Source organism: Mobula hypostoma, chromosome 8, assembly GCF_963921235.1.
Source record: "Mobula hypostoma chromosome 8, sMobHyp1.1, whole genome shotgun sequence".
In the NCBI taxonomy this organism is placed as follows: Eukaryota; Metazoa; Chordata; class Chondrichthyes; order Myliobatiformes; family Myliobatidae; genus Mobula; species Mobula hypostoma.
This window is the reverse complement of record NC_086104.1, coordinates 115,786,452-115,858,540: the sequence shown is the minus strand read 5'-3', so window position 1 is coordinate 115,858,540 and position 72,089 is coordinate 115,786,452. Positions and strand designations below refer to the sequence as shown.

Sequence of the window (72,089 nt, the reverse complement as noted above, 5' to 3'; positions counted from 1 at the left end):
TTGTTATTTTAATTGTGTTTATCCTTGTAGTTTTAGCATTCTTTACACCCGTTCACATATTTGTATAGTCAGCCGTTGTCATAAACTTTTTGTAACTTGAACTATATTTGGTTCTATATTTCTGTCTTTTCGTTTCCTGCAAAGTTGAAGGGTCAATCAATCAGCCTGTGCTGAACACTTTCCTTATCTAAGCTGGCCTGGACTGGCTGATGATATGAAAGCAAACCAGGTGCTTGCGTTTCCTAGTTACAGCCGGTCACTATTTGTTCCTTCTCTGCCTTGCTTGTCAGTGCAATCTGACCCTGTCTGTCCTGTACCATACATTCCTTTAATGAAACAGCTGGAATTGTAATAGGTGCCTCATTCTTGACTTCCAAAAATCCTTCTGTGCAACATCATCTCCAGAGGGACAGGAGCACAGTTAATCTCTCCAGAGTGACATCAAGAGCCCTTGTGGTTCATGTGTCCCTGTCCTTCTGAAAGGCCTTCATAAGAAGTGTGGGGTACAAATGACAATGGGAGATGGTAAAAGCATATAAAAAGGGCAATGTTACAATAGCCACGCGGCATTTCAATGTGCAGGTTGATTGCTGGATCCCAAGAGATGGAATTTGTAAATGGCTTTTTAAAGCAGCTTCTCATTGAGTCAGTGGGGCAGAATTTCTCAACCTTTTTACCCTGGAGGAACCCTTGAAATAATTTTCAGGCTCAGAATCCTTGCATAAAAATGATTATATCTTCAGCTCATGGTATGTTAGTGTGATCAGTAAGTTGTAGATGTAATAATTCAAAAATAATTATCAATGCTCTTTTGAGTAGAGAATGATTTTTTTGCTCACTTTTCTTGAAAAACAGGTAGTTAAGCTTAGCTTATCTTTCTTGAAATTAATCTTTCTCTTTCATAAATATTAAAAACTCCTAAGGCAAACATAATACATTTCTGTTAAATAAAAAAGGGGATTTAACTGTCCTGAAGGTAGGCTCGATAGATTTAATTTAAATAAAACTGGTAAATTGATTTTAATTAATGTCATTTAAAACAAGGAAATTTATTGACAATGTTGAATAGCAAACAACCTCTCCCTCAATGTCGCAAAAACAAAGGAGCTGGTTGTGGATTACAGGAGGAATGGAGACAGGCTAACCCCTATTGACATCAAAGGATCTGGGTTTGAGAGGGTGAACAGCTTTAAGTTCCTCAGCATACATGTCACTGAGGATCTCACGAAGTCCGTACATACCAGCTGCATGGTGAGAAAGGTACAACAGCGCCTCTTTCACCTCAGATCATTGAGGAAATTTGGTATGGGTCCCAAATCCTGTGAACTTTCTACAGGGGCACAGTTGAGAGCCTCCCAACTGGCTGCATCACTGCCTGGGGGAACTGCACTTCCCTTAATCGCAGGACTCTGCAGAGAGTGGTGTGTATAGCCCAGCATATCTGGAGATGTAAACTTCCCACTATTCAGGACATTTACAAAGACAGGTCTGTAAAAAGGGCCTGAAGGACTATTGGGAACTCAAGTCAACCCAACCACAAATTGTTCCAGCTGCTACCAGCCGAGAAATGGTACCACAGCATAAAAGCCAGGACTAACTGGCTCTGGGACAGCATCTTCCATCAGGACATCAGACTGATTAATTCATGCTGATACAATTGTATTTCTATGTTGTATTGATGCTCCTGTTGTACATACTATTCATTATATATTACTATAATTGCACATTTGGAAGGAGATGTAATGTAAGGATTATTACTCCGCATGTATTTGAAGGATGTAAGTAATAAAGTCAATTCAATTCAATAAAGTTACTAAAAGCCATAAGTCAAAGCAATCCGAATAAAAATATAGCCTAAGACACAATTTTATACAAGACTTTGAAAAAAGCGTTTTCTTACTAAGTGACATGATCACACTCAAATATAAGCCTAGGATGTGAAACCTGTGCTTGTTTTTTGCTGAACAAATACTAATTCTGGGTCAAACTTGAGATAGGCACACACGGATTTAACTTTCAACTGAAATGAGATTATTTCTGTCCTTGCTTTTGATGCTTCTTAAACAAGAGAATTGTGTGACTTTTCCTTTTCTGATTATAAGTTCTGCTACTAAATAACTTGCTTCCTGAATCTTTTTACTGACTGTGACTTTATTAACAAAAGCTTTACTCTGCTTGTTTTGAGATTACAGAGACTTGAATAGATCAGGGGCAGGAATGGCTACTTCAAGTGCCAAGCTTTAGATGTTTCAGGAAGGACAGGCAAGGAGGCAAAAGATGTGGGGCCTTGGCAGTGTTGATAAGAGATAGTGTCACGGCTGCAGAAAAGGAGGAAGTTATGGAGGAGTTGTCTATGGAGTCTCTGTGAGTGGAAGGTAGGAGCAGGAAGGGGTCAATAACTCTACTGGGTGTTTTTTTATAGACCACCCACTAGTAACAGGGATAACAAGGAGTAGATAGGGGGACAGATTATGGAAAGCAGTAATAATAACAGGGTAGTTGTGGTGGGAGATTTTAATTTCCCAAATATTGATTGGCATCTCCTAGATTGAGCAGTTTAGATGGAGTGGAGTTGGTTAGGTGTGTTCAGGAAGGTTTCTTCACACAATATGTAGATAAGCCTACAAAAGGAGAGGCTGTACTTCATCTGATATTGGAAAATGAACCTGGTCAGGTGTCAGATCTCTCAGTGGGAGAGCATTTTGAAGATAGTGATCACAATTCTATCTCGTTTACCATAGCATTGGAGAGGGATAGGAACAGACAAGTTAGGAAAAAGTTTAATTGGAATAATGGGAAATATGAGGCTCTCATGAAGGACCTTGGAAGAATAAACTTTGAACAGATGTTCTCTGGAAAACGTACAGAAGAAATGTGGCATATGTTCAGGGGATATTTGTGTACTTGGCAGGTTACAGCAGTGGTTTGGCTTTGCCTTCTGCTGGGTGAGTTTGAAGAGTCTCTGTAATCTCAAAACAAGCAGAGTACAGCTTTTGTAAATGTAAGGGGTTTCTTCTTTTATGTTACTGCTGAGGCTAAACAAAAAATGGCTTCTTTGTTATGTTAGAATAAAATGGTTTCTTTTTTACGTTAACTGCTGAGAAAGTTCTCTCTCCAGCAGCTTGTTTGGGTTATATTACTGATAATGAGGATGGTATTCATTTGCTAACCAATTGGGATAGATGTTATTCTTTCTTGTGCGTCCGTAAGCTATTGTTTTTCGCAGGCTTTGGGGCAGAAGGCAGATGGGAACAGAAAGAGGAGATGCGATGCTGTAAGCCAGGCGATGGAACGGATCCCGAGCGGAAGTGCGAGGCCCAGGCTCTTCGGCGAGGAGAACCAAAGAGAACTGGATGTGCTGGACGCACTCTGGTCGACCACCGTGGTTAGTCCCAGGTGGCGAGTCTGGGAGGTTGGAAGGGATCGAATGGTGGAAAGAGGACTCCGTTAATTGAGCTCCAACTGTGTGCATGAAGTGGTTGAACTTTGAGAAGTTTGGCGCCTTTTATATTTTATCTTTATTAATTACATAGTTCCAGTAAGATCTGTAAAGTGTAATCATTTAATTGCATATGGTGTATTGTCTGTTATTTGGCAGGCACACAGCATCCACACAAACTTGATTACCCAGTTTGGTGGGGCCGAAGGATGCTCCCCCTAGTCAAAAAGGAGCTGAGCGAGCCTGAGGCTTACCGGGTGCTACATAAGTTAGTCAAGAATGAAAGAAGAGTTTCCGAAAGGTTCAAAAAACTAGGTAATGATAGAGATCTCAAAGATTATAAGGCTAGCAAGAAGGAGCTTAAGAATGAAATTAGGAGAGTCAGAAGGGAACATGAGAAGGCCTTGGTGGACAGGATTAAGGAAAACCCAAGGCATTCTACAAGTATGTGAAGAGCAAGAGGATAAGATGTGACAGTCTAGGACCAATCAAGTGTGACGGTTGAAAAGTGCATATGATAAGGTACCCCATGCGAGGCTTACTGAAAAGCTAAGGAAATCCAAGGGGATATTGCTTTGTGCATCCAGAACTGGCTTGCCCACAGAAGGCAAAGAGTGGTTGTAGATGGGTCATATTTTGCATGGAGGTCAGTGACCAGTGGTGTGCCTCAGGGATCTGTTCTGGGACTCCTACTCTGCATGATTTTTATAAATGATCTGGATGAGAAAGTGGAGGGATAGGTTAGTAAGTTTGTTGATGACACAAAGGTTGGGGGTGTTGTGGATTGTGTGGAGAGCTGTCAGAGGTTACAAAGGGATATTGATAGGATGCAAAACTGGGCTGAGAAATGGCAGATAGAGTTAAGTGTGAGGTAATTCATATTGGTAGGTCAAATGTGATGACAGAATATAGTATTAATGGTAAGACTCTTGGCAGTGTGGAGGATCAGAGGGATCTTGGGGTCTGAGTCCATAGGACACTCAAAGCTGCTGCGTAGGTTGACTCTGTGGTTAAGAAAGCATACGGTGCATTGGCTTTCATCAACCATGGGATTGAGTTCAAGAGCCGAGAGGTAATGTTACAGCTACATAGGACCCTGGTCAGACCCCACTTGGAGTACTGTGCTCCGTTCTGATCACCTCACTGCAGTTATGGCGGGCAGTTGGCGTAGTGGCATCAGCGCCGGACCATGAAACGAAGGCTCCCGAGTTCGAATCCAGCCTGCTCCCTTGCACGCTTTCCATCCGTGCTGGGTTAAGTATTGAACTAGCAACTTGGCCTCATAAAAATAAGAAAGCCTGCTTTAAAAAATAGCATCTCAATGACTCCACTCAGAGTTAAGGGCTTTCTTCTTCTTCGTCACTACAGGAAGGATGTGGAAGCCATTGAAAGGGTGCGGAGGAGATTTACAAGGATATTGCCTGGATTGGGGAGCATGCCTTATGAGAATAGGTTGAGTGAACTCAGCTTTTTCTCCTTGGAGTGACAGAGGATCAGAAGTGACTTGACAGAGGTGTAGAAGATAATGAGAAGTATTGATCGTGTGGATAGTAGTCAGAGGCTTTCCCCCAGAGCTGAAATGGCTAGCATGAGAGAGCATAGTTTTAAGGTGCTTGGAAGTAGGTACAGAGCAGATGTCGGGCCTACATATTTATGCAGAGAGTAGTGAGTGCTTGGAATGGGCTGCCAGCGGCGGTGGTCGAGGTAGAAACGATAGGGTCTTTTAAAAGACTCCTGGATGGCTACATGGAGCTTAGAAAAATAGAGGGCTATGGGTAAAGTTTAGGTAGTTCTAAGGTAGGGACATGTTCAGCACAACTTTGTAGGCTGAAGTGCCTGTATTGTGCTGTATGTTTTTCTATGTTTTCTATGTAATTCAGGAGGGAGAGGCTGACGTCACAGCCCAAACTGGGCTAGTCCACTCAAGGCTCAGAAAACACACTTCACGCTCCTCAGCAGCCTGGCATCCTCTGCTCTGTGGAATAAAGTGCTCATTAATTATCAACAGCCTCCCTATCTCATGACAAAAACCGTAATACTGGGGTGAGACCTCTAGTGAGATTGCTAACCGGGCAGCTCGGTCACTGCCCTCCACTGTGAGCACCAGCATCACACATCGTGTTAAGTTCAAGAAACTTTTATTTTATTTTTAACTATGATCTCTCAGGGAACCCCTAGTGATCTCTTGCAGAACCCCGGTTGAGAAACCCTGCAATAAGGGGACGACAATTTTGGATTGGGTTTCGTGCAATAAACCAGATTTGTTTAGGGAGCTTAAGGTAAAGGAACACTTTGGAGACAGTGATCACAATATGCAAGAACTCATCCTGCAGTCTGAGGGGAAAAAATAAAGTCAGATGTATCGGTGTTACCATGGAGTAAAAAGAATTACAGAGGTTTGAGGGAAGAGATGGCCGAAGATAATTGGAAGGAAACACTAGCGGAGATGACAGCAGAACAGCAGTGACTGGAGTTTCTGGGAGCAATTTGGAAGTAGCAAGATTGATACATTGTAAAGATGAAGAATTAAAGGGAGAATGTTGCAGCCATGACTGTCAATGGATGGCAGAGACAGCATAAAAGCAAAAGAGAGGGCACATAATATAGCAACAAACAGTGGCAAGTTAGAGAACTAGAAAGTTTTTAAGAATAAGCAGAAGGGAACTAAAAAAGCCATATAGAAAGAAAAAAAGATGAAATATGAAGGTAAGCTAGCCAATCATATAAAAGAGGAAACTAAAGGTTTTTTTTTTATTTCAGGTATATAAAGAGTAAACAGAGGTGAGAGTGGATATCAAACTCAGCTCTGCCATTTCAAGTTGCCTCAAAGTCTACTCCAGCAACAAAATATTGGTGCATTCCTCCACCCCACCATCCCCAGCCCCGCCACCTTGATTCAGCCTGTACTTGTCACACTGCAACCGTTATGCATCTTCAAGACTTCAGTTCACAACGCCATTTCAAAAACTCAACTCTGGCAGAGAAGTTACAGGTTATTGATTATGGCGATCATTTTCAAGAAAAAATGTGACTAAAAATGCAGTTACTAGTTGTGTATGCTGCCAAATAGTCAGCAGTGTGCTTCACCAGCACCATCTTTTGCTGGAAGATTTGTTAGCATTGGAAAGGATGCAGAGGAGATTCACAAGAACGATTCAGGGAATGAAAGGGTTAATGTACGAGGAGCATTTGATACCTCTGGGCCTGGACTGCTGAACGGATCCTGACCCGGATCTGGGCCGTACCCTCCAAATATCCGGACCTGTCTCTCGTTTTTTTTGCACTACCTTCCCATTTTTTCTATTTTCTATTTATGATATATAATTTAAATTTTTAATATTTACTAATTTTAACTATTTTAATTATGTTTAATATTTGTAATCCAGGGAGTGTGAAGCGCAGAATCAAATATCGCTGTGATGATTGTACATTCTAGTACCAACTGTTTGGTGACAATAAAGTATAAAGTATAAGTAAGTATTCCCTGGAGTTTAGAAGAATGAAGTCGGGTTGCTCATTGAAATATATTGAGTATTTTAAGGACCAGAGAGAATCAATGTGGAGAGGATGCTTCCTATTGTGGTGGAGTTTAGGACCATAGTGCATAAACTTGGAATAGATGGTCATCACTTTAGGACAGAGATGATCAGGAATTTCTTAAGCTAGAGGGTGGTGAATCTGTGGAATTCATTGCCATAGGTGGTTGTGGATTCAAAGCCATTGGGTATACTTAAAGTGGAAGTTGATGGGTTTTGATTAGTCAGGGCATTAAAGGCTACAGGAGACAGCAGAAGAATGGGGTTGAGAAGGATCATAATCAGACATGATGGATTAATGGAGGAGACCCAATGGGCCAAATGGCCTAATTCTGCTACTATATCTTATGGTCTTAACACAGTTGGGAATCTGCACATGTTCCAGGTCACTGTGGTTTTGAGTATTATATACAATGGGACCATTTAATTTGAGGACAAATTATGATGAATTGCAGTACACTAAGGAGACAGTAATGGAGCTTTATTACATGCTGTCATGACAACGACCTTTCCCCAGTGTCAGCCAAATGAGTTCAGGATAGGGGAGGGTGCAGTGCACGTGTCGCTGTCTACATGAAAGGTTTTGAGGTTCAGAGGATTGATACATCATTCCTAGGACTCAACATCTTCAAAAGCCTCTCAAGGTCCGACCATGCAGACATCACAGGGAAGAAAGTTCACCAGTGCCTCAAATTCCTTGGGAGGTGAAAGAAATTTAGCACATCCCCCTGGATGTTCACCAATTTTATCAATGCACAGCAGAAAGCATCCTATCCACAGGCATCATCACTTGGTACGCCCCATTAGTGATGACCAGATCCAAGATCCTGGGCTGGTTCCATGAAGCACTGCTCCAGGAAGCCATTGAGGAACTGCTCTCACAGCTTCCTTCTCCAGTTGTGGATTGCTGATTCCATTGAAGTGGCACATCAGAAGAGGATTTTTCTCATGTCACCTCTAACTTGTTCCCTTTTATATTGGTGACCTCTGTCCTTGACCCCTCCACCAAAAAAGAACATCAGCCTAATATTCACTACCCAGAGCCCTGTCAACTTCTATTCAAGCAACACACATAAAAGTTGCTGGTGAACGCAGCAGGCCAAGCAGCATCTCTAGGAAGAGGTACAGCTGAAGTTTTGGGCCGAGACCCTTCGTCAGGACCCTTCGTCTCAGCCCGAAACATCGACTGTTCCTCTTCCTAGAGATACTGCCTGGCCTGCTGCGTTCACCAGCAACTTTTATGTGTGTTGCTTGAAATTCCAGCATCTGCAGATTTCCTCGTGTTTGTAACTTGTATTCAACTACCCTTTGACTTTCCCCGAAAAAAATCCCCCTCTCCAATCTCTCCTGGAATAATGAGAGTGTTCCTCAGAAAGCATAACCAGCATTTAGACTTCCAAAGGCTATCCGACAGGCTGTCACATAAGAGGAATTGTGTTGGCATGAATGGAAAATTGGATCCCTCATGGAAACCAGAGACATGGAATAAATGGGTCTTTTTCGTAAACACAAAAGATTCTGCAGATGCTGGAAATCCAGAGCAATATGCTCAAAATGTTGGAGGAAATCAGCAGGTCAGGCAGCATTTGTAAAAGGGAAAAAAAAGGTTGATATTCAGGCCGAGACCATTCATCAGGGCTGAAAAGGAAGTGGGGGAAGATGCCAGAATAAAAAGGTGGGGGGAGGACAAGTTTGATGGTGCCAGGAGATGCCAGTTGAGTCAGAAAGGGAAAGGGCTAAAGAAAAGCAAATCTGATATGAGAAGAGGGTAGACCATGGGAGAAAGGGAAGAACAGAGCACCGGGGCAGGTAGTAGACAGATGAGAACAGGTGAGAAACCAGAGTGGGGAATAGAAGAATGGGGGTGGGGGGAAGGGTCACAGAGAAACATAGAAGCATAGAAAACCTACAGCACAATACAGGCCCTTTGGCCCACAATGCTGTGCCAAGCATGTACTTACTTAGAAATTACCTAAGGTTAACCATAGCCTTCTGTTTTTCTAAGCTCCATATACTTATGCAGGAGTCTCTTAGAAGACCCTATCGTATCCATCTCCATCACCATTGCCAGCAGCCCATTACACGCACTCAGCACTCTCTGTGTAAAAAACTTACCCCTGACATCTCCTCTGTACCTACTTCCAAGTACCTTAAAAATGTGCCCTCTTGTGTTAGCCATTTCAGCCCTGGGCAAAGGCCTCTGACAATCCACATGTTCAATGCCTCTCATCATCTTATACACCTCTGTCAGGTCACCTCTCATCCTCCATCGCTCCAAGGAGAAAAGGCCGAGTTCACTCAACCTATTCTCATAAGGCATGCTCCCCAATCCTAGGGGAAAAAAGAAAAAGAATTATTGGAAGCAGAAATTGATGCTCATGCCATTAGGTTGGAGGTTACCTCAATGTGGCAGAAGTGGAGACCGTGGACCCACATGTCGGAACAGGACCGGGGATGGAAGTTAAAATGGTTGGCCACTGGAAAGTTCTGCTTTTGGTGGGTAGAGTGGAGGGTTTTTTTCAAACTGGGTGGAAGTGATTAGTGGCCTAGTTTCGAAACAGACTGATTCTCATGCATCATGGACACAACGTTCCCCAGCTTCGAGGACGTTCTCGAAAGGCAGTGTCTCAAACATCCGTCATTGAGGACCCTCACCACCCAGGACACTCTCTGCTCGGTACTGCCATCAAGGAGAAGGTACAGGAACTTGAAGACCTACACTCAGCGTTCAGTAACAGCTTCTCCTCATCAGAACTCTGAATGGTCCATGAACACATGAACACTGCCCCACTACTTTTTTTCACGATGTATTTATTTAGTGTGATTAACAGTAATGTTTGTGTCTTGCACTGTACTGCTGCCACAAAACAACAAATTTCACAACATAATAAACCCAATTCTGATTAAACCTTTAGTTTCACAAGTATTTTCATTGTGTAACTCTTTAGTTTGGTCTCATAATCCATGATCTGTATTGAGACTCTTGATGAACCTGGCCAGGATCGATGTGTCAAGATCCTTTTCTGAATCACTGACTCGGGCTCTTCTTCAGTAGCTGCTCTCTGGAGTCCCTGCCATTGGCAACCTTGTAAGGCACCTTTTTAAAGAGGAGAGCGATAGCAATTCATCAGTTAAGGAAACAGACAGAAGATTCTGCAGACATGAAAGAGACTTGCAAATGGTATGTTGTCACCCAGGTGTCAGATCTCACATCTAGTACAAAATATTCTTGAGTGGAAGGGTGACTAGCCAGAACACTTCATACACTTTCGTACTAACAACATAGATAGGAACGGAGATGAGGTCCTGAAAAGCGAATATAGAGAGTTAGGATGAAATCTACAATGCATGATCTCAAGGGTAGTATTTTTTCCTCTAACTGTATTGCTGCCTGTTCCACATGCCAGTGACAGTAAGAATAGGATGATCTGTCAGGTGAGTGTGTGGTTTCAGATTTGTGGATCACTGGGATCTCTGGGGAAGGTATGACCTACACAAAAGAGTTATTTACACCTGAAGTAGAAGGGACAAAAATACTTGTGATTAATGCAAAAAGTATTAGGAACAAAATTGATAAGGCTAGAGCTTGGATCAATCCAAGATGCTGAGGCTATTACAGAGATTTGGCTGTCACAAGGACTCAATTGGTTGTTGGTTCCAGAGTTTATATGATTCAAAGGGAAGGTAAAATAGGTGGAAGTATGTGGGGCAAAGTCATAGCTAATCTGTGATAGGAATACAGCTACCGAAAGAGAGTATGTTATGGAGGAATCAAATTCAATGAATTCAAATTCAAGTTTAATTATCATTCAACTGTACATGAACACAGTCAAATGAAACAACATTCCCCTGAGACCAAGTGTGACGAAAAACCAAGTTATCAGAAGATTGAAGCTGATGAGAGAGATAAGAGAGACAAAGGGAGAAGAGAGAGATTAACGAAAAGAGACACAGTTCCAAATATTGACAGACCGGTTGCTTTGAACCTGAACTGTTTGAAGTTTGATGGACAGGCGATACCCCAGCAGGGGGATAAAAGGAACGGGTTCGCTAAGGCATGACAGACACCACGAGATCAGGAGATAACGAGACCCTGGAAGTGTGGTGTGCCCCCACAAGTTGGTGTAAGTTTGGAGGTCTGGTCGTGGGACCGACCATAGATGCACAGGGTGAAAAGGTACGATCGGTGGGAAACTGGTGTGTGTGTCTGCCCTTGCCTGGGTGCCGGGTTCACCACGGAAGAACGATCGTATTCGGAACGGAGGGGTCACAGTCTGTGATCTCAGAAGACATTAAAAGGGCTCGCCCGAAAGCTAACTGCGAGGAACATCAAAGGTCTGTTTGAATCGGAATTTGCATATTCGCTCTCTCTCTCTCCAACGGCACAATAGCGATTACTGTGAACTGTACTCAGCTGAACTGAACTCTGCGTCACTTGAGACTGATCATTTTACCCCTAGACTGCGATAGAGCTTGTTTGATTCCTATTATCGTAGTTCTGTGTACATGTGTGTTTTATCAGTGCTAACCTGTTGCATTTATATCCTTACGATTAGAGTACTGTGTTACTTGTTTCTTTAATAAAACTTTCTTAGTTCCAGTTATCCAGACTCCAACTAAGTGGTCCATTTCTGCTGGTTTGGCAACCCAGTTACGGGGTACGTAACATAAGGTACAAAACATACCTGGCACATTCAAGATAGTGCGCACTTATAGATTCATGCAAAAATATATAAAGATAGTCTGTCCCTGAGTAATGTGTCCTCAAATTGATGGTGCGGTTCTCGGCAGTCCGCAGACAAACACATGCATGCAATCCAGCTTATCATTGTACTTATCAAACACTGCAGGGCAGTACCAATGGGAGATGCCAGTCCCCAAATGAACATGGATGCCATGCTACTCCGCCTCCAGTGTCTTCTCTACTGGACTGCAGTAGCAGGAAAGCTCGCGGCTTGAGGCCTAGTCCTTGCTACAACCAAGGCCACACAGCTCCCCTGCCATCTGTCGTGCCACCAAACAAGGGAAACAGGCCTGGAGCATCTTACAGTATCTATGTCCAACAGGGTCTTGCGATTGCAAGAGACATGTCCAAGACAATCACATACAGTTACACTGCATGTCACCTTTAGGCACCAACTCTGATGCCTTTGATGCCTTCCTGTAGCAGGAACCAACATGGTCTGCATCCATTCCACCTCTCTGCCAATGAGCAGCTCACTGATGGGGTAAACCTGCAGTACCTGAAGTTCTTGGAGTCCAACACTGTCTTGCAATCATAAAAATGAAAGGAGAAAAAAACACCTTTGATCTAACAAAGAAAATAAACGCCTTTGGTTGGTCCCCAAGAGGCCATTGCATCCAAATGGGCTGCCATCTTACTCGAAGTCCAAATGAGACAGTGTGGGTGGAAGTCAGAAAAAGAATGGGAAGAATCGCTCAACTGGGGAGCATCCTACAGACCCCTCCCCCTCAAAAGCAACAAGGGCACTGAAGAGCAGAGAAGTAGGCAGATTTTGGCTCAGTGTGAACATGGATTGACATTAATGGTTTTTGTGGGAGATCTCAACTTCAAAGTTCTGAGTAAATTTATTATCGAAGTACATATATGCCACCGTATACCTGAGATTCATTTTCTTGTGGGCATACTCAATAAATCCAAGAAATATAATAAAATCAGTAAAAGACTGCATCCAAATAGATGGACAAACACGAATGTGCAAACAGTGCAAATATAAAAGGAAGAAAAAAAGAAATAATAATAAAAAATAAGCATCAAATGTGAAGAACATGAGATGAAGATTCCTTGAAAGTGAGTCCATAGTTGTGAGAAGAGTTCAGTGATGGGATGAGTGAAAATGAGTGAAGTTATCCCCACGGGTTCAAGAGCTTGACAGTTGAGGAGTAATAACTGTTCCTGAACATGGTGGCGTGAGTCCTGAGTCTCTTGTACTTTCTTCCTGATGGCAGCAGCAAGAAGGGAGCATGTCCTGTGTGGTGGAGGTCCTTGATGTAGATACTCTGGCATCAGTGGCTCATGTAGATGTGCTCAGTAATGGGTAGGGCTTTACCTGTGATAAACTGAGCCGAATCCATTAATTTTTGTAGGATTTTACATTCAAGCGTATTGGTGTGTCCATACCAAGCTGCGGTACAACCAGTCAATGTACTCTCTGCAGAAGATTGTCAAAGTTTTAGCTGTCATGCAAAATCTCTGCAAACATCTAAGGAAGTAGAGGCATTATTGTGCTCGCTTCATAATTATACTAACATGCTGGATGCAGGTCAGTTCCTCTGAAATGATAACACCGAGGAATTTAAAGTTGCTGACCCTCTCCAAACCTGATCCTCTGATGAGGACTGGCTCATGGACCTTCAGTTTCCTCCTCTTGAAGTCAATAATCAGCTCCTTGGTCTTGCTGATATTGAATGAGAGGTTGTTGTTGTGGCACCACTCAGCCAGATTTTCAATCTCCCTCCGACCTTTTGATTCGACCAACAACAGTAAGCACAGTTAAATTTGGCATTGGAGCTGTGCCTCACAGTCATAAGTATAAAGTGAGTAGAGCATGGGTCTAAGCACACAGCCTTGTGGTGCACTTGTGCTGATGGAGACTGTGGAGGAGATGTTGCTGCCAATCCAAACTAACTGGGTTCTGCAAGTGAGAATCAAAATCAGGTTTAATATCACCGGCATATGTCATGAAATTTGTGGTCTTTGCGGCCGCAGTACAATGCAATACCTAATTATCAAGAAAAAATGTGAATTACAATAATTATATATTAAATAGTTAGATTAAATATGTAGTCCAAAAATAGAAATAGAAAAGAAGTGAGTTAATGTTCATGGGATGTCCATTCCAAAATTGGATGGCAGGGAAGAATAAGCTGTTCCTGAACTGTTGAGTGTGTACCTTCAGGCTTCTGTATCTCCTTCCTCATGGTAGCAATGAGAACAAGTCATGATCTGGGTGATGAGGATCCATAATTATCGACACCACCTTTTTGCGGCATTGCTCAGTGAAGATGTCCTGGTTACGATGGAGGCTAGTGCTCATGATGGAGCTGACTAAGTTTACAGCTCTCAGCAGCTTACTTTGAACCTGTGCAGTAGCACCCCCACCACCATACCAGATGGTGATGCAGCCAGTTATAACCTTCTCCATTATACATTGTATACATTTTCAAGTGTTTTTGGCGACATACCAATTTTCCTCAAACTCCAAAAGAAATATAGCCACTATCGTGCCTCCTTTGTAGCTGCATCAATATGTTGGGTCCAGATGAGGTCCTCAGAGAGATTGACACACAGGAGTAAATAGCTCATTCTCTCCACTTCTGATCCCTCATTGAGGATAGGTGTCTGTTCCCTTGTCTTACCCAAATCAAAGTTCCAATTATGCAAGTATGTGTTAAAGCCAAGATCTTGAAGCTTATTGATTATTTTGGTGGGATGATAGTATTGAATGCAGTCAATAAAGAACATCCTGATGTATCCATCTTTGCTGTCCAAATATTCCAGGGTTGAGTGAAGAGCCAATAAAATGGCATCTGCTGCAGACCTGTTGTTTCGGTAGGCAAAATGGAGCAGATCCAAGTCACTTCTCTGGAAGGAGTTGATATGTTTCTTCACCAATCTCTCAAAACACTTAATCACAATGGATGTACTGTAAGTGCTACTGGATGATAGTCACTGAGGCAGATTACCATGTACTTCTTAGGCACGGGTATAACGGAAGCCTGCTTGAAGCAGCTGGGTACACAGATAGCTGAAGTGAGAGGTTAAAGGTATCGGTGAACACTGCAGCCAGTTGATTATCAGAGGTCTTTAGTACTCAGCCAGGTTCTCCACTTGGGCTGATGCTTTCTCTGCATTCACCTTCCTGAAGGATGCTCTCACCTCAGAGACTGAAATCACAGAGTGTTTCAGGTTATTATTGACTGGTACCTCCTTAGTTCATGAGGCTAGATGAGACTAAATTTGTTAGGTGTGTCCAGGAAATATTCCTGACACAACATGTAGACAAGCTGATGAGAGGAGAGGCCATAATGGATCTAGTACTCAGTAAAGAACCAGGGCAGGTGATAGACTTGTTGGTGAGCAAGCATGTTGGACATATTCACCATAACTCATTGACATTTAATTTAGCCTGGGAGAGGAGCAGACAGTATGACAAAGTATTTAATTAGGGGAGTGCTAATTACAAAGGTATTTGGTAGGAACTTAGAAGCATAAAATGTGACAGATATTTTCAGGGAAGTGCTCAGCAGAAAGGTTGGGGTTGTTTAGGGAAAACTTGCATGGGGTTCTGGGTAGGTTTATCCCATAGTGACAAGTAAACAACGATTGTGTGAAGGAACCATGGTTGACCAGAAATGAAGCATCCTGTCCAGATGAAGAAGGAAACATACTCAGTCTATAGGATACAAAGTTCAGTCAGGGTTCTTTAAACTTATAATGCAGCCAGGGAAGACCTTAATAAAGGGACGTGGGAAGTATTTGGTGAGAATTATTAAGATAAGCTTCAGTGCGTTCTACACGTATGAGAACAGGAGGTGACTCGTGCCATGGTAGGACCACTCCAGGATAAACTGCGGGGTGTGATACTACTCTTCAAGGCCTCTCATGTCTACTTTCCAGTTCTACTAAGATAGTTCTTAAACTTTTTCCTGGCTGTGTTATAATTCTCAAGGACGCAGCTGGAAATGGAGAAGATTCCTGAAGAATACCTTGCATTGGTGTTCACCTTGGAGAGGGACGTTGAGGAATGTGAGCTCAACGTAGAACAGGATATTGTATTATAGCATGTTAACATTAAGAAAGAGGCAGTGTAGGAGTTTTTGAAAATCATTAGGATAGATACTGTTAGACAATGGGTCTGGATGGGATACACCCCAGGTTACAATGGAAACAGAAGGAATAGTTTAAATTCAAAGTTCAAATTAAAATTTATTTTCAGAGTACGTACATGTCACCACACACAATCCTGAGATTCTTCTCTGTAGGTGAACTTAGCAAATTGATCAAACAGTAATTGTAACATCAGGAACTGTTAATTGTAAACAAACTCTGCAAATGCAGCTGTGAATAAATAGCAATGAATAACGAGCATGGAATAACAATATGAGTCCTTAAATGAGTGTAGCTATCCCCTTTTGCTCAAGAGTCTGATGGTTGAGGGTTTGTAACCATTCCTGAAGCGGGTAGTGCGAGCCCTCAGCACTTATACCTTCTAACTGATGGTGAGAAAAGAGCTTGGCCTAGATGGTGAGGATCTTTGATGATTGTTGCTGCTTTTCATATTTCACATAGATGTGCTCATTGCTTGGGAGGGTTTTACCCATAGTGTACTGGGACAAATTCACTACTTTTTGTAGGATTTTCTGCTCAAAGGCATTGCTATTCTCATACAAGGTCATAATGCAGCCAGTCAGCACACATCTGCAGAAGTTTGCCAAGGTATTCGATGACATGTCGAACCTCCACAGACTCCTGGGGAAATAGAGGCACTGTTCTGCTTTCTTCACAATAATATTTACACCATGTGTCCAGGACAGGTCCTCTGAGCTAGTTACTAACCCTCAGCACCTCTGATCCTTTGATTATTACTGGATCATGGACCTCTGGTTTCCTTCTCCCGAAGTCTACAATCAGTTCCTTGGTTTTATTAACATTGGGTGAGAGATTGTTGTTATTATACCACTCAGCCAAGTTTTCAATCCCCCTCCTGCATGCTGATTCATTATCCCCTTTGTTACTGCCCACAACGGTGGTGTCACCAGCAAACTTATATATAGAGTTGGAACCGTAATTAGTCACACAGTTATAGGTGTAAAAGGTGTAGAGAAAGGGACTATGTACAAATCCCTGCATTGCTCCCATGCTGTTGGAGATTGTGGAGGAGATGTTTTTACCAATCTGAATTGACTGGGGTCTACAAGTGAGGAAATCTAGGATCCAATTGCACCAGGGGATATTGAGGCCCAAGTCTTGAAGTTTACTGATTAGTTTTCAGGGGATGATGGTGCTAAATGCCAAGCTGTAATCGATAGATTATATTGACGATGATCTTTGCATCCTCATGCAGAATGTTTGCCCTCCTGTCACACCCCACTCTGCACACCAGCCCAGATAACAAGGCACCCAATGCACCCTCAGCACCAACACCTCCCCTCCGCCCTCCTACCCCCTCCAGTTCAACACATGGATGAACAACACAGGTTACCGTTATCTACACCCCTCCTTCCCCTGCACCTACCACCCACACCTCCATATACCACATGCCTTGTCCATTCGTCCATCCCCACCGATCTCCGTCCTGCCTCTTGTCCTTGCAAGCGGAACAGGTGCTACACCCACCCCTACATCTCCTCCCTCACTACCATTCAGGGCCCCAAACAGTCCTTCCAGGTGAGGCGACATTTCACGTATAAGTCTGTCGGGGTCATATACTGTGTCCGGTGCTCCCGGTGTGGTCTCCTGTATATCGGTGAGACCCGACGTAGACTGAGTATCTGCGTTCCATCCGCCGCAGAAACACCTTTAATTCCACTTCCCATCCCCATTCTGATACGTCCATCCACGCCTTATACTCCACTTGGGTAGCCTCCAACCTGATGGCATGAACATCAATTTCTCAAACTTATAGTAATGCCCCCTTTCACCATTTCCCAACCCCTTTTCCCTCTCTCACCTTAACTCCTTGCCCGCCCATGGCTCCCTCTGGTGCTCCTCCCCGCTTTTTCTTTCTTTCATGGCCTTCTGTCTCTTTCACCAATCAACTTCCCCGCTTTTTATTCATTCTTCCCCCTCCAGGTTTCACTGTCGCCTGGAGTTTCTCTCTCCTCTCCCCCACCTTTTCAATCTACTCATCATTTTTCTCCAGTCCTGCTGAAGGGTCTCGGCCTGAAACGTCGATTCTACTTTTCTCCATAGATGCTGCCTGGCCTGCTGAGTTCCTCCAGCATTTTGTGTGTGTTTCTCGTGTTTCCAGCATCTGCAGATTTTCTCTTATTGTTGTGAGACAATTCTTGTCCTGGATCGACCCTGCGCCCCTGCGATAGAACGCCTCGGCGCCACGGGGCGGGGCTGTAGCCCAGATCCCGCCTCTACGCCATGACGGGCGGTCGGCTCGACCAATGAAAGTCGGTGCAGGTTCAAAGTGTTGCTGTCCATTCACAGAGAGCTGTCGTGCTGACTGTCATCTCCTCAGACGAATAGAATTAGAGTATGGTGGAAGGACCCGCCCTCGTGTCCGAGTCCGTAAACACGGAAATAACTGAGCAGAAAGTGGGAGAAATATGTCCAGGATGGGGATTCGGTGCAACGGTAGGTGAGGGTGATTTGTGAGGGTGACAGGGCGGCGGGTGAGGGGAAGGAGCAGTCGGTGAATGTGGGAGAACAAGGCGGAGGGACAGGAAGAGGGGTCGGATGGGGTGAGGGAGAGGCGTTCGGGGAAGGAGAGGGAGGGTCGGTGTGATGGGGCGAGATAAGGATATTTGACAGAGGGAGTGGACTGAGACTGAGTAAAGACAGAGTTTGTGGAGAAAGCGTTGGGTGAGTGACAGTGGGGAAAGGGATGGGGGATATTCACCGCCCACATACCTCCATTCCCACTCCCCTCACCTCTCCATCCCAATCTCTACCATTCCCTCCTGCCCCCACACTTTCCACTCTTTTAACCCCACTATCCTCCATCTACCCCAACTACACTCTCATCTCCCCGTCTGTAACATCCTACCCCACATGTGGGAGAAGTGAGACCAGATGCATCTCTGGGTGACGCACTGAGACTGGGAGATGAACTCACACTCTGTGTTTCACAGTGCAGTGTTACGGTCGAGGAGAGATCCATGAGGAGATTGTGAAGGAGCTGGACATCTCCCGTTGTGAAGGGCCACGGGTTCCCTGCGTTTTCTTTGTCTACAAAGTGTCTCGTGAAACTCAGGGTATTTGAAATGCCCTTCACTGGGTCACAGGTAAATACTTAAAAAGACCATGAGATATAGGAGCAGAATTAGCCCATTTGGCCCATCGAGTCTGCTCCACTATTTCATCATGCTGGTTCATTCTTTCTCTTAGCCCCAATTTCCTGCCATCTCCCCGTATCTCTTCATGCCCTGACTAATCAAGAACCTTAAATATATCCAGTGACTTGGCCTCCACAGCCACCTGTGACAATGAATTCCACAGATTCACCACTCTCTGGATAAAGAAATTTCTCCTCATCTCCATTCCACAAGGACACCCCTAAATTTTGTGGCTGTGTCCTCTGGTCTTAGACCCCACCACCATAGGACACATACTCTTCAACATTCTGTAGGTTTCAACGAGGTCACCTCTCATTCTTTTGAATTCCAATGAGTTCAGGCCTAGAGCCATCAACGCTTTTCATATGGCAAGCCTTTCAATCGTGGAATTGTTTTCATGATCGTGTTCTGCAATGTCAGCACATCCCTTCTCATAAAAGGGGCCCAAAAACAATCCTAATTATCCAAGTGAGGCCTCATGAGTGCTCTATAAAACCTCAACATTACATACTTGCTTTTATATTCTAGTCCTCTTGAAAGAAATACTAACATCACACCTGCCTTCCTCACCAATGACTCAACCTGCAAATTAACCTGCACAAAGACTCCCAAGTCCTCAAATTTTTGAATTTTCACAGTAGTTAAAAAATAATCTACCTGTTTATTTCTTTCAGCACAGGTGAAGTCATTGAGTGATAACATTTCCATGAAAATCCTTCCCTTTTGGGGCTTCTGATCTCTGCTGGCTCTTCCCTACCTGAGGAGCACACTAACACTGTGTGTGTTATTGGGATTGATTCATTTGTGAATCAGGGACACGCACTGATGCAATGACTTTCTGAAGATGATAATGTCCTGCCCAGTTGTATCTGTCGAGGGGACAGAGGTTGTTATTGTGATGGGAGATGTGTATTGGTGCACAACGAGCTCCCACAAACAACAGTGGGGCAATCTACCAGGTATTCTAATGCAGCATTGTCTGGGACACACTTGGGCTACCTCGCTCTGTGTGAAATGGTGTATGTGGATCTTTCTGTGCACCTGACAGGGGGTCTGGTGATTGGGCTGAAAATCCCTGTGCTATACCTCCTGTGGGACGTGACTGCCTGCAGTGGGAGCTGGGAGGACTGCCTTGTACACAGACAGCATCACCACAACACCACCCGGGCACACGGGGGGCAGGAGGGTGGGCACAGCCCTGGGTGGAAGGTGCTGCTGTACCTTGAGGGACACACAGCCCTCCCACAGCATCACCCAGATCACTCTGTTACTCTGTGTTTCAGGAGGAGGGACAGTGCGGAAGGAAGACATTTGTGCCATGACTCTATTGCAGAAATCCCCAGCTGTCGGAGAGAAGAAGATAACGCCAGATCCAGGGTTATTCCATAAGGGAACTGAAGTTTTTCGCGTATCCTGGATGGATTCCAGTAGCTGGTGGAGGAGATTGAAGACGTACCAGTGCCCCACAGTGATTCAGACTGTCAAACAGAGTCTCATCGACAGGACCCGATCCAGAGGAGGTTCCTGCTCCGGTGGGTAAAACCTGCCTCTTTATTGCCACACCTCGTTTTGCACTGTAAACTTCCCACTATGAACATAAGGGACGTGTCTCAGTGACAGAACCAGATCCAGAGAACGTTCCTTCCTCGGTGGGTAAAACCTGTCTCTCCCTGTCATGCCTCACGCTTCACTGCAACCCTCCCACATGCAACATGAGGGTTGTGTCTGATATGTGTCTTGGGTGGGAAAATGATGGAACAATAGCCGGTCAGTCATTGACTGCTGCGGGAGGGAGGTTCGGAGCACAAAACGTCCTTGGATCCTGAGGTCACTTTAGCATCAACTCCCAGTTTACATGCTTCTGAGTGATGTGTGTGCTTTCCAGTAGGGCAGAGCGAGTATCCGCCAGGCGGTGAGACTTTGGTGGTGAGTGAACAATCGGCTTCCTCGATTTCTTCAGGATGCAGCCAAAGGAAGAACAGCTGGAACTCGGAGAGGCTTCAGTGTAACGGTGAGAACGCAGGCTTGGGGCTCGACCCGAGAGATTGGGGCAGGAGTTGAGAAATGTCAAGTCTGCAGAGGCAGTATGTTCCTGTCGAAGTGGAGGGTTAACCTGGCAAGATGAGAGATATTCAAGCTTTGGTCAAGAAAAATATGGAAGGACAAGGTGCAATTAGGTCATTTGCCAGTGAATCCCTGAACATCACATGACTAAGAATACTATCGAGAGGAAAATTAGGAGGGAAAAGTGAGGGGGTGTGATGTGGATCTGGAAGATAAAGTTAAGGAAAATACCAAGAAATTCTGTAGTGGTTAGCTGAAAATTTGCAATGGTAGCCGTGTATGCACAAATCCCACTGCTGTCTTTAAGGTGTTTGCACTTTCTCCCCATGACTGCAGTGAGTTTCAACTGGGTTTTCCAGTTTCCTGCCACATTGCCAAAAACCTTAGTGTTAGTGAGTTGTGGGCACGTTACCTTCGCACTGGAAGCAGATCTAAATGATCTAAATCAGAGCTGCAGGGCAATTCTTTCACCCATAGGGTGGTGAGTATATAGACCGAACTGCCAGAGAAAGTGGGTGCAGCAGGTACAATGGTATCATTGAAGGGGCACCTGAATAAATGCATGGAAAGGCAGGGTTAGAACGGATAAAGTTGACTGCAGGGGATTGGGATCATCCAGCTGGGCATAGTGGTCATCACAGACTCACTGGGCAAATAGTCTCTATCTTGCTGTATTAGATGATGGGCTGAATGGCCTGCATTGTCTATATCCCTCTGTCTCCAATGACCTACCCTAGGTCCCTGTGTGTGGCCTCATAAAGAGAGACCCCACCACTTCCAGGGAGGGGATTCTGAGGAATGTATGAGTTGAGGTTCAAAATGTCTTACCCAACGTCCATCTCTCACCTGTAGCTGTGTCAGTTTCATATCTGACCCTTACAGCCTCTAAATCTACTTCTTCTACACTTCTCCCATCTCTTTGACGCCAATCAGCCCCTATACCACTCTCCATCACTGCAATGCACAACAAACTCTTTGCTTTCACTTTCCACTGGATCTCCTGTACCCCAGACTGATCCTCAGTGGTACAAAGCCTGTTCTCAGGGCACAGGACACCCATGCTGGTTGGTGTCCATCTCTGGGCTCAGAGGAACATTAGATCACCTCAAACAACAGGAATTCTGCAGATGCTGGGAATTCAAGCAACACACATCAAAGTTGCTGGTGAACGCAGCAGGCCAGGCAGCATCTCTAGGAAGAGGTACAGTCGACGTTTCAGACCGAGACCCTTCGTCAGGACTGGATCACTTCCCTTCCTTTCCGTTACAGAGAATCACCCTGAGTGAAATGTGCTGGTGTGAGGCAGGCTGAGTGAGCACAGGTTCTGTGTTTTACAGTGCAGCGTTACGGTCGAGGAGACGTCCATGAGAAGATTGTGAAGGAGCTGAAAATCTGCCAGTGTGAAGGGCCAGGGGTTCCCTGTGTTCTGTTTGTGTACAAAGTGTCTCATGAAAATCAGGATCTTCGAGATGCCCTGCAGTGGGTCACAGGTAAATACACTCGTCTTCTGTCAGTCTGTGACTCCACCGAATGAAACCTTACCCTAGAGTCCTCTTGTCTTTTGGTGACTGTTATTGACCACTGCCTCCTGCCTCTCTCTGAGGCACAATAATTACTGTGCATGACCCTCTGTATTTTTCCATTGTAGTGGAAGGCATGTGCATTGTTTTACCCGGTCTTACCCCTACAGTACACAAGAGTTTTCATTGTGATGGGAGATTGGTGCATAGCAAGCTCCCACAAACAGCAGAGAGGCAATGAACTGGGGATCCAGTTGCAAAATCCTCTGGGTCATGGTGGGGTTCCCTTGTCTCTGTCCAAAATGATGTTTGTGGATCTTTCTGTACACCTGAGGAGAGCTGATCGTTGGGCTGAAAGTCCCAGAGGAGACCAGGAGAGGGGGTGGGAAGACTGACTTGTACACAGACAGCATCACCCCACACCACCCAGACAAAAACAAACACAGACACACACACAGACACACACGCATGCACATGCACACTCACCCACCCACCAGGAAGGTGGGCACAACCCAGATGGAAGGTGCTGAGCCCAGGGATGATGAGCCCTGTGGGTTCCTGCAGTGGGTGGGACACACACCCCTCCCACAGCAGTACCTAAATCACTCTGTTACTCTGTGTTTCAGGAGGCGGGACAGTGCGGAAGGAAGACATTTGCTCTGTGATTCTGTTGCAGAAATCCAGAGATTTCAGAGTAAACAAGATGATTAATCCAGGGTTATTCCATGAGGGAATCAATGTTTTTCAGATATTTTGGACAGAAGCGAGTGTTACGTGGGCAAGTGCTGATGAAGGCCACGCAGTGATTCAGACCGTCAGACAGAGTCTCATCAACAAGACAAAATCCAGAGGAGGGTCCTGTCCCGGTGGGTAAAACCTGCCTTTCCCTGGCCGCACGTCACGTTTCACTGTAACCTTCCCAGATGGAATGTGTGTGCCTGGGGTGGGAGTGATGGGAAACTGTCAGAACTGTACCCCAGTCAGTCAGTAACCGCTCCGGGATGGGGGTGTGGGAGGGAGGGAGGGTCAGAACAGAAAATCCCCATCAGTTCTAAGGTAACATCAACACCAACTCCCAGGTTACAGGTTTCTGACTGATGTGTGTGTTGTGCACTAGGGTCGAGCGAGGATCCACAGGGCAGTGAGACGCCCTCGTGCAGTGCGCCCACCTCGATGTGCAGAGAGCAACCAGATCATTTGACATCTTCAACCTGCACGCAAGTGAAGAGCGAAGAGAGCTCAGAGAGGTTTCAGTGTAACGGTGAGAAGCAAGGATTGGGGCACGACTCGTGGCATATCATGGTAGATGTATTGTGTTCACCTTGTGTACAGAGCCTGGATGGTTTAGGAACCCTGGCTGATGAGAGAGATTGAAGTTCCAGTCAAGAGGAGAGGCAAGCGTACATTGTGTTTACAAACAGGAGTCCCGAAGAAGGGTCTCAGTCTGAAGCATTGGATAGCCAACTCTTTTCCATTGATGCTGCCCGGCCTGCTGAGTTCCTCCATCATTTTGTACACAATACATTGTGTTTAATTTGGGGACAAGTTCATTTCTTGATGATTTAAAAAAATATAAAGAATGCACTTGAGGTAAATCTGGAGGGCAAAGTGCGGGTATGAGATGGATCTGACAGACAAGACTAAGGAAAATTCTAGAAGTTTCTATAGCTCAGTAAAGATGAAAAGGATGGTTAGTCAGAGAGGAGTTCCTGTTGGGGATCAGCAGGCTGTCTATAATTTGAGGGGGCAGATAGGTTGAAATTATAACTGAAAATCACGATTGCTCAAGAGATTAGGGCAACAGGTGAAGACGGATTGGGGGCATTCATATTCCCAGGGAGAAGGTATTTGCAGCCTTACGGTGATTTCTCGTGGGTAAATCCCCAGGGCCTTACTAAGTGCTTCCTGGGACTCCGTGGGAGGCTAGAGAGGAAACAGCGGAGGCCCTTACGGAGATAATTGCTTCATTGTTTGTTCCTGGGAAACAATGCCACTAAAGAATGGAAGGAAGTCAGTGTTGTTCCGTAGTTTAAGAACGATAGAAGGGATAAGCCAAGGAATGACAGACCAGTGAATCCGATGTCAATTTGGGGAAGTTAGTGGTGGGCAGTTGGAGGGATAGGATATCTCAGTATTTGGGTAGACAGAGACTGATTAGGAGGAGTTTGCATGGTGTTGTGAGTGGTAAGTTGTGCAGTTGAACCTCTTTAGAGCTGTTTGTAGAATGACCAAAATTGTAGATGAGGTTCAGGCTGAGAATGTTGTCCATTTAGCAGAACCAACAATAAGACCTCGCATGGTAGGATCATCTAGTAGGAAACGTTGCATGAAATCCTGGAGAGACAGTTCGTTGGATGCAAAAATATGACGGATATACAAGCTTTAGTCAAGAAGGACATGGTTCAATTAGGTCATGTGCCAGTGAATCCTTTAATGCCAAATGACTAAGAAAACAATCGAGTGAAATCATGAGGGCAAAGAGAGAGGGTGTGAGATGGATCTGGCAGAAAAGGTAAAGGGAAATCCCAAGAGATTTTGCAGCCATATCATGAGTAACAGGGTGGTTACTAAGTGAGTAGATCCCTTTAGATATTAGCAGGGCTCCCCATGTCTTGACCTGCAGGACATGGGTGAGATTCTTAACTTTTTCACTGAGGAGATAATCATGATTACTCAAGGGAATTAGGTAGAGATGTTTTGGATACTGGTCATATTTCCAGAAAGGATGATATTTGCAATCTTACAGTGTATTGTTGGATAAATCCCCAGAGCCAGAGCGAGTGCTTCCTTGAAATTTGTGGCTGGAGGAGAAATTGTGGAGTCTCTTGCTGAGATTATTGCCTCATCGTTTGCCACCAGAGAAGTTGCAGAAGACTGGAAGGAAGCTCATGTTTGGTTGTTTGAGAAGAGCAGGAAGTTCATGCCAGGGAACGACACACCAGTCAGTGTGAAATCAGTAGTGAGAAAGTTACCTACGGGAGTTCTGAGGGACAGGATATACCAGCATTTGAGTGGATGGAGTCAGATTAAATAGAGTCAGCATGGCTTTGTGCATGAAAAGCCCTGCTTATTGAACAGTATTCAAGCTAATTGAAGAGATGACTGAAAAGGCAGATGAGGGCAGGGCAGTGGACGTTGTCTATTTCTAGTTCAGTGAGGCCTTCGACAAGGTCTTGCAAGGTAGGGTAACCTGGATGGTTAGGAATCTAGTGAAGATTGGTGGATTCACAATTGTTTTGGACGACGAAAGCAGAGGGTGCTGGTTGAAGGTTGTTTTTCGGAATGGAGGCTGTTGATGAGCTGTGTTCTGCAGGGATCAGTGTTGGGTCTCTTTCAATTGCTATTTTGAGAAATGATTCGAATGCCAATACACAGGGCTTGATCAGTAAATCTATGGATGACTCACAATACAAGGGTGCTATTGATAGTGAAGAAGGGTGTTGTGGAATACAGAATGGAGGAGTAAATAAAATCATAGGGGCAAGATAAGGTGCATGGTAACAGTCTTTTCTCCAGGTCAGAGGAGTCCACAATTAGAATCCCTGGGTTCAGGGTGAGGGGGAGAGATTTAAAAGGGACAGTGGAGAGTATGTGAAACTATTATAGTTATTATTCTAATATGGATTTATTGAGTATGCCAGCAAGGAAATGAATCTCAGGGGTGTATATGGTGATATATATGTACTTTGATAATAACTGTACTTTGGTCTTTGGTCTTTTCCACAGGGGAAGTGGTTGAGGCAGGTACGAGAGTATCCGTTCAGAAGCACTGGGATAGGTACATGGAGGGGGTGGGACTTGGAGAGATACAGTTGTAATGCAGACAATGTGGACAATCTGGATGGGCACCATGGCCAGTGAGGAGTAGTTGGGCCAAAGGTCCTGTATTCTGCTGTATTGTCCAATGTCTCGATGGGCTGAAGGGCCTCCACAGGGCACATCCGGCAGTCCCCCGGTGACAGGTCGCTGTAGATTGGATGTTGCTCTGTATCTATCGACCCAAAGCTTCCAGGAATGGTATTCTGTGTGTTGAGAGAGTCATTGTACTTACTGTCTCACCCACGTCAATACCTCACGCTGTCCGTGTGTCTGTTTTCCCTTCCCCTCCGTTCTCTACACACATCCCACTCTCTGAGCCCAAATGGACCCTACAGCACTTCCATTCTCTGTGACCCCTCCTCGTCTCTCTGACCCACTCTGGAACCTACACTCCTTGTCATCTCTGCGGTCTCCACTGTCTGCAACACTCCTCCCCACCTCTGTAAACTACCCCACTTAACCTGCTGCTTTCACATCCCTTGAGAACTCACATTTGCTGACACATTGACGCTGAAACAGAGCCCATTCCCATGCTGATGGGTGCCCATCTCTGAGCTCGGAGGAACATTAAATCTACTCCCTTTCCTTCTGTTACTAGGAATCACCCTGAGTGAAATGTGCTGGTGTGAGGCAGCCTGAGTGAGCACAGGTTCTGTGTTTTACAGTGCAATGTTATGGTCGAGGAGCCGTCCATGAAGAGATTGTGAAGCAGTTGAATATCAACGAGTGTGAATGGCCAAGGATTCCCTGTGTCCTGTTTGTCTACAATGTATATCATGAAATTGAGGATTTTCGAAATGCCCTGCAGTGGGTCACAGGTAGATACTCTCGTCCTCTCCGCAGGTGAAGTCATGAAGTCAATTCGCTTCCCTGGTATCCCCTTCCCCTTGGAAACTTCTGCTGAGTACTGGCTCTTCCTTTCCTCTGAGGTACAATAATTATGACTGTGTGTCATCCTGGGATTTGGTTCACAGTAGGAGAGTGGCACTGCATTGATGTAGCACCTTCCTTATCCTTGTCATGTTCTGTGCTGCCCTGTCACCAAAGCTCACAGTAGTTATCATTGTGATGGGGATGTATAATGGTGCACAGCAAGCTCCCACAAACAGCTGTGAGGTAATGGACTGTGGATCCTGGTGTAACATTCTCCAGGGTATGGGTCGGTTCCCTTCCTCTGTGTGTAAAGTGTTTGGAACTTTCTGTGCCCGATTGGGGAGAGCATTCCTGGCGTGAAAGTCCCAGTGGAAAAATGATGCTACTGTCAGTGCTGTACCTCCTGTGGGGAGGTGAGTGCCAGTAGTGGGATGGGAGGGCTGTCTTGTACGTAGTCAGTATCAACTGGACACACACGGGGGCAGGAAGGTGTGCACAGCCCCAGGTGGAAGGTGCTGAGCTCAGGGCTGATGTACCCAGTGGGTGGGACACGACGCATCCCACAGCAGCACCCAGACACTCTGTTACTCTGTGTTGCAGGAGGCAGAAGAGCGCGGAAGGAAGACATTTGTGCCGTGATTCTGTTGCAGAAATCCCTGGATGTGGGAGAGGGGAAGATAAGGACCTATCCAGGGTTATTCCATGAAGCAACAGCAGTTCATCGAGTACTTTGGAGAGAAACCAGCGATATTTTCAAAAGGAGGTCAGCTGACTGCCATTGTCCAAATACGATTCGGGCCATCAGACAGAGTCTCAGTGACCGAACCAGATCCAGAGAACATTCCTCCTCCGGTGGGTAAAACCTGTCTCTCCCTGTCATGCCTCACGCTTCATGGTAACCCTTCCCACATGGAATGTGAGGGATGTGATCGATGTGTGTCTTGTGTGGGAAAATGATGGAACCAACTGTAGTCTGTCAGGCAGTGACTGCTGCGGGAGGGAGTGAGGGAGGGAGGTCCACAGTCCAAAATGTCTTTAGGTCCAGAGGTCATTTTAGCAACAATTCCGAGCTTACAGGCTTCTGACTGATGTGTAGGCGTTCCAGTAGAGCGGGGCGACAATCTACTGGGCGACGAGCCTTCGGTGGTGAATGAACAATTGGGTTGTTCGATTTCTTCAGGATGCAACCAAAGGAAGAAAAGCAGGAATTCGGAGAAGTGTAACACTGAGAATGCAGGCTTGGGGCTCCAGCTGAGCGATTGGGGCAGGAGTTGAGAAATATGAAGTCTTCAGAGGCAGTATGTTCCTGGCGAAGTGGAGGGTAAACCTGGCAAGACGAGAGATATTCAAGCTTTGGTCAAGAAAAATATGGAGAAAAACTGTGCAATTAGGTTATTTCCCAGTGAATCCCTTAACATCAAATAACTAAGAATACTATCAAGAGGGAAATCAGGAGGGCAAAGAGAATGGGTGTGAGATGGATCTAGAAGATAAGGTTAAGGAAAATCTCAAGAAGTTCTGTAGTGATTAGCATAAACTTTACAGTGGCAGCCATGTGTATTCAATTCCCTCTGCTGTCTTTAAGGAGTTTGTACTTTCTCCCCGTGTCTGCAGTAGGTTTCCACTGAGTATTCAGTTTCCTGCCATTTTGCAAAGGGCTAGTGTTGGTAAGTTGAGGGCATACTACGTTGGCAGTGGAATCATAGTGACACGTACGGGCTCCCCCCAGCTCATCCTTGTACTGTGTTGTTCATTGACGCAAAGGAGCACAAAAACAGATCTTTAATCTGATCTGTCACTATTTTAAGATTAAAATGATAACTAAGGACAAATAGCTCACTTTAGAAGCTCAGAAGGTCTGCTTATGTCCTGAGCTGCAGGAACATGTTGGGAAAAAATAACATTTAGCATGCTGACATTCAACAGTTGAGTACAGAACTAGGGTATTTTGTTGCCATTGAATATGTCATTGGTGAGGCTGCAATTGGAACATGGTGTAGAGTTTTGGCCACCCTTTTATAGGAAAGATTTGGTTAAACTGGAAATTGGGCAGGGAATTGCAAGACTGTTGCCAGTGTTGATTAATAGGGAGGGGTTTTCCATTCTAGGTCATTATTTCGTGTAATGCAGGAGGTGGTGATGATATAGAAATATATAAAATCATGGTGTGGCAAGGATAAGGTGGATGCCAACAGTCTTTCCCACAGTTCAGGAGAGTCCAAAGCTTGGGGCATATGCTTAGGGTGAAGAGGAAAGGTCTAAATAGGACCTGAGGGGTAATTCTTTCACCAATAGCGTGGTGAGTATATAAACCAAGCTGCCTGAGAAAGTGGGTGCAGCAGTGGTTCCATCAATGGTATCATTGAAGGGGCACCTGGATGGATGCATGAAAAGGCAGGGTTAGAGATGATAAAGTTGACTGCAGAAATTGGGATTATCCAGCTGGGCATATTGGTCATCACAGAACTAATGGGCGAATAACCTCGTTCTTGGTGTATTAAACGATTAGCTGAATAGCCTCATTGTGTACATCCCTCAGTCTCTAATTACATGCCCTTGTCTCAGAGAAGCTTCAGTGTAACGGTGAGAAGCAAGGATTGGGGCACGACTCGTGGCATATCAAGGGTGTAGATGTATTATGTTCCTTTTGTGTGCAGAGCCTGGATAGTTTAGGAACCCTGGCTGATGAGAGAGATTGAAGCTCCAGTCAAGAGGAGATGCAAGCGTACATTGTGTACACAAACAGCAGTCCTGAAGGAGGGTCTCAGCCTAATGCATTGACTATTTACTCTTTTCCATAGATACTGTCCAGCTTGCGAAGTTCTTACAGCATTTTATATGTATTAATTTGATTTCCAGCATCTGCAGGTTTTTCTTGTTTGTGATTCGGCTACTACACCGCAAAGTCTCCACCAGGGATGCCTACCCTGAGGAAGCTTAAATCTTCTCTCAACAGGAGTTCAGTAAAACCCTCTGTCACTGCTCCCCCTCTGTTATCTCTGCTGCCCTCCGACTCCTTGACCATGTGCTCACCCAGACCCGTTTCCACAGGTATGTAACCTTTCTGGGAACATGCCTTTGCTGCCATCTTTTGCCACCAGTCTTGATGAAGGTTTACCCCCCCAAAATGTCAGCTGTTTGCTCTTTCCATAGATGCTGCCCGGCCTTCTGAGTTCCTCCTCCAGCATTTTGGCAGATCAGGTCACAGGTTTTCTGATTGATGTGTGTGTTGTGCACTAGGGTCGAGCGAGGATCAGCAGGGCAGTGAGACTCTCTCATTGTGTAGTGAGCCCACCTCGATGTGCAGAGAGCAACCAGATCATTTGACATCTTCATCCCGCACGCAAGAGAAGAGCGAAAAGAGCTCAGAGGAGCTTCAGTGTAACGGTGAGAAGCAAGGATTGGAGATATTCATGTTCCCAGGTAGAAGATATTTGCAGCCTTACAGTCAATTCTAGTGTATAAATCCCTAGGGCCTTACTAAGTGTGAGTGCTTCCTTGAAATTTGTGGGTGGCTTGAGGAGAAATTGTGGAGTCTCTTGCTGAGATTATTGCCTCATCGTTTGCCACCAGAGAAGTTGCAGAAGACTGGAAGGAAGCTCATGTTTGGTTGTTTGAGAAGAGCAGGAAGGTCATGCCAGGGAACGACACACCAGTCAGTGTGGTATCAGTAGTAGGAATGTTACTTACGGGAGTTCTGAGGGTCAGGGTATACCAGCATTTGAGTGGACGGAGTCAGATTAAATAGAGTCAGCACGGCTTTGTGCATGAAAAGCCCTGCTTATTGAACAGTATTCAAGCTATTTGAAGAGATGACTGAAAAGGCAGATGTGGGCAGGGCAGTGGACTTTGTCTATTTGTAGTTCAGTGAGGCCTTCGACAAGGTCTTGCAAGGTAGGGTAATCTGGATGGTTAGGAATCGAGTCAAGATTGGTGGATTCAAAATTGTTTTGGACGATGAAAGCAGAGGGTGGTGGTTGAAGGTTGTTTTCTGGAATGGAGGCCGCTGATGAGCTGTGTTCTGCAGAGATCAGTATTGGGTTTCTTTTCATTGCTATTTTGAGAAATGATTTGAATGCCAGTGCACAAGGCTTGATCAGTAAATCTATGGATGACGCAATATTAAAGGGTGTTATTGATAGTGAGGAAGGGTGTTTGGAATACAGAATAGAGAAGTAAATAAAATTATTGGGGCAAGATAAGGTGCATGGTGACAGTCTTTTCCCCAGGTCAGAGGATCCACAATTAGAGCCCCTGGGTTAAGGGTGAGGGGGAGAGAGTTAAAAGGGGCCTAAGAGATAACTTTCTCACCCAGACAGTGGAGAGTATGTGAAACTATCATGGTTATTATTCCAATATGGATTTATTGAGTATGCTAGCAAGGAAATGAATCTCAGGGGTGTATATGGTGATATATATGTACTTTGATAATAACTGTACTTTGGTCTTTGGTCTTTTCCACAGGGGAAGTGGTTGAGGCAGGTACGAGAGTATCCTTTCAGAAGCACTGGGATAGGTACATGGAGGGTGTGGGACTTGGAGAGATGCAGTTGTAATGCAGACTATTTGGACAGTCTGGATGGGCACCATGGCCAGTGAGGAGTAGTTGGGCCAAAGGGCCTGTATCCTGCTGTATTGTCCAATGTCTTGATGGGCTGAAAGGCCTCCACAGGGCACATCCTGCAGTCTCCCAGTGACAGGTCCCTGTAGGTTCGACGTGGCTCTGTATCAGTGGACCCGATGCTTCCAGGGATGGTATTCTGTGCATTGTGAGAGTCAGGGTGCTTACTGTCTCACCCACGTCAATACCTCACCCTGTCCGTGTGTCTGTTTCCCCTTCCCCTCCGTTCCCTACACACATCCCACTCTCTGAGCCCAAATGGACCCTACAGCATTTCCATTCGTTGTGACCCTCAGCAACACCTACAACACTCCAGTATCTGTGACCCCTCCCCATCTCTCTGACCCACTCTGGAACCTACACTCCTTGTCATCTCTGCGGTCTCCACTGTCTCCAACACTCCTCCCCGCCTCTGTAAACTACCCCACTTAACCTGCTGCTTTCACATCCCTTGAGAACTCACATTTGCTGACACATTGACGGTGAAACAGAGCCCATTCCCATACTGATAGGTGCCCGTCTCCGAGCTCAGAGGAACATTAAATCTATCCCCTTCCCTTCTGTTACTCGGAATCACCCTGAGTGAAATGTGCTGGTGTGAGGCAGCCTGAGTGAGCACAGGTTCTGTGTTTTACAGTGCAATGTTACGGTCGAGGTGACGTCCATGAAGAGATTGTGAAGCAGCTGAATATCAACGAGTGTGAATGGCCAAGGATTCCCTGTGTCCTGTTTGTCTACAATGTGTCTCATGAAATTGAGGATTTTCGAAATGCCCTGCAGTGGGTCACAGGTAGATACTCTCGTCCTGTCCACAGGTGAAATCTTGAAGTTAATTCACTTCCGTGGTATCCCCTTCCCTTGGAGATTTCTGCTGACTACTGGCTCTTCCCTTCCTCTGAGGTACAATAATTATGACTGTGTGTCATCCTGGGATTTGGTTCGCAGTAGGAGAGTGGCACTGCATTGATGTAGCACCTTCCTTATCCTTGTCATGTCCTGTGCTGCCCTGCCACCAAAGCTCACAGCAGTTATCATTGTTATGGGGATGTATAATGGTGCACAGCAAGCTCCCACAAACAGCTGTGAGATAATGGACTGTGGATCCTGGTGTAACATTCTCCAGGGTATGGGTCGGTTCCCTTCCTCTGTGTGTAAGGTGTTTGGAACTTTCTGTGCCCGAGTGGGGAGGGCATTCCTGGGATGAAAGTCCCAGTGGAAAAATGATGCTACTGTCAGTGCTCTACCTCCTGTGGGGAGGTGAGTGCCAGTAGTGGGATGGGAGGGCTGTCTTGCACATAGTCAGTATCAACTGGACACACACGGGGGCAGGAAGGTGTGCACAGCCCCAGGTGGAAGGTGCTGAGCTCAGGGCTGATGTACCCAGTGGGTGGGACACACACCCATCCCACAGCAGCACCCAGACACTCTGTTACTCTGTGTTGCAGGAGGCGGAAGAGCGCAGAAGGAAGACATTTGTGCCGTGATTCTGTTGCAGAAATCCCGAGATGTGGGAGATGGGAAGTTAAGGACCTATCCAGGGTTATTCCATGAGGGAACAGCAGTTCATCGAGTACTTTGGAGAGAAACCAGCGGTACTCTCAAAAGGAGGTCAGCTGACTGCCAGTGTCCAAATACAATTCGGGCCATCAGACAGAGAATCAGTGACAGAACCAGATCGAGAGAACATTCCTCCCCCGGTGGGTAAAACCTGTCTCTCCCTGTCACGCCTCACGCTTCACTGTAACCTTTCTATATAGACTGTGAGGGATATGATTGATGTGTGTCTTGTGTGAGAAAATGATGGAACTAACTGTAGTCAGTCAGACATTGTAGTCACTTAGGGTGAAGTGGAAAGGTCTAAATAGGACCTGACGGGCAATTCTTTCACCCATAGAGTGGTGAGTATATAGAAAAATAGAAACATAGAAAATAGGTGCAGAGTAGGCCATTCGGCCCTTCGAGCCTGCACCGCCATTTATTATGATCATGGCCGATCATCCAACTCAGAACCCAGCCTTCCCTCCATACCCCCTGACCCCTGTAGCCACAAGGGCCATATCTAACTCCCTCTTAAACATAGCCAATGAACTGGCCTCAACAGTTTGCTGTGGCAGAGAATTCCACAGATTCACCACTCTCTGTGTGAAGAAGTTTTTCCTAATCTCGGTCCTAAAAGGCTTCCCCTCTATCCTCAAACTGTGACCCCTCATTCTGGAACTCCCCAACATCAGGAACAATCTTCCCACATCTAGCCTGTCCAATCCCTTTAGGATCTTATACGTTTCAATCAGATCCCCCCTCAATCTTCTAAATTCCAACGAGTACAAGCCCAGTTCATCCAGTCTTTCTTCATATGAAAGACCTGCCATCCCAGGAATCAATCTGGTGAACCTTCTTTGTACTCCCTCTATGGCAAAGATGTCTTTCCTCAGATTAGGGGACCAAAACTGCACACAATACTCCAGGTGTGGTCTCACCAAGGCCTTGTACAACTGCAGTAGTACCTCCCTGCTCCTGTACTCGAATCCTCTCGCTATAAATGCCAGCATACCGTTCGCCTTTTTCACCGCCTGCTGTACCTGCATGCCCACTTTCAATGACTGGTGTATAATGACACCCAGGTCTCGTTGCACCTCCCCTTTTCCTAATCGGCCACCATTCAGATAATAATCTGTTTTCCTATTTTTGCCACCAAAGTGGATAACTTCACATTTATCCACATTAAATTGCATCTGCCATGAGTTTGCCCACTCACCCAACCTATCCAAGTCACCCTGCATCCTCTTAGCATCCTCCTCACTGCTAACACTGCCACCCAGCTTCGTGTCATCCGCAAACTTGGAGATGCTGCATTTAATTCCCTCATCCAAGTCATTAATATATATTGTAAACAACAGGGGTCCCAGCACTGAGCCTTGCGGTACCCCACTAGTTACTGCCTGCCATTCTGAAAAGGTCCCGTTTATTCCCACTCTTTGCTTCCTGTCTGCTAACCAATTCTCCACCCACACCAATACCTTACCCCCAATACCGTGTGCTTTAAGTTTGCACACTAATCTCCTGTGTGGGACCTTGTCAAAAGCCTTTTGAAAATCCAAATATACCACATCCACTGGTTCTCCCCTATCCACTCTATTAGTTACATCCTCAAAAAATTCTATGAGATTCGTCAGACATGATTTTCCTTTCACAAATCCATGCTGACTTTGTCCGATCATTTCACCGCTTTCCAAATGTGCTGTTATCACATCCTTGATAACTGACTCCAGCAGTTTCCCCACCACCGACATTAGGCTAACCGGTCTATAATTCCCCGGTTTCTCTCTCCCTCCTTTTTTAAAAAGTGGGGTTACATTAGCCACCCTCCAATCCTCAGGAACTAGTCCAGAATCTAACGAGTTTTGAAAAATTATCACTAATGCATCCACTATTTCTTGGGCTACTTCCTTAAGCACTCTAGGATGCAGACCATCTGGCCCTGGGGATTTATCTGCCTTCAATCCCTTCAATTTACCTAACACCACTTCCCTACTAACATGTATTTCACTCAGTTCCTCCATCTCACTGGACCCTCTGTCCCTTACTATTTCTGGAAGATTATTTATGTCCTCCTTAGTGAAGACAGAACCAAAGTAATTATTCAATTGGTCTGCCATGTCCTTGCTCCCCATAATCAATTCACCTGTTTCTGTCTGCAGGGGACCTACATTTGTCTTTACCAGTCTTTTCCTTTTTACATATCTATAAAAGCTTTTACAGTCCGTTTTTATGTTCTCTGCCAGTTTTCTCTCAAAATCTTTTTTCCCCTTCCTAATTAAGCCCTTTGTCCTCCTCTGCTGAACTCTGAATTTCTCCCAGTCCTCAGGTGAGCCACTTTTTCTGGCTAATTTGTATGCTACTTCCAGACTGAGCTGCTGGAGAAAGTGGGTGCAGCAGGTACAATGGTATCATTGAAGGGGCACCTGGATAGATGCATGTAAAGGCAGGGTTAAGCGAATAAAGTTGACTTCAGGAAGTTGGGTTTATCCAGCTGGGCATATCGGTCATCACAGAACTATTGGGCGAATAACCTCGTTCTTGGTGTATTAAATAGTTGGCAGATTAGCCTCATTCTGTACATCCCTCAGTCTCCAATTCAATGCCCTAGGGCAGGTGTGTCTGGGGTGGGCATTATGGGAAGCTGTCAGAACGGTATCCCAGTCAGTCAGTGACAGACCGGGATGGGAGGGAGGGAGGGAGGGATGTTCAGAACAGAAAATCCCCTTGGATTTTAAGGTAACCTGAGCACCAACTCCCAGGTTACCGGTTTCTGATTGATGTGTGTGTTGTGCACTAGGGTCGAGCGAGGATCCGCAGGGCAGTGAGACTCCCTCATTGTGCAGTGAGCAACTAGATCATTCAACATCTTCAACCTGCACACAAGAGAAGAGCAAAAAGAGCTCAGTGAATCTTCAGTGTAACGGTGAGAAGCAAGGATTGGGGCACGAGTCGTGGCATATCAAAGGTGTAGATGTATTATGTTCCTCTTGTGTACAGAGACTGGATGGTTTAGGAACCCTGCCTGATGAGAGAGATTGAAGTTCCAGTCAAGAGGAGAGGCAACCATACATTGTGTTCACAAACAGGAGTCCCGAAAAAGGGTCTCAGTCTGAAGCATCGGCTGTACTGTTTCCATTAATGCTGCCCGGCCTGCTGAGTTCCTCCATCATTTTGTACATAATATGTTGTGTTTATGGCCAGCTGGTGGTGCAGTGACATCAGCGCCGGACTCCGGAGCGAAGGTTCCCAAGTTCGAACCCAGTCAGGCCGCTCCTGGGCACGCTTTACATCCGTGCTGGGTTGAGCGTCGAGCTAGCAACTCGACCTTGTAAAACAAAAATAGCTTGCCACGGAAACACCGGATTATCGGTGTCCCTATAACTCCACTGCTGAGTTAAGGGCTTTTCTACTTCTTTAATTTGGGAACAAGTTAACTGTCATGTTTCTTGTTGGTGGGTGATTGTACTGTAAACAGGAAGGGCTCTTTTTGTGAGTTAACATGTACTCCCTGGGTGGAGTCGCTGAATCCGGACGACAGCAAAGGCAGAATGAATGTCGTCTCACTGTAAAATTCTTTACTGGTTCCTGCTTCACTTGATCACCCTACCCAAGTTTGCACATTGAGCAGTTGCAAGCCAAGTGAAAGTGCAAGCAAGAAACAGACTTGGATCCCCACAGCGCAGTCAACACACAGGCATCGATCACTGGGTTTACACAACACCAAACATGGGAAGCAGTGAGTTTCTATATTCAGTCCGTTACTGAGAGCACGCCACCCCTAATTCTCGAGATGAAAAAACAAATAAATTAATACTTTCGCATTGCAATTCAGAGTTTTCAAAGGACGGCTGTTTTCACTTCCCAACCATGGACAAATGGTAGGTTCCCATAATCAGGGTGTGAATTCATTAACCCGTTTCACCCAGACAGCTGATGCTCTGTCTCCCTGGCCTCTGGCAGGAATCTGGAGACTCTGAGGAACAAGTTGTGTAACTACAAACCCCCTGAGGGCTATGGAAACTCCTGTATAAACATCCTGCTCGTCGGCCTGGTGGGGGCTGGGAAATCATCCACCATCAACACCTTCCTCTTGGCTCTGGATCCAGAAGGGACAACCATAACCTGTGTCCCGACGGGGATGAATCCCCGGTCTCTCACAAAAGAGGTACACACACTGCTGTCACTTTAATATAAATACACAGGCATTCTATGTTGCTGTATTCACTGTGAATTCACCGCCCTTTCTCTGTCTCCCTCATGTCCACACCAGCGGGAGTGAAAGGTCACTCCACTCCAATCTATTGGCTGGAAAGCACTCGGGAGGTCCCGAGGCTGGGAATGGTGCATTTAAACCCAACTCTCTGATAACAGTGTACATTTTGCTGGGGAATTAAGAAGGGAGGGAGGCAAAGGAAATTATAGGCCAAATAGCCCGAGGCCAGTAGCTGGAAAATGCGAGACTCCATCAACTAGGACATGGTTTCACTGCACCAGGTGGCATGTGACAAAACAGGACAAAATCAGAATGATTTCCTCACGGGGAAATTTTACCTGAAAAATCTGTTGGAATTCTTTGAGGAAATAACAGGCAGGATAGACAAAGTAGAGACTGGATGTTTACTTGGATTTTCAGAAGGCCTTTGACAAGGGGCCACACATGAAACTGCTAAACAAGTTAATAGCCCAGGGTATTACACTAGAATTACTAGCATGAACAGAAGTTTGCTGTCTGGCAGGAGACAAAGAGTAGGAATAGATGGGGCTTTTCCTGGCTATCTGCTGGTGACTAGTGGTGTTACACAGGGATGCTTTTATTCACGTTATATGTGAATGATTTAAGATGGAATTAATTGCTCTGTGGCCAGTTTTGTGGATGATATGAAGATAGGTGGAGGGGCAGGTAGTCTTGAGGAAGCAGAGAGTCTGTGAAAGAACTGAGACAGTTTGGGAAAATGGGTGCATGGAGTGTCATTTGCAATTTTCCAGTCCTCCAGAACCCATCTAGAATCTAGTGTTTCTTCAAAGATGACTACTGATGCCTCCACAATCTCTTCAGGAACCCCTTTCAGAGGCTGGGCTGCAGTTCATCAGGTTTCAGTGACTGATCTACATTCAAACGTTTCCACTTCCCATCACCTTCTCCTTACTAACAGCAGCTACACTCACTCCGAGTCCCTGACTCTTTGGCATACTGCTGGTGTCTTCCACAGTGAAGACTGACAGACTACTTATGGAGTTCATCTGCCGTTTCTGTGTTCCCCATTACATCCTCTCCTGCATTATATTCCAGTGGGCTGATACCCACTCTTGCCTCTATTTACCTTTTGGTATAATTTTTATATTCTTGTATAGCTTATCCTCAAATTTCATCTTTTCTCTGCTTCTGGACTTTTCAGCTGCCTTCTGCTGGTTTTTAAAATAAACCAAATCCTCCAACTTCCCACTACTTTTTGCTACATTATATGCCCTCTCTTTTGTTTTACTGCTGTCTTTGACATTCATTGTTAGAAATAGTTACCTCATTACGCCCCCACCCCCTTTAGAATGCTTCTCCCACGGTGGGATGGATCTATCCTGCACCTTTTGAATAGCTCCCAGAAACTCCATCTATTGCTGTACAGCTGCCATCCCTGCTAGTGTCCCCTTTCAATCAACGTTGGCCAGCTCCTCTCTCATGCCTCTGTCATTCCCTTTACTCCACTGTAAAACTGAGACATCAATTTTTTCTTTTTCCCCCATTTACCTCAGGGTGAATACAATCATATTATGAACCCTGCATTCAAAAGGTTCCTTTATCTTAAACTCCCATATCAAACCCAGGTTGTTTCACAACACCGAATCCAGAATGAGTTTTTCCTGAGTGGGCTTAACCTCAAATTCCTCTAATAGGTCAAGTTGTAGGCATTCTAATAATTCCTTCTCTTGAGAACACTTCCTGTTCCCTTCTCCGCAGATGTTGCCTGATATGCTGAGTATTCTCCACATTTCTGCTCTCTCACTCCAAGACTGTCATTAATTAGGATTTCTCGGTGAACTGGAATGTTACAGTTTGAAAGGGGAAGCCAGAGATTCAGGATAACATTGCTACAGTCAGAGTGTCTCTGGGTCTGTATACCAGGGATTCACCTGCCCTCTCAGGGGAATGTAAACAGTCCCAGGGTAGCAAGGGAAGCGGAGTTTCCTTGTGTCATGAGACATCATGTGACCGAGAGAAGATCAGGGAGATCTCCCACAGACTGGGATGTCCTGTCACTGAGGGAAGAGCAAGGAGTTCTCCCTCAGATTGGAACGCCCCATCACTGAGGGAAAAGAAAGTTCTTCTGTGTCCCGATGCACATTTTTAGCCATCAGCCAATGACAAAAAGCAGATCTCTAGTTGATCACTGTTCTATTGTTTATGGGATTTTGCTGTGTAAACACTGTCTGCTCCGTGTTCTACATTACACAGATTTCACTCTCCATGAAAGGTGCCATACAAATGTACATCTTCTTGAAAATTTACAGCTCAGGTCCTACGGAGCAGGGGGTTTAAAGTTCTGGGATTCATCTGGATGGAATGCTCTGGCAAACATGGATCGGACAAAGAGAGTGTTACAGATGATCCTGGAAGGGAGAGTTCCCAAAGGAACAAACGTGAGTTTCTGCTGTTACTTTATACTCCTGATTCCCACAACCCATTAAACACTGAGCAATCTCAAAGAGAGATGGGAGAAATAACTCCCAAGAAAAATTTCTGATGAAATAGTCATGGTTCAGAAGTCTGGGTCCACATTCCGATCGGGATGAAGCTACAATGTGGATTGAGGGAGGGTGGCACTCTGTAAAAGAAATTATACGGAAACACCAAACAAACAGTAACACTTGTGAACACAGTGATAGTGATTAGTCCTGGAGTAACACACGGGGACACAGTGACAGAGATTAGTCCTGGAGTAACACACGGGGACACAGTGACAGAGATTAGTCCTGGAGTAACACACGGGGACACAGTGACAGAGATTAGTCCTGGAGTAACACATGGCGACAGAGTGACAGAGATTAGTCCTGGAGTAACACACCGGGGCAGTGACAGAGATTAGTCCTGGAGTAACACACGGCGACAGAGTGACAGAGATTAGTCCTGGAGTAACACACGGGGACACAGTGACAGAGATTAGTCCTGGAGTAACACACTGGGACACAATGATAGTGATTAGTCCTGGAGTAACACACGGGGACACAGTGACAGAGATTAGTCCTGGAGTAACACACTGGGACACAATGATAGTGATTAGTCCTGGAGTAACACATGGGGACATAGTGACAGAGATTAGTTCTGGAGTAAAACACAGGGACACGGAGACAGATCAGTCCTGGAGTAACACACAGGAAAAGAGTGACAGATATTATTCCTGGAGTAACAGAGATTGGTTGGCGAGTTCCATATCTCTCTCCTTCGTGTCTCACCGCCAGCCGTTCCCACCTCACCTGCCCTCTGCACATTGTTGGGACACGTTGAGCTCTTGTCCACGTGAGGGAGGACTGAGTGTTGTGCTGACATCCTCCACATGATACAGGTCAGGAGACGGAGCAGCGATGGGGAAATGGATCAATCCCAGCAACACATGACCCCAGCATCCGCTCCACTGCTAGTGAAGGTCACAGGGTCTCCTGCCCCGATGATGGTCCGACCTCTGCTCCAACTCACCTGGAGCAGCTCCTCCTTGTCTCCCACCAGTTGCCTTCTGCTGGCGTCCATTTTGGACACTGTGGGGTCAGTCTGCTGCTGTCATTTCCAGTGGGTTGTCAGAATGGTGGGAAGTTGATGGGGAGATGAGAGAAGTGTGAACTGACAGAGAGCTGGCATGAACTAGACTGGCTGAATGGCCAAAGGAAAATAAAATGAACAAAAGCTGCTGAACTCTCCATTTACCTTTCTATCTTCCACTAACCTGGATACAATACACATGATTGTCTCTCCCACAATACTGATGGAGACTAACCACTTGAGAGCCCATAAACAGATCAGCAGAACAAAGACATCATCCTCAACCATGAGGGATAACCAGAATGACTGATGGAGATGGAACAACTCACCTTCCTCAGGATTAAATTTGCCATCAGCTTACACACTGTATCATCCTGCAGTGTGAAGGACCAAACTCTTTCTGAAACATCTGGAAACTTCGTTATAATGCCCTGACATTTAGGTAAAAAATGTTGATACATTACACAGAGGAAGGGACTGAGTATTGAAGAGCTCAGAGCAAATTCTAAACAGCTCGTGGGGACAGGGTGGACCCACAATGAAAGGAACTGAAAAGTAACAGTGAACTGGACAGAGCAACATTCCCAGCTGGAGACTGCCAGGGACAGAGAGATCCCACTGATCCCTGAAGCAAGAGTGATGTCAGAGCCCATCTGGATCTCAGTAGATCAGTGACTGTGATCTCTGGGCTTTGTCTGATGGGACTGGTCACTCAGTGCGGAGTGATTGTGAACTGCACTGTTCTTGCTGCTTCCTCTGTAACCAGTTCTCCATTGTCTCACTTAGTTACACAGTTTCAACCCTGACTTGGATGTTTCCAACTCTCCTGTTATTCCGGAAAATGTAATTCACGGAGTTGCATTCATATTTAATATCAACACCATAGACTGCATCAGTGACGATAAAATGAAAGAGTTTCAGGTGTTACAGACAGTCGTGACACAGAAATGTAAGTGTTTTCTTTTGGTCTGTGTAACTATTGTCACCTCAGCATTGCAGCTTCATATTGATATCTGGATCATCTCTCTTTTCCAGATATTCACAGGGTTGTGATTGGGACCAAGTCTGAATTATTAGGGATACCAGAGAAACACAATGCACGGATTTATGAATATGAGCCACTGCAGAGGAAGGTAATAATCTGTAGAATCGGAGAGGTGATATCAATATGGTATTTTTACAGTGTAACGGTCCCACTTTGTGAGTGTGCAGACACATCCACCATTTATTGTCCATCCTTGATCAGACTCGGACAGGTAACAGTGAACCATCATTTCCATGCCATTGAATTGATAACCACAGGAGAAACCTCAGTTCAAAGTAAATTATGATCAAAGATTATAAATGTCACCATATACAACCCTGAGATTCATTTTCCTTAGGGAATATTCAATAATCCACAGAATATTAACCATAACAGGATCAGTGATTGACAGCACCAACCTGGGTGATCAACCAGTGTGTAAAAGACAACAAACTGCAAACACAAAAAGGAAGAAATAATAATAAAATAAATAACTAAACAATAAATATCAAGAACATAAGACCACAAGACCATAAGAGCAGAATTAGGCCATTCAGCCCATTGAGTCTGCCCCGCTATTCTATCATGGCTGATCCTGGATCCCACTCAACCCCGTACATCTGCCTTCTTGCCAGAACCTTTGATGCTCTGAACAATCAGGAAATGATCAACTTTTGCCTTCAATACACCCATGGACTTGGCCTCCACCTCTCTCTGTCCACAGATTCATTACTGTCTGGCTAAAATAAAAATCCTCCTTACTTCCATTTTAACATGATTAAGAGTCCCTAAAAGTGAGTCCAGTGGGTGTGGGAACATCTCAATGAAGGGGACAAGTGAAGTTGAGTGACGTTATCCACTTTGATTCAAGAGCCTGAGGACTGAGGGGTATCAACTTCCTGAACCCAGCGGAGTGAGTCTTAGGGCTCCTGTACCTTCTTCCTGATGGCAGCAGCAAGAAGAGAGCATGTCCTGGGAGGTGTTTGTCCCTGATGGTGGATGCTGCTTTCCAGTGAAATCCCCGGTTTCCTTGGCTACGTAGGTCTAGGGAAGACACACTCTGGTACTGCAAACCTGTGAGATTGAGATGGCTCTTTGACCCCAGACCCCGGCTTGTGTGGATGCTGTGTAATTTGCTGCCCTGTTACAACTCAGTGCCACAGAAATAACAGACAGCACACTTTGTACGATTAAAGGAATTATACTGATGAATCTTCACTTACCTGAAGGGTTAGTAATGAAAAGAAAGAAAGGAACAAAAATGGCCCATAATAATTAAACAGTCAAATGTGCATGAGTTGGAGCTCAACTCTTCCCAAAATCCACATTCACTGATCCTCAGTTGATCTCGGCAGCTTGCTCCATCGAATCACGATTTCCCTACTGGGTCAAATCCTATCACTGGTTCTCTTCAGCATCTTCTGCCTTCACCTCCCGCTGAATAAAGGACCCAGATCACACAGGTGTCAGGTACACAACACAAAACCCTCTCCCCTCACTGGATGGTTCACATTCCAAAGCACCCGTTATCTCTAACCATAACCCAAACACGGCTTCTACAGAATGACCATTACGTTAGCAGTGAAACCTTTCCCAGGGTATTGCACTCTCTCTCCAATATAATTAGTCATGTCCTCATGGTGTTGAGATTTGTCACCCCGTAATACAAAGCACAACATCCATCCCAGGTGTACATGGCAGTGACATATCTCACCAAGGGGATAGGTGCCACACTCTCTTCCCTGGGTGTGATATAGGCCAGTCTGTCTGGGGATCTCCTGATTCTTTGAAATCTCCTTATCCCTTCATCTACTTCTTCAGCTTCAGACACTCCCTGGGCTCTTTCCTGTCTACCTGGGGAGCCCCCTCCCCGTCCCTTTCTCATGCCTCCCAACTCGGGTCCCCTCGTCACTTGGATGAGCTCGGCTTCATGCCCAGTTGTGTTAGAGTCCAGCATCCCGTTATTTTCTAACCATAAACCTGCCTGTCCTCTGCTAGTTCCCCCCATTTCAGCGTGAGAAGGGTTGGGAATCTCTTCATCAATTATTGGGGAGTTTGCGAAGGGCAGAATATACCACACCCATTACCTCATCCTCCGAGTCCGTATCACATTCGGGGGGATGGTCTAGTCTAGTTCTTTCCGCTGCTGGTCTTTCAGTTCACCCTCATCCCTGCGGAATCCTCTTCTTGATGTACAGTCCAGGTCAAGCTCTGGGTCAACACATACCTCATGCCCCAGAGGTAGAATGTAGTTCTGATGGAGAATCTTGACAGGCCCATTGCCATCCTTTGGTTTCACCAAGAAAACTGGTACGTTTGGCATCTGACTCTCCACGACATTGGGCGTAGACTCCAGTGGTCAGCCAACTTGTGCTTCCCAGGTGGCTCCAAATTCTTTATGAGGACTTGGTCTCCAGGCATTAGTTGGGAGAACCTAACTGTTTGATCATACCTCCTCTTATTTCCTTGATTCTGCTTGGTAGCTGAGACCTCAGCTAGTTTACAAGTCTTTTTCAGATTGCTTCTCATATCAGACACATATGTAACTCTCACTTCAGCTAGCAGCTTAATATTGGGGGTGACAGCCCCCGGCCCAGCCAAACTTAAAAAAATCTTGTTTGGGTGGATGCTGCGCGATGTGTCCCGTTACAAATCAGTACTCCAAAATAACAAACTGTATACAATATGTGATTAAATGATTAAGCTTTATAATTCTTACTTTGACTCTATGGTTAATAAAGACAATTAGAAAAGAAAAAGGGCCCATTCTTATGAAACAGTCTCTTGCACAATGTTGGAACTCACTGATAAGCCCGTCTTCCACTATCAACCTCCTCTGATCGTCGCTGCCCTTCGGACCCTCGCTCCAAGTCCGCTCCATCTGGCGGTCTACCAACACCCTCCATTCGTGTCTTCTGTCTCCAACTCTCCCCAGAAAAAGCCCATGAAAATCTCTCTTCCAGACTCACAAGAAAGAACAACAGCATTCCAAACCCCGTTATCTCTCGTCATAACCCAAACATTGCTTCTACAGAGAAACCATTATGTTATCAGTGCAACCTTACCTCATATTACACAGCAGTGAAAACTTAGACCATGTTACACACATTTCAGATAAGTCTTCTGTTGTAGATCTTTCTCGCTAATCCCAAAACAGAGGTCAATGGGCAACCTTGCTTCATGCCCAAACATCAGATACCCGGTAGCTTCATTCTGTGTACAGTTGTAGCAGTGGACTAGATGTCCAACATGTTGACTCCACTTGTTCTTTTTACTGATCTCCAAGGTTCCAAACATGTCTAGCAAAGTCTGTTTGAAGCTGTCAGGCTCTGGATCACCCTGCTGGTGATAAAGTGTAGTCCTCGACTTCTTGACTCCAAGCATGCTCAGAAACTCATGTATGAGCCTACTCTCAAAATCCCATCCCTGATCAATATGTATCCACCTAGGGAAGCCATAATAAATGGAATACTTCTCCCATAACACTTTGGCCAGGGTGGATGCCCTCTGATCCTTGGGAGGGAAAGCTTGTGCATATCTGCTGTAGTGATCTGTAACGATAAAGACATTGACCATGTTGCTGACATTGGGCTCTATTGATAGGAGATTCATGCACACTAGGTCAAGTGGCCTCACACTCTGTAAATGGGACAATAGAGCGGCCCTCATAGGCAGTGTCTTCCTCCGTATACATTGAATGCATGACTTACAGAACTCTTCGACCTCCAGCTTCATTCGGGGTCAGTAGTACTGATCTCTGAGCAATCCATAGGTCTTATCAACCCCCAAATAGCTGGAATAATCATGAAGTGACTTCAACACAATCCACTGATATTTCTCACACAGAACCAGCTCGGAATGCCAAGGCTGGTCCAGAGATGACGTGATCTGGCTCATCAACTCCAAGCTGGGCCATTCTCTCAGTAGTAGAGACACCACAGAGTGTTTCATCTTGTCCTCTTGTGCCATGTCCCCTTCCACAACCGCTGACCAAACGGTGCCTATGTCCGGGTCATTTCCCTGAGCGGCTGCCACTTCCCAGGGACGCAATTCTGGCAACTGCTTTGTCTTCAGAGCAGTCAGGTTGTAGTGAGCTTGTGAAATGGCAGCATGAGAAGCTCCCAAAAGATCTGCCACTCAATTCTGCCCTTGCCTTTCCTCTGCCTTACCATGATAAAAAATGGGCACATGGCTGTCACTCCAGGGGCAGGAACACTCTCCCACTCTCTGTCCCTGTCCAGCCCTTCATGTACACGTTGGGACAACGCATCGGCATCAATGTTGCTACTTCCCGACTGGTACTTCAGGCTGAAATCATAGGCAGACAATGCCGCCACCCACCAATGGCCTGTGGCATCCAATTTCACCAAGGTCAGGATATATGTTAATGGGTTGTTGTCCGTCCTCACCTCAAACTTGGCTCCATAAAGATAGTCACTTAGCTTATCCACCACAGCCCACTTCATTGCTTGTAACTCAGTTGTGTGTGGGTACTTTCGCTTAGGGGTGACAGACTTCAGCTGACAAACACAACAGGTCTCAACCCTGTGCCCTGATCCTGATACAGAATACCCCTAAGCCTTCTCTGCTGGCATCTGTATGCGATACATACGGCAAACGGGGACCGCAAAAGCCAGTACAGACGCTTTCGTCAGCAGCTCCTTCAGCAACTGAAAGTCCTCTTCACATTTCGCATCCCATCTCACTCCAAAAAGCTCTGCAGGGCTAAGATAATATTTACCATCCTCTCCTTTCAGCCCCAAGGGAGGGTAAGTGCACAGAGGCTGGTTTAAAGGGTGATTCACTTTAAAGAGTACTTCACGAACCTCCGATAGTACCCACAGTACACAAACAACGAGAACAGGGCAGTCACAGTCTGGGGCTTGGCCATGTGGTCATTGCCTCTATCCTAGACAGATCCGTGCTACTCCATCCCATGAGACTATATGCCCGACATAGCCTACAGACGTCTTGCAGAACCAGCACTTGTCCAGGGAAAGTTTTAACCCTTGAGTTTTCAGGAAGCCCTGCATCTTCAGTAGCCTCACTTCATGTTCTTGTAAGGTGAACCCAAACACTCTGAGATGATCCAGGTACAACAACACCTCAAGCAAGTTCATATCCACCACTGTTTTCTCTATGACATGCTGGGAAGTCGCCAGGGCTCTAGATATGCCCTGGGACTCGCTTTTAAACTGGAAGAATCCCAGTGGACATATAAATGTCGTCTTCTCTTTGTCAGCCTCACTCATGGGGATTTGATAATGCCCGCTCCTCCATTCTAGCACACTGAACCACTTCGCACCACTCAGGCAGGCCAACCTGTCCTCAGTTCTCGGGATGGTACTTCTGTTCAGAGTCCTATAGTCCACACACATCCGTACCTTCCCATTCTTCTTCCTGGCCACCACTATTGGAGACGTATTGGGGCTTCTGAACTCAGTGATGATCCCAGCTTCCTTCACCTTCCGCAGATGCTACTAGACGTCTTCCACTTCTGCAGGCACCAGTCACCATGACTCTCTGCCAGTTGCTGTCTTTTTACGTCGTCAGAGCTCTGGCACTCATCCAGCATCTGAGAGATCTGCTCTGCCCAAGTCTCATACTCCCCTTCCCCGACGGGTGGGCGTTATTCCCGAGAACATCCTCAGCCTACGACAACTGGCATTTTGCACCTGGGCACTTTGCCATTTATTTGCCAGGGAGGTAAGGGCCGATACCAACTCAGAATGCTCCTCCCTCGCTGGAGGGTCATTAGACCCTCCACATCAGACCACTCCTTCCCCTCGCTCCGCAGAAACGAGAGCAACTTGTCTTTAAAGTCTCTGCCCCCAGCTCTGGGAAACTGAGTTTCCGATTCGGCACCCTCGTCTACACTCCCCTCCTCCTGGAAAGTATGGATGGCCCACGGCCCCCCTCTCTCTTCCTGGGCCCCGATAGAACCGGGCAGATCCACTGCCGTTACCTCAGCGACCCTTTGCCTGCCATTTTGTCAAACCGCCGCTCCAGGATCGTAACTGTTCCTAATGCTTTAACAGTACACAGAGTCCTTATTAACAATTCATTGGCGCTACAAGTGTCTACCCCACTCATTGCACAAGCATTCGTTACCGGTAACCCTGTGGATTCTCACCACCGCTCAACCCCTGCAGCGTTAATTACCACGTACTGTAATGACTTTACCGGACAATAGATTAGCACGGGCTTAAACACACAACCCACTGGATCAATACTCAGGCAATCACACAGCATCCAACAAAATCAATCCTGGTCGATAACCCCACAATGACCCCCCCCCCCCCCGGCTGTGTAAGTCGAGGGAAGACACACTCTGATCCGCCAAACCCATGAGATTGTGACGTTCTCCCACCTCAACCCTCTGTGTAATTTGCTACCCTGTACAACTCAGTGTCAATAAATAACAGACAGCACACTGCATATGATTGAAAGAATTATATTTATGAATCTTCACTTACCTAAAGGGTTAGTAAAAAAGAAGGAAGAGGCAAAAAGGGCCCATTATAATTAAACAGTCTTCTCCCTTCATCTCCTGCCAAACAAAGGACCCAGCTCACACCGGTGTCAGGCACACAACACAAAACCCACTCCCCTCATTGGTCGGCTCACATTGCAAAGCACCCGTTATCTCTAACCATAACCCAAACACTGCTTAACAGAACGACCATTACCTTAGCAGTGAAACCTTTCCCTGGGTGTAACAAACTATCAACTATCAGGAAACCATCAACTTTTGCTTTAAATATACCCATGGACTTGGACTCCACAGCTCTCTGTCCACAGATTTACTACGCCCTGGCTAAAAACTTCCTCCTTACCTCCATTTTACCATGAGATAGTGTCCCTGAAAGTGAATCCGGAGGATGTGGGAACGTCTCAATGAAGGGGGGAAGTTTTGTGATGTTATCCACTTTGATTTAAGAGCCTGATGACTGAGGGGTAATAACTTCCTGAACCCAGTGGAATGAGTCTTGGGGCTCCTGTACCTTCTTTCTGAGAGCAGCAGCAGAAAGAGAGCATGTCCTGGGTGGCATGTGTCCCAGATGATGCAACAACGCTCCATATCGATGTGCTCAATGGTGGAAACAGCTTTACCCGTGATGGACTGGGCTATACTTGCTGGTTTCATAGGAATTTCCATTCAAGGGCATTGGTGTTTCCACACCAGGCTGTGATGCAGCCAGTCAGTATATTTTCCACTACACAACCATAAAAGTTTGCCAAAGTTTTAGATGTCATAGCAAATCTTCACAAACTTCTAAGCAAGTAGAGGTGCTGCTGTGCTTTGTTTGTAAATGAACTTAATTTTTGGGTCCAGAACAGGTCCTCTGAAATAGTAACACTGAGGAATTTAAAGTTGCTGAAGCTCTCCACCTCTGAACCCTGAAGAGGACTGGCTCATTTGCCTCTGGTCACCTCCTTTTAAAGTTAATACTCAGTTCCTTGTTGTTGCTGACATTAGTGTGGGAAACATAACACCCATCTGTGCATGGCATGATCCCACTGACAGCAGAGAGGTAAACACAGGAGGTAAACATGGGAGGCAGTAGGAGGTCACTGGGCCTCTCCATCCTGCCAAACTCACTATGATTCAGCTGATTTGTCTGGGACCTCATCTCCTTCTGTCCCAGTTTCCTGCACTCTTGACCCCCAACCTTCCAAACACTTATCCAGTGGGTAGGTGACCAAAACTGCAGACAATACTCCAAATTATGCTTCGAGTCAGAGAGTCGTAGAGAAATACAACACGGAAACAGAGCCTTCAGCCCATCTGATCTGTGCTGAACCATTTAAACTACCTACTCGCATCGAGCTGCACCTGAACCATGGCCCCTCAAACCGCTACCATCCATGTACCGATCCAAACTTAGACCATAAGACATAGGAGCCGAATTAGGCCTTTTGGCCCATTGAGTCTGTTCAATCATGGCTGATCTTTTTTTTTCTATCTCCTCCTCAAGCCCAGTTCCCGGCCTTCTCCCCGTAACCTTTGATGCCATGTCCAATCAACAACCTATTAATCTCTGCCTTAAATACACACAACGACCTGGCCTCCACAGCTGTATGTGGCAACAAATTCCACAAATTCACCACCCTTTGGCTAAGGAAATTTCTCTGCATCTGTTTTCAACTTCTCTTCAATGTTGAAATCGAGCTTGCAGGCACCACTTGTGCTGACAGCTCGTTACACACTCTCACGACCCTCTGAGCGAAGATGTTTCCCCTCATGTTCTTAAACTTTTCACCTTTCACCCTGAACCTGTGAGACTGCTCCGGCTGCTTCGCGTTTCATGTCTGCGAGCTTCACGGTGATTTGTCCCGCTGTCTGACGAACTGAGACCGAGGCTGTGGGCAGATTCCGGGTGCTCAGGGTTGTATAATTTATGCATACATTGATAATAAATGTACTTTGAATGCCCTAAGCTCATCCGCCTTTCCTACAATACTCCCTGCATTGAAATATACAAACTCAGAACATTAGTCCCACCATGGTCAACCTTTTGATTCCTGACCTTGTGTGTAGGCTCAGCAACATCTTTCCCCACAACCACTCCACGATCTGTTCAGGCGCTCTGGTTCCCATCCTGTGTAGTTCTAGTTTAAACACCACCCCCACCCACTTGCAGCACGAGCAAACCTTCCTGCTCGGATATTCGTTCTCCAGTTCAGGTGCAAACCATCCCATCTGTACAGGTCCCACCTTCCCTGGAAGAGAGCCCAATGATCCAATAATCTGAAGCCCTCCTCCTCCTGCACCATCTCCTTAGCCACGTGTTAAACTCTATTACTCAGGCTTTACTTTGTGCTGCCTCATTTTACTGATATTTTCTGCCCCCTCCTGCCACACTCTGTTTGCCAAATCCCCCCTCACTCCTCTGTGCCACTGGTCTCTCACTTCCTCTTCAGTTATTAAGCATTCTGCCCTTGGAACCCTCCCTTTTCTGTCTAGTCTGAAGCCTGGTCTACACAGTATTCACGTGATTCCCCAGGACACTGGCCACAGCACAGTTCAGCTGAAGCCCATCCCAATGGAACAGCTCTCTCCATCTCCGTTACTGCTACCATTGCCCGTGAATCTGAAGCCTGTGGAGTTTATAATTCCATTAATACCCTCTCTCTCCTTCCTTTCCCTCAGTTTGAGATGTTGGCAGAACGTACTGGGATGGAGAGGCGTTTCATGTTTGTGGTTTCGAATCAGTGGAGAGGTGGAAAGATCGAGATGATAAAATGCATCCTGGCCCTGTATGTTCTGGATAATATGGTCAGAAACATTGACCGATTTCTCAAAGCAGTGCAATGATCACAGCTGACCTTGTCCAGTGCTGTGAATCCAATCCATTTTCAGGAGCATGGACACTGCTGTGGGATTGATGTTTTTATTGTTTCCCCTGTAGTTTTAGCATTCTTTATGCTTGCTTATATATTTGTATAAATCACCTGTCTGTAGACTTTTAGTAACGTTGTATAATCAGTTCTATTCTTCTCTAGTTTTTTCCCATGCAAAGCTGAAGGGTGAATCAGTTTCTCAAATAAACTGGCCCAGACCACTGGGCAGGATGAAGGCAAACCACGTGCTCATGGTCCTTTGTTACAGCCGGTCACTGCTAGAGTTGTTTATAGTTTCAGTGGTCACAATTACAGCCAGTCACTGTTGCAGTCAGTCACAGTTACAGCAGTCACAGTCATTTCATAGCTTGTCACACCAGACAGTCAGCCATTCTTGTCTGGCGTGTAGTGTCAGAATTGGTCCCCTTTCGGATTAACCGGGTCACGGTATGGACGTTCCTGGCTTGACCCTTGTTTTTTACGAGGCCGAGTGGCTAGCTCGACACTCAACCCGGGATGGATGGAAAGCGTGCTCGGGGGGAGCCGACTGGGTTTGAACTTGTGAGCCTTCGCTCCGGAGTCCGGCACTGATGTCACTGCGCCACTAGCTGGCATAGCAGTCACAGTAACAACTGGTCACAGCTACAGACAGTCACAGTTATAGTGGTCAGCGGTACAGCCATTCATTGTTAAACCTTGTCATGGTCACTGTTACAGCCAATTACTATGACAGCTTGTCTTAATTACAGCTGGTCAGCTACAGCCGTCACTCGTACTGCTGGTCACTGCTGAGCCAGTCATAGTTACAACCAGTCACAGATGCAGTGGTCACTTTTACAGCCAGTCACGGTTGCAGAGGTCACAGTTTTAGCTAGTTGCAGATACAGCGGTCACAGTTACTGCCACAGGTAGTTACAGCCAGTCACTGGATGGATGGTCACTGTTACAAATGCTTATTGCTACTGTTACGTACCCCGTAACTGGGTTGCCAAACCAGCAGAAATGGATCACTCAGTTGGAGTCTGGATTACTGGAACTAAGAAAGTTTTATTAAAGAAATAAGCAACACAGTACTCTAATCAAAAGGATAATGAATACAACAGTTCAGCAATGATAAACACACATGTACACAGAAACTAGGATAATAGGATCAATCAAGCTCTATCGTCGTCTAAGGGTAAATGACCAGTTTCAAAGTGACGCAAAGTTCAGTTCAATTGAGTTTAGTTCAGTTCACAGTAATCACTGCCGCAGGAGAGAGAGAGAGAAAGCGAATGAATATTCAAACGGCTTCCACACAGACCTTCAATGTTCTTTGCAGTCAGCTTTCGGGTGAGCCCTTTGTAATGTCTTCTGAGGTCACCGACTGTGACCCCTCCATTTTCAGATATGATCGCTCCTCTGCAGTGAACCTGGCACCCAGGCAAGGGCGGACACACACCAGGTTCCCGCCGATCGGACCTTTCCACCCTGTGCGTCTATGGCTTGGTCCCGCGACCAGCCCTCCTAAACTTCCCACCGACTTGTGGGAGGCGCACCGCTTCCAGGGTCTCGTTACCTCGTGGTGTCATGTGTGTGTGGCCTTAGCGAACCTGTCCCTTTTTATCCCCCTGCTGGGGTATCGCCTGTCCATCACTTCATACAGTTCAGGGTTCAAAGAGGAGCCGATCTTGACAGCTCTCAGACCGTGTCTCCTTCTGTTAAACTCTCCCATCCCTTCATTAACATCTCCAAATGCTGCTCCATTGTTTTCCTTATCTCTCTTTCTCCTGAAGACAGGTGGCAGACCAACTGTTGATTCCACTGGTGCCAGCACAGGACAGTTAACATCTTAGTCTATGTGTACTTTTGTCACACCCCTCACCTTTAAGGATTTTTACTGGGGTAAAAATTACAAACATGAACATTATTTGATACACACAAATATACATCTTCATCAGCTATTTGGCTAATACATCGAATTTTACGTTGTCAACACCTGGCAGACAGTCAGCCATCACATTTTCTGTTCCTTTTATATGTATTATTAATAATCCCTTAAACCAGGCTCCAACTTAGCAAACTTCATAGTGGCCAAAAACACTGATGAATTGCGATCAATGTAACCTCTCATTGGGTTTCGTCCCAGACCACAATAACAAGGGTCGTCCCATCCCGACTTAGTTTTCTTTCACAAGGGCTTAGTAGGAGGGGGAGGGGTAGTAACCGCAGAGTTATTGCAAAACTTCCTACAGTACCCCACCATCTCCAAGAGCCTTCTGAGGGCCCTCATGTCTGTCGGGGTTGGGATGTCAGAGATAGCCCGCACCTTAGCTTGCATCGCTGCCAGCTGCCCCTGTGTCACCACAATTCCCAGATAAGTGACCTTCGTGTGGCCGAACTCATTTTTTTCAAGGTTCACTATCAAGCTGGCTTCAGACAGCCGTATTACATCGCCAATATACACTTCTGTGTTCGTCAGCCCTTTAGTCACTGAATTACTCATTCTATAGGGCTGTTGCTCACTAGGCTGACCTAGCGTGACAAACACCACCCAAGTTCCCAGTTCTTTACATCGCCTCGGGACAATCAAACACACGTGTGCAAGCCGTTTAATTAGCTCTCCTAAAGGGTCGCTTTGTTCGGGGATTAAGGGAGAGACCTTATCAGCAGAGCTGGCCAAAACAATAGCCTTCTCCCACCTGGTCGATACCATACTCATCTATTCAAAGTGGTTTTTTTTCCTTATCAGGGGGACCCTAGCTTCATTGATTTCCGCGCTAACACCTACTAGGTTCGTTAGCATATCAAAAGCCTGTGACCGTCTCAGTTCGCATCTGCCATAATCAATAACATCCGTCCTCCTGTATAGCTGGTAAACCGCTTTCATGATTCCACCAACTGTTTCCTCCAGCACCTCAAAATGTCCACCGAGGGGTACCTTGTGGGCCAGGTTAAAAACCTCATCCCCATAACTCTTTTGCACCACCCCCCATTCCTCATCTGCGGGTATGGTACTTGGTCTCCCTTTCTTCCTTCGCAATTCCTCCTCCACACAATAGCCTACTGGCTCCCTTCTTAATTCTGCGTCAGAGAGAGCTGTCTCCGCCAAAACCATCAGCCCCTCATCTCGCTCCTGCGCCTGCACAAATTCCTCCTGGCTAATGCTAAATCTTCTCAGCTCCCCTCACTACCTCTTGTTTCACTACACTCCTTCTTTTCACTTTCTACCTCCTCTTGGTACGTCTCAGCTAAATTTACTTCGGCAGTCCCGAGATGAACCTGTGAGTCCATGGGCAGGGCCTCAATGCTGGCAGGCTGACCTGTCAATCTCACGGATGGGAACACAATTCCCCCGGCGAGGTCATTACCGAGCAAGACTTCCACGCCTTTCATCGGTAATTCGGGCCTCACCCCGATCGTGACTAGTCCAGAGACCAAGTTGCTTTGTAGGTGTATCTGGTGCAAAGGGACTGCTTCTGTCCCTCCCCCAATACCTTTTACCTTGACCTCCCCAGTCTGGGTCTCTGAGCTAAACTCTAATACACTCTTCAATATCAATGACTGACAGGCTCCCGTGTCTCTCCAGATCCGCACTGGAACTGGGTTTACTCCCTCCTTCACTGACACCAATCCAGCCGAGATAAACCTCTCGCGCCCTTCCTGAACTTTGGCAGACCTTTCCTCTCCTAGCGGTTCGTTTACCAGCTCGATACAGCCATTCAAAATCGCTGTCTTCCCTTTCCCCATCTCCTTCTTTGGGGCAAAGCACCTGGACGCAAAGTGTCCGACTTTCCCACAATTATAACAGACGACCCCAGGAGACTTCCTACCAGACTGCTCCTGGTCTACTTTATCCTTCTCACTAGTCCCCGGCTTATTTTCTGACTTTTCTGGCGGACTCTCCCCGCCGTCCTGACTACCCTTCTGGTAGCCTTTACTCGGGGCAAACTTCATTCTATGCGTCAACGTGTACTCATCCGCTAACTTAGCAGTTGTGGCTAAAGTGGCTGCCTCTTTCTCATCTAGGTAGGGTCTCATACCCTCAGGGACACAACCTTTAAACTGCTCAATCAGGATCAGCTGTAGCAGTCTTTCATAATCCCCCTCTACCCCTTTCGAGGCGCACCAACGCTCACAATATGTCTGCATCTCACAGGCAAACCCTAAATACGTGCAGTCCCACTGCTTCCTCGCATTCCGGAACCTCTGCCGGTATGCCACCGGGATCAACTCATAAATCCTGAGGATGGCCTCTTTCACCACCTCATAACTCTGGGCATCTTCCGCGGACAAAGCTGAGTAAGCTTGTTGGGCTTTCCCTTTCAGTACACTCTGAAGCAAAACAGCCCACTTATCCCTCGGCCAGTCCTGACTTGTAGCAACTTTTTCGAAATGGAGAAAGTACCGATCCACATCGGTATCGTCAAATGGGGGAACCAGCCTAACCTCCTGGGTCACCCGGAACCCTCCACCTTGCTTCGGCACGGGCCCCTGCTCTGCCCTTATCTTTAACTTCTCCAGCTCAAATTCCCTTTCCCTCTGTTTCTCCTCTCGCTCCAACTGCCTTTCTTCTCGCTCCAACTGTTTCTCTCTCTCTTGCCATTGTAACTGTCTCTCTTTCTCTTCGTGTTCTAGCTGACGTACCCGGAACTCGTGCTCGAGTCTCAGTTTTTCAAGCTGCACCTGTACTGCGTCTCCAGCAGGTTTTTCAATAGACACCACCTCCAGCTCCCCTTGGGGAAACACACCTTTAGATACATAGTGCTCTACGATAGCTCTGTGTATCTCCTCTCTCCTCATTGTCGACTTCCCCTTAACAAGATTCAACCGTTTGGCCACAGCTACCAATTCCGCTTTCCTGGCATCCTCTAATGCCTCCAAGGTTGGCACCTTTAGAAATTCCTCAATCTCCATTTCTGCTGTTTGTCTTTTCTTTCTTTCGGGAATTTTAGCCCAATCAATTTACTCCGTCCCAAATTTAGCGTTCAAAATCGCGGACGAGAACCCCACTTATGTTACGTACCCCGTAACTGGGTTGCCAAACCAGCAGAAATGGATCACTCAGTTGGAGTCTGGATTACTGGAACTAAGGAAGTTTTATTAAAGAAATAAGCAACACAGTACTCTAATCAAAAGGATAATGAATACAACAGTTCAGCAATGATAAACACACATGTACACAGAAACTAGGATAATAGGATCAATCAAGCTCTATCATCGTCTAGGGGTAAATGACCAGTTTCAAAGTGACGCAAAGTTCAGTTCAATTGAGTTTAGTTCAGTTCACAGTAATCACTGCCATGGAAGAGAGAGAGAGAGAAAGCGAATGTATATTCAAATGGCTTCCACACAGACCTTCGATATTCTTCACAGTCAGCTTTCGGGTGAGCCCTTTGTAATGTCTCCTGAGGTCACCGAATGTGACCCCTCCGTTTTCAGATACGATCGCTCCTCTGCAGTGAACCTGGCACCCAGGCAAGGGCGGACACACACCAGGTTCCCGCCGATTGGACCTTTCCACCCTGTGCGTCTATGGCTTGGTCCCGCGACCAGCCCTCCAAAACTTCCCACCGACTTGTGGGAGGCGCACCGCTTCCAGGGTCTCGTTACCTCGTGGTGTCGTGTGTGTGTTGCCTTAGCGAACCTGTCCCTTTTTATCCTCATTTCAAACAGTTCAGGGTTCAAAGAGGAGCCGATCTTGACAGCTCTCAGACCGTGTCTCCTTCCGTTAAACTCTCCCATCCCTTCATTAACATCTCCAAATTCTGCTCCATTGTTTTCCTTATCTCTCTTTCTCCTGAAGACAGGTGGCAGACCAACTGCTGATCCCACTGGTGCCAGCACAGGACAGTTAACATCTTAATCTATGTGTACTTTCGTCACACTACAGCCAGTGACATTTAAGAATGGTTACTGTTATGGATGGTCATAGTTACAGACAGTTACAGGTACAGCCACTGACAGTTACAGCCAGTCACAGGTCCAGACGGTCACTGTTACAGCTGTTCACAGTTACAGCTGGCTACAGTTACAACTGGCCCAAGTTACAGTTGCAATAGTCAGAGGTACAGCCATTCATTGTTACAGCTGGCACATTTCCAGCCATTCATAGTTACGTATGATCACTGTTACAGCCTGTCAAAGTAACAGCCAGTCACTGTTACAGCCACAGACAGTTACAGCCAGTTACAGCTACAGACAGTCACTGTTACAGTTGACCACTGTTACAGTCACAATTACAGACATTCACTGTTATGGTTATGTCACTGCTACAGCCTGTCACAGTTACAGCTCGTCAAAGTTAAAGACATTTACAGTTACAGTGGTCAGAGGTACAGCCATTCATTGTTACAGTTAGCACATTTACAGCCATTCACAGTTATGGATGGTCACTGTAACAACTGGTCACCGTTACAGCTGGTCACTGTTATGGATGGTCACCATTATAGCCAGTCACAGTTACGGATAGTCACTCTTAAAGCCGGTCACTGTCTTCAGCCAGTCACAATTACAGATGGTCACTGATATGACTGGTGACTGCTACAGCCGTTCACCATTACAGCCAATCACTGCTCATTTGTTCACAGTTATAGATAGTCACCTTTACAGCCAGTCACAGTTACAGCCAGTCACAGTTACAGCCAGTCATAGTGAAAATCACTCACAGGTACAGCCAGTTTCAGATACAGCAGTCACAGCTACAGCCATGTACAATTGCAGGCAGTCAATGTTACAGCCTGTCATAGTTACAGTCAGTCACAATTACAGATGGTGAGTTTTACAGCTGGTAACTGCTACAGCCTGTCACAGTTATAGCAGTCATAATTACAGTGGTCACAGTCACAGCTGTCACTGCTACATCCTGTCACAATCACTGCCACTCACATTTTCAACCTGACACAGTTTTAGCGGTCACAGATACAGCCGGTCTCTGTTACTGCCAGTCACTGTTGCAGCCAGTTACTGTTGCAGTTGTCACAGTTACAGTCAGACACAGTTACAGACAGTCACTGTTACAGTCAGTCACAGTTATAGACAGTTACAGTTACAGCAGTCACAGCACTCAGCACTCAGAGCTACAGCCAGTCACAGTTACAGTGGTCACAGTTTATTTATTTTATTTTAAAATATTTTTATTAATTATTACTAAAGATCAACAAAAAGAAAATACATTAAGGTAATAGAAACATAGAAACATAGAAAATAGGTGCAGGAGTAGTCCATTCGGCCCTTCGAGCCTGCACCGCCATTTATTATGATCATGGCTGATCATCCAACTCAGAACCCAGCCTTCCCTCCATACCCCCTGACCCCTGTAGCCACAAGGGCCATATCTAACTCCCTCTTAAACATAGCCAATGAACTGGCCTCAGCTGTTTCCTGTGGCAGAGAATTCCACAGATTCACCACTCTCTGTGTGAAGAAGTTTTTCCTAATCTCGGTCCTAAAAGGCTTCCCCTCTATCCTCAAACTGTGACCCCTTGTTCTGGACCTCCCCAACATCGGGAACAATCTTCCCGCATCTAGCCTGTCCAATCCCTTTAGGATCTTATACGTTTCAATCAGATCCCCCCTCAATCTTCTAAATTCCAACGAGTACAAGCCCAGTTCATCCAGTCTTTCTTCATGTGAAAGACCTGCCATCCCAGGAATCAATCTGGTGAACCTTCTTTGTACTCCCTCTATGGCAAAGATGTCTTTCCTCAGATTAGGGGACCAAAACTGCACACAATACTCCAGGTGTGGTCTCACCAAGGCCTTGTACAACTGCAGTAGTACCTCCCTGCTCCTGTACTCGAATCCTCTCGCTATAAATGCCAGCATACCGTTCGCCTTTTTCACCGCCTGCTGTACCTGCATGCCCACTTTCAATGACTGGTGTATAATGACACCCAGGTCTCGTTGCACCTCCCCTTTTCCTACTCGGCCACCATTCAGATAATAATCTGTTTTCCCATTTTTGCCACCAAAGTGGATAACTTCACATTTATCCACATTAAATTGCATCTGCCATGAGTTTGCCCACTCACCCAACCTATCCAAGTCACCCTGCATCCTCTTAGCATCCTCCTCACTGCTAACACTGCCACCCAGCTTCGTGTCATCCGCAAACTTGGAGATGCTGCATTTAATTCCCTCATGCAAGTCATTAATATATATTGTAAACAACTGGGGTCCCAGCACTGAGCCTTGCGGTACTCCACTAGTCACCGCCTGCCATTCTGAAAAGGTCCCGTTTATTCCCACTCTTTGCTTCCTGTCTGCTAACCAATTCTCCACCCATACCAATACCTTACCCCCAATACCGTGTGCTTTAAGTTTGCACACTAATCTCCTGTGTGGGACCTTGTCAAAAGCCTTTTGAAAATCCAAATATACCACATCCACTGGTTCTCCCCTATCCACTCTACTAGTTACATCCTCAAAAAATTCTATGAGATTCGTCAGACATGATTTTCCTTTCACAAATCCATGCTGACTTTGTCCGATCATTTCACCGCTTTCCAAATGTGCTGTTATCACATCCTTGATAACTGACTCCAGCAGTTTCCCCACCACCGACGTTAGGCTAACCGGCCTATAATTCCCCGGTTTCTCTCTCCGTCCTTTTTTAAAAAGTGGGGTTACATTAGCCACCCTCCAATCCTCAGGAACTCGTCCAGAATCTAACGAGTTTTGAAAAATTATCACTAATGCATCCACTATTTCTTGGGCTACTTCCTTAAGCACTCTAGGATGCAGACCATCTGGCCCTGGGGATTTATCTGCCTTCAATCCCTTCAATTTACCTAACACCACTTCCCTACTAACATGTATTTCACTCAGTTCCTCCATCTCACTGGACCCTCTGTCCCTTACTATTTCTGGAAGATTATTTATGTCCTCCTTAGTGAAGACAGAACCAAAGTAATCAAGTCAACATGTCAATATGTACAATGAAGAATTAAATTACCAAATAACTAATTGACAAAGCTAAACAGTATATTAATAATAATAGGAAAAAATAAATTAAGAATATTTTTGAAAAAAAAGGAAAAAAATGAACCCCTACTAACTAAAAACTAATAGAAAAAACCCGACTAACTAAAAAAAAACTGCAAAAAAAAACCCATTGGGAGCAGAACCCCGGAGCTATACGCCATACAATCTTCCGTAAAAGAAAAACATCAATCCGCCAACTCAAATCCATTTAAACAAAAATCAGAAGGAAACCATCTTCATCAACTCAAATTAGATGATAGTAGTGGGCAAATGAACCCCATCTTTTCTTGAAATCAAATCAAGGAAAGTTCAGCTTCTGATTTTCTTCAAACCAAGACATAACATCACGTGAGAGAACCATTGTATCAAAGTGGGAGCAGAGGCATCTTTCCATTTCAACAAAATAGCCCTTCTGGCCAATAATGTGACAAATGCAATTACACGTTGGTCTGATATAGAAATACCATGAATATATTGAGGGATTATACAAAACTGTCAATTTATTAGGTTGTAAGTTAATTTTTAAAACTTTAGAGATTGTAGAGAAAATAGATTTTCAAAACTGTTTCAATGCAGAACACAACCAAAACATATGTGTCAATGTAGCTGTCTCAGTTTTACATCTATCATACTGACTATCAACATTAGGAAACATTTTGGACAGTCTCCCCTTTGTCAAATAGTAAAGATGTACTATTTTATATTGAATTAAAGAGTGACTGACACAGATGGAAGAAGGGTTAACCAACTTCAAAATTCACAACCAATCATCTGTTATCAAGGTCATGTTAAGCTCTCTTTCCCAATCTTGCTTAATCTTAAGTGAAGGGTAATTGTGCTGTTGTAACAGTAAATTATAAATTTTCCCAATAAAACCTTTCACTAAAGGGTTCATTTTTAAAATAATATCTGACAGGTCAGAATCAGCATTGAGTATAGGAGTTGGGATATAATGTTGAAATTGTACAAGGCATTGGTGAGGCCAAATTTGGAGTATTGTGTACAGTTTTGGTCACCGAATTCAAGGAAAGATGTCAACAAAATAGAGAGAGTACAGAGAGGATTTACTAGACTGTTACCTGGGTTTCATCACCTAAGTTACAGAGAAAGGTTGAACAAGTTGGGCCTTTATTCTTTGGAAGGTAGAAGGTTGAGGGAGGACTTGATAGAGGTATTTAAAATCATGAGGGGGATAGATAGAGATGACGTGGGTAGGCTTTTTCCATTGAGAGTGGGGGAAATTCAAACAAGAGGACATAAGTTGAGAGTTAAAGGGCAAAAGTTTAGGGGTAACTTGAGGGTAAACTTCTTTACTCAGAGAGTGGTAGCTGTGTGGAATGAGCTTCCAGCAGAAGTGATTGAGGTAAGTTCGATGTTGTCATTTAAAGTTAAATTGGATAGCTATATGTACCGGAAAGGAATGGAGGGTTATGGGCTGAGTGCAGGTCGGTGGGACTAGGTGAGAGTAAGAGTTCGGCATGGACTAGAAGGTCCGAAATGGCCTGTTTCTGTGATGTAATTTCTATATGATTATATGGTTACAATCCTGTATATATGGAAAATTACTTAAATATTCTTGTAAGAAATGTCTGATCTGAAGATATTGCAAGAAATGTGAATACGAGAGCGAGTATTTAGTTACTAATTTCCCAAAAGACATCAATCGGCCATCTTGGAAAAGATCCATGAAGGAATAAACTCCTTTATTCCTCCAAAGAAGAAAGGTAGGATCACTTAATGAAGGTTTAAATAAATAATTTTGATAAATTAAGCTAAGAAGGTTAAATATTTTAAGATTAAAAAAATTATGAAACTGGTACCAAATTCGTAATGACTGCTTAATCATAGGATATACATTTAGATCAGCAATTTTGGCCAGTCGTACAGGTAAAGAAGCTCCTAATAATGAGGTTAAGTGAAACTGTTTCACAGCTTTCAATTCCAAATCAGCCCAGGGTGGTCATTCATTTTTATCAGCCCAATATAACCAAGAACATATATAACATATATTAACAGCCCAATAATACATTCTTAAATTAAGCAGAGCAAGACCTCCATCCATTTTTATTTTTTGTAAATGATATTTTCTAATTCTTTGTCTTTTATTATTCCAAACAAAAGATGAAATAATAGAATCAACTTGATCAAAAAACATCTTAGTTAAAAAAAGGGATATTTTGAAATACATATAAAAATTTTGGTAAGATCATCATTTTAACTGCATGAATTCGGCCGACTAACAAAAGTGTAAGTGGATTCCATCTACAAAATAATTGCTTCATAAAATCCACTGAAGGAACCAAAGTAGCTCTATAAAGGTCTCTATGATTTTTAGTGATAATAATACCTAAGTATTTAAAAGAGTCTGTATCTTTAAAAGGAATGTCATCATATATAGAAGCAGAATTATTCCAAGGAAATAATTCACTTTTATAAAGGTTTAGTTTATATCCTGAAAACTTTCCAAATTCATTTAATAATTTCAATAAACTAAGAATGGATTCTTCAGGATTCGAAACATAAACAAAGAGATCATCAGCATAATGGGAAATCTTCTGAATAGTCCCATTTATGGAAATTCCATGGATATCTTTAGCTTCACGAAGTGCAATGGCCAAGGGTTCCAGCACCAAATTAAATAACAAGGGAATTAACGGACATCCTTGTCTCGTACCCCACGAGAGTCAAAAAAAAGATGTGCAATAGGACTTTTATATATCATTCTAATGCACTTATTAAAAGTAGTACCAAAGTTGAATTTCTCTCAAATGTTAAATGAGTATTTCCATTCAACTCGATTAAATGCCTTTTCAGCATCAAGGGAAACGACACATTGGGGAATCTTAGAAAAAGATGAGTATATATCATTTTACAGTCTCCGAGTATTACAGAAGGAATAATGGCCCTTTATAAAACCTGCTTGGTCCTGAGAGGTCATTTTAGCTAGAATATTCTCCAGTCGAATAGTCATTATTTTTGAAAGAATTTTAGCATCCACATTTAATAATGAAATAGGTCTATATGAAGCACAGTCAGTAGGGTCTTTATCTTTCTTAAGAATTAAAGAAATAGAAACTTCATAAAATTTGGGAGGTAACTCTCCTATCAAAAAGGAATCTTTGAACATTTCCAACATATATAGAGAAAGCAATTTCTCAAATTGTTTATAAAATCCTACAGAATAACCATCCAGTCCAGGAGTTTTACCAGATTGTATTGAAAGAATAGCTTTCTGAATTTTGTTTTCAGTGATAGGAGTAGCAAGAGTTTGTTGGTCTTAAACAGAAATTCGAGGAAAATCAATGTTTTGTGAAAAGGCATTCATTTTAGAAGGATCAGCTGGAAACTGAGATTTATGAAGTTCAATGTAAAAGTCTTGAAAATGTTATTAATGTCTTCATAATTACAAGCTAAACTACTGTCTCCCTTGCGAATGTTTAAAATTTGTCTTTTGGCTCTAGCTGCTAATAGCTTATTATTTTTATCTCCAAACACATAAAATTCACTTTTCAATTTAAGCAAATTTCTTTCAATAAGGATAATTTAACAGTAAGTTGTATTGTGATTGTAGTTTAACCCTTGGTTTAAATAAATCAATGTTAGGAGAGACTGCAGAAATATTATCCAAGTCCTTAATTTGTTTTGAAATCGGATCTAACTCTGTTTTTGTCTGTTTCTTAAGCTTAGCTAAATAGGAGATTATCTGATCGTGCAAATATGCTTTAAATGTATCCCATATAATTTATTTCGACACATCTCCCGTATTGTTAAAAAGAAAAAAAAATCTTTTATCTGAGTCTCAATAAATTTGACGAAGTTCGAACTTTGTAATAGATTTTCTGGAAAACGCCAAGGCAAATTTGCAATACCGACATCATTCAATTCAAAAGCTAAGCATAAAGGCGCATGATCCGAAACAACGATAGCATCATATTCACATTTCTGGAGACAAAAAACGGAAATCCGCTGTAAAATAATCAATTCTCGAATATTTTCTGTGAACATGTGAAAAAAAGAATAATCTCTGTCATTAGGATGTAGATGTCTCCAAACTTCAACCAGGCCATAATCGATTAAAAAAGAGTTAATAAGTGATGCTGAACAACTCGGAAGCCGCTGGTTGGTTGAACTCTTGTCCATCAAAGGATTTAAACAACAGTTAAAATCACCACCCATTAATAACCTATATTCATTTAAATCCGGCAATAAAGCCAATACATTATTAAAAAAAGAAGGATCATCTACATTAGGTCCATATAGATTAACCAGGACAATTCTTCTATTACAAATTGTTCCTTTAACAATTAAAAATCTACCATTAGTATCTGACACAATGTCTTCTTGGATAAATAGAACATTAGATTTAATAAAAATAGATACTCCCTTTGTCTTGTTTTTGACAAGTGGCACGAAATTGAAGGCCCGTCCACATTTTAAAAGATCTATTTTGATCACCGGTTCTGATATGCGTTTCTTGAGCAATAATTATATTGGGTTAGAATCGATTGAGGATTTTTAAAGCCTTCTTTCGCTTAATAGGATTATTCCAGCCATGTATGTTCCAACTAATGATGTTTATCTATTTAACTATCAAAAAGAAAATTTATTTTTTTAAACACATAATTACACGCATACCAATGCAGGCTAATTGAAATTGGCGGTGATAAGTATAACCATATACAAAACACGCGTGCTCCGGAACTCTGTAATGGGAAAAAATACAATAAAAACACTAAAATTGATCCTACAATGAATCCTATAGCTCAGAACTAACCCCAATCCTCCCACTAGCCCAAAAGCCCGAGATTCGGCAAAAAAAGAAAAGCTGAAGTCCGTCCCTATAGAAATAAAAAAGGAGAAACAGACTCCGTGAGCTGCCCACTTTTTAATAGCGATTTTAAAAGTTTTCCTTAATTCCACCACCCCCCCCCCCGCCACCATTTACAAAAAAAACACACACAGCCCTAAAATAAGAAAGCCCTGCAGAGGAAAAAAAATGTTTATACTTAATCATTAAAAATAAACTGAGGAATGCAAAAACAATCTCCAAAAACAGCAAAACAATAAAATTAAACAAAAAGAAAAATGTCTATGTAATCTCTAACGAAGAAAAATTGGTGCCATTTTCCATATGACTTACACACCCAATTAAAAAAAAACTTTTTGGAAGAAAAACTAAAACTAGTTATCTATCTACTAAGCACTTCTCACTATATATAAGAAAAAGTATTCCTGATCTGGTGTTGTGCAATGAACAAGAATCAATTAGAGACCTTAAGGTAAAAGAACCCTTAGAGTCAAGTGATCATAATATAATCAAATTCACCATGAAATTTGAGAAGAAGCTAAAGTCAGATGTATCAGTATCACAGTGGAGTAAAGGGAATGACAGAGGCATGAGTGAGGAGCTGGCCAAAATTGATTGGTAAAGAACACTAGCAGGGATGATGGCACAGCAACAATGGCAGGAATTTCTGCAAGCAATTTGGAAGGTACAGGTTATATACATCTCAAAGAGGATGAAGTACTCTAAAGGAAAGACGACACAACTGGGTCAAAGCCAAGATAAAAGCCAAAGGAGGGCATACAATAGTGGGAAGTTAGAGGATTTGGAAGCTTCAAAAACCAACAGAGGGCAAATAAAAAAGTCATTAAGAATGTAAAGATGGAAACTTTAAAAGGAAACTAGCCATATTAAAGAGGATACCAAAAGTTTCTTCAGATACATAAAAAGTAAAAGAGAAGCAAGAGTGGTATTGGTTCACTGGAAAATGATGTAATATTTGACAAAGAAATGGTGGATGAACGGAATTATGTATCAGTAGAAGGCACTAGTAGTATGGTGGAAGTTCCAGGTGCCGGGTCTCATGAAGTGTGTTAATTCACCATAACTAGAAAGAAGGTTTTTCGGAAATTGAAAGGTCTGAAGGTAGATAAGTCACTTGGATCAGATGGTGTACACACCAGAGTTCTGAAAGATGTAGCCAAAGAGCTCTTTTCAGAATCACTTGATTCTGGAATGGTTCCAGAAAATTGGAAAATTTCAAATGTCACTCCACTCTTCAAGAAAGGAGAGAGGCAGAAGAAAGGAAACTATAAACCAATTAGTCTGAACTCAGTAGTTGGGAAGATTTTGGAATTGATTATAAAGGATGAGGTCTTAGTGTACTTGGAGGTACATGATAAAATAGGCCGCTGTCAGCATAGTTTCATCAAGGGAATATTTTGTCCGACAAATCTGTTGGAAATCCTTGAAGAAATAACAAGCAGGATAGACAAAGGATAATCGGTTGATATTGTGTACTTAGATTTTCAGAAGGCCTTTGACAAGATGCCACAAATGAATTTGCTTAACAAGCTACGAGCCCATGTAATTACAGGAAAGATTCTAGCATGGATAAAGCAGTGGCTGATTGGCAGGAGGCAAAGAGTGGGAATAGAGGGAGCCTTTTCTAGTTGGCTGCCAGTGACTAGTAGTGCTCCATCGAGCTCTGTGTTGGGACTGATTCCTTTTACGTTATATGTTAATGATTTGTATAATAGAATTGATGGCTTTGTTGCAAAGATTGCAGATGTTATGAAGATAGGTGGAAGGGCAGATAGTTTTGAAAAAGTAGAGAGGCTACAGAAGGACTCAGACAGATTAGGAGAATGTGCAAAGAAGTAGCGGATAGAGCACAGTGTCGGGAAGTATATGGTCATGCACTTTTGCAGAAGAAATGAAAGGGAAGACTGTTTACTACATGGAGAGAAAATGCAAAAATCTGAGGTCAAAGAGATTTCGAGTCCTTGTGCAGGACACCTTAAGGGTTAATTTGCAGATTGAGTCTGTGTTGAAGAAGGCAAAAGCAATATTATTTCTCATTTCAAGAGGTTAAGAACATAAAAGCAATAATGTAATCAATAATGCTACTGTGGTACTGAGCTCACCATTCCTGCACAAACCTCCCATCCCTTGACAGTTCAAAGAGCCCTCTCCAATCAATACTAGCTGTCATAACCTGTCCCAGACACCTTGAGAAAGGAAAGGCAAATGGTCACCAGAGTTGGCTGCACATGGGCAGCAGAGCTACAATACTGTGGAAAAACCATCAGAATGGGAAGGAACAGAGATAAAGCTAGTGTGTTACGATTTTGAACATTCAGCAGAACAGAATCTGTGATATCTGATTCTGGTACAACTGAAGGCAGGATTGAGACAGCTCACAGTCTCAATTCTCTGCTCCTGTGTAGAAAATAGCTTCATTGCTAAAGGGAAGCTGCCACCCTGAAAGAGTTCTACCTAATCCATTTTTGGGGGTCCTCCTGTCATAAGCTGTACAGGATAATACACATTACAGGAGTCACATCACTGTTTTGTCATCCATCAGTAGGGTGGGCACATGATCTGAGTAGTGAATATAGATACTTTCAGTGCATTAGATGTCAGCAGAAGCCCATGTTCAAGATGAATGTCCACAGTTTGTTTCTGGGGTCGGAGCTTTTCTGAACCAGATTAGGTGTCTTCACTGATCAGTCCAGAGTATGTCAGGGCAGAAGCGGGGAGATGCATCAATATTTCAGCCTGGGTCTGGGTAGCAGATTCCCCAGACTGTGAGTGGGTCAGGTGATCACAGGCCTCATCCTGCATGGTACCCTGGAATGGGAATTACAGAAAGGCTTCATCAGCTGCATGCAGCCCAACACTAATCCTTGCAGGATTAAGAGCATGGAGGTGATGCTCACTTCTCCACTCTAAGCGCACTAGGATCCCCTGTGGTCAGTGGACACCAGCCTCGACATTGATTAATAAGACCATGAGACCTCTAGGAGCAGAATTAGGCCATTCAGCCCATCATCCTCTCTGCTATTCCATCACTTTTACTCTGAGTCTCATTCTCCTGCCTTCTCCCTGTAACCGTTTGTCATGGAAACGCTAACTAAGGACACCAGAGTGACTTTGAGTTTCATTTTAAGAGTTTATTAACATGATATCATGGAGAGTCTGCAGCAGCCTCCACCACCAACAGAACTCTGATTTTTAGGTCATACCGAGCTCATATTTATACAGCAAGACAAGCAACTTCACATAACTTTGTTTGGCATCCCATGGTCAGTATATGATCAATCGTTTAAAAGACGTGAATAATCTCTCAGCGTGAGTCTAACAGTTCTTCCTGCTTCCTGTCATCTGGACTCATAATTTACCCCCAGACGCACCCACCCTCCTGGCTCCAGGGGCCTGGTACTGTGCTTATCATCCAAGGTTATTCTTGACATGCATCAGCTGCTCCAGAATGGTCAAGTATCTCATTATACACTAGTTTTAACTATTTCTACCACACCTTTGATGCCATGATTAATCAGGAACTGAACAACCTCCACGTTAAAATATCCAATGACTTGGCCTGCACAGTGGTCTGTGGCAATGAGTTCCACAGATTCACCACCCTTGGGTTAAAGGAAATTTTCCCTCATAAAGAGAGGAGTAACATTTGCAATTTGCCAATCCTCATAAACTCTTCAAAATACAGTGAATCTTGAAAGATTATTACAAATGCCTCCACAGTATCCCCAGCTACCTCTTTCAGAACCCTGGGTTGTAGTTCATCTGATCCAAATGACTTATCCCCTTTCTCTCTTGTCAGTTTCACAAGCACCTTCTCTATATTAATAACAATGACACTTACTTATGCCCTTGACACTCTGCATTTCTGTCATTCTCCTTAAGTCTTGCACACAGAAAACTGACTCAAAATACTTATTAAGTCCCTCCATAACTTCTTTGTTTATCATTAGTACGTCTCCAGTGTCAACTTCCAGTCTCTTGCACTTGTGCTGACTTGACTTCCCTGGTCAGCCTCAACCTCCCTTTGGGATACTTCATCTTTTTGCATGTTTCTTTTCTGCGCCTTCTGAATTTTCCCCAGAAACACCAGCAATTACAATTCTGCACTCATCGCTGCTAGTGCACCCTTCCAATCAACTTTGGCCAGCTCCTCTCTCATGCCTCTACCAGGTCACAGAGAGACAAACTGAACCATAGATCCTGTCCAGTGGGAGAGAGTAGAAAGCAAGGGAATTAGGGTGACTTTTTAAAGAATCTTGTTTGGACCACACTTTGGATACTGTACACGGTTCAGGTCATGATGGTGTTGGAGATAGTGCATTAAAGGCTTATAAGGAATGGTCACTGCCCAGAAACACTGAATTGGCTGGGAAAGGGAAGTCTGTGGGTTGTCCTGGTGGAGGTTCGGTCAAGGGAAAGTCCACCACGACGTTGTGGAAAACTGAACATTTCCATTCCTGAAGGACCAGGGCCCCATTTGTTCTCTGTGTCTACAAAGTGTCCCGCAAAGCTGAGGATCACAACAGCACTCTGCAAAGGATTGAAGTTAGAATGTTCATTAGTGTTTTATAGAACTCAGCGTCACTGTGTCCCTTCAGTAACAACTATACAGGAAGTGAGACAGACAAAGTTTCATTAAGGGCACTTCTTCGTCCTTCTGTCAACACCCTCCATCTTCTACACGAAGATGGAACCCATACAAATGGTAGATTGGTCATATTGTAAGCACCGACGAGGCATTAAGATCGTCTCGGGGATATCTCATTTAGTTAGCGCTAGATGTTGTCCCGTCAGATATCATTGAACAGTGGTTGCAGGAAGCACAGAGAGCACCCCCCACCCACCACCACCACCACAAGAAGAAGAAAAGCTTCAGCAGACCTGCAGCTCCGTTCGACCGCTCACCTGCCACTCAGGACCGACCAACCAATAGTATCGCATATCAAGAAAAGTCCGAAATTCCTACAGTGTTAACTGGATTATCTCCTTGTCCATCATTTTTCAGAGGATGGGTAGCGGTTGTAGCAGTGATCGTGGTAGTAATAATATACAATCACAAGAAAATCAGCAGATGCTGCAAATCGAAAGCAACTCAGCGCACAAAGATCCAACCGCCAGCAGTGAAGTTACACTACTACTAGTACTAACAAAACAACACACACAAGATGCTGGGAGAACTCAGTGAACAATCAACGAGTAAACAATCAACGTTTCGGGCCGAGAATTCCCGAAAAAGGGTCTCGACCCGAAACGTCGACTGTTTACATTTTTAAAAAAGATGTTGCCTCTGAGCAGCTGAGTTCCCCCAGCATCTTGTGTGTGTTGTTTTGTTAGTACTAATATTAGAGTAACTTCGCTGCTGGAGGTTGGATCTGTTCTACACCCATCATTTGTCAGAGAACCAGGCGTCACTGTCGCTGCTGATTGGATAATCATTTATCAATAGGCGGGGTTTCATCACCTGATGGACGGGAAAGTTCAAGGCCCACCAAACAGGGTCAAAACAACACTCACAACACGCTGGAGGAACTCAGAAGGTCGGGCAGCAACCGTGGAAACGATCAGTCGACATTTCGGGCCGGAACCCTTCGTCAGGTCTCTTCGTCAAGAGGATGATCTCTATCTGCTCTTTGCCCACAGAAATGCTCCAGGAGGCTGAGAGGGCTTCACACGCTGGGAACAGCAGTAGTAAATGAAATGCTCAGAGATGTGGTGTTGCTGGGTCTGGTCTGGGAGAATTCATTAATGAAGCAAACATCAGGTCCAGTTGGCAGTCAGGCTGAGAGATACATTGCTGCCCTGTTTGCAGGGGGTGGGAACATGGCGGTGAGGAAGGAGAGCCTGGGACGGCTATTCTCACTGGAGTCCAAGGACTAAATATGGTCAGAACCCACCCCCCACCCCCAAGGCCAGGGAAGTCTAGCATTAGTGGGACACAAGATGAAGGTGACAGGAAAAAAAATGTAAAGGACACACGGGGGCAAATTTTTCCACACAGTGTGTGGTGCATATATGGAATAGTGTCAGTGGAAGTAGTAGAGGTGGGTACAGCTACAATATTTCAAAGGCATTTTGGATAGGAATGGTTTAGCGGGATATGTGACAAAGTATGAACATTGTATTGTAGTAGATTGTATTGCAGTCAGTATGGGTGAGTCAGGCTTGAGGTTAAATTTCCTATGTGGTGCGTTTCTGATTCCTCCTAACCTTTTGATTCTGTAAGGGATGACATCATTTTCTTCTGAACCCCGGTATATACCCCAGTCATCCTCATCTGCTGCTCAGCGCTACCCTGCATCCAGGAGTCAGTTACTTGTATTTGTGCTGTTGAGAGATACTCTGCCTTGGAGCAGAGTATCAGAATGTTTATAAGGCAGACAAGGATAGTAGAAGGAACATGTTCTGCCTGGAGGTCCGTAACAACTGATATTTCACAGGGATTTATTCTGGGACAAATGTTTTTTTGTGATTCCTATAAAGTACTTGGATTAGGATTTAGAGGATGGGTTAGTAAGTTTTCAGATATCACCAAGATACGTGGTGTTGTGGATAGTGTTAAGGGTTACACTGGGGAATATCTTACCTAAATTTATATTCCCTTTTTAAGCTGTGCCTGTTTTTATTCCTAAATCTTTTTTTTGACTCTTTGGATTCAATTCTTTCTCCCTATATATGCAAGAATAAAAAAAACCCTGAATAATTAAAGCTCACCTTAAAAAAAAACAGATTGGAGGCTACGC

General features: G+C 44.7%; 1 protein-coding gene across 9 annotated transcripts; it reads left to right on the top strand.

The window, feature by feature from the left end:
• The first annotated feature begins 18,211 nt into the window (after positions 1–18,211).
• On the top strand, positions 18,212–51,921 carry LOC134350867 (uncharacterized). 9 transcript variants are annotated; one of them, XR_010019017.1, is made up of 17 exons: positions 18,212–18,304; positions 18,802–18,954; positions 20,339–20,537; positions 20,891–21,016; positions 22,407–22,559; positions 23,216–23,455; positions 23,707–23,850; positions 27,074–27,226; positions 27,882–28,133; positions 30,522–30,668; positions 32,540–32,692; positions 33,348–33,599; positions 36,239–36,364; positions 39,946–40,074; positions 41,975–42,137; positions 42,224–42,321; positions 51,367–51,407. XR_010019017.1 is itself a non-coding variant. In XM_063056645.1 (16 exons), exons 2-16 carry the CDS (start codon positions 18,934–18,936, stop codon positions 51,529–51,531), a joined length of 2,355 nt encoding a protein of 784 aa, XP_062912715.1. In that variant the 5' UTR covers positions 18,212–18,304; positions 18,802–18,933; the 3' UTR covers positions 51,532–51,919. The 9 variants fall into 9 exon arrangements, 7 of the variants coding, with proteins under 7 accessions (XP_062912715.1, XP_062912713.1, XP_062912716.1 ...); XM_063056645.1 differs by lacking the exon at positions 41,975–42,137 and having other exon boundaries at positions 20,894–21,016; positions 51,367–51,919; XM_063056643.1 differs by lacking the exon at positions 41,975–42,137 and having other exon boundaries at positions 51,367–51,919.
• The last annotated feature ends 20,168 nt before the right edge of the window (positions 51,922–72,089 follow it).

Coding starts and splice junctions, on each gene's coding strand:
- LOC134350867 (XM_063056643.1), top strand. CDS start 18,934: ATGCCCTTCACTGGGTCACAG. Junction 23,456..23,706: donor CAGAGGAGGGTCCTGTCCCG/GTGGGTAAAACC, acceptor GTTGTGCACTAG/GGTCGAGCGAGGATCCACAG. Junction 33,600..36,238: donor GAGAGAACATTCCTCCCCCG/GTGGGTAAAACC, acceptor GTTGTGCACTAG/GGTCGAGCGAGGATCCGCAG.